The sequence below is a fragment of the Humulus lupulus genome, chromosome 9 (assembly GCF_963169125.1).
Source record: "Humulus lupulus chromosome 9, drHumLupu1.1, whole genome shotgun sequence".
Taxonomy (NCBI): Eukaryota; Viridiplantae; Streptophyta; class Magnoliopsida; order Rosales; family Cannabaceae; genus Humulus; species Humulus lupulus.
In genome coordinates, this window is record NC_084801.1 from 114513671 (window position 1) to 114585759 (window position 72089).

General features: G+C 40.6%; 1 protein-coding gene and 2 non-coding genes across 3 annotated transcripts; 2 read left to right on the forward strand and 1 right to left on the reverse strand.

Moving 5' to 3' along the window:
• Positions 1–13279: 13279 nt before the first annotated feature.
• LOC133801931 (probable hexosyltransferase MUCI70) lies at positions 13280–17866 on the forward strand. Its single transcript, XM_062240157.1, has 10 exons — positions 13280–13411; positions 13613–14028; positions 14204–14482; positions 14590–14803; positions 14882–14991; positions 15072–15271; positions 15567–15670; positions 16391–16578; positions 16663–16862; positions 17203–17866. Exons 2-10 carry the CDS (start codon positions 13776–13778, stop codon positions 17482–17484), a joined length of 1830 nt encoding a protein of 609 aa, XP_062096141.1. The 5' UTR covers positions 13280–13411; positions 13613–13775; the 3' UTR covers positions 17485–17866.
• A 796-nt stretch (positions 17867–18662) lies between these two features.
• Positions 18663–18734, forward strand: TRNAP-UGG (transfer RNA proline (anticodon UGG)). The gene has a single exon. It is a non-coding gene; the product is annotated as a tRNA-Pro (tRNA).
• A 4370-nt stretch (positions 18735–23104) lies between these two features.
• On the reverse strand, positions 23105–23210 carry LOC133802962 (small nucleolar RNA R71). Its single transcript, XR_009877704.1, has one exon. It is a non-coding gene; the product is annotated as a small nucleolar RNA R71 (small nucleolar RNA).
• Between the last annotated feature and the right edge of the window lie 48879 nt (positions 23211–72089).

Consider the following 72089-nt stretch of genomic DNA (forward strand, 5'->3'; position numbering starts at 1 on the left):
GCCCCGAGTGTGGTCTCCACAAAACCTTCTTGGATTTCTTCCAAAATATTTTTTTCCTCGAGAGGAGTCACACACCAAAGTAATGGCATAGAGTACCCCCTTCTGTCCAATTTTCCTTCCAAAATATTATATCTTGAAATTTGGTACATAAGCTTTCTAGCCTCGCTCCGGTCTGCTGGGAGACTTCCGATTTTGAGGTAGCCAACTATTGGGGTCATCCAGGTGGATTGTGAGTCGGCCATATTTCCTTCTTCTTCATCAGGCTCGTTAATACTCGGGGTCGGTAGAAATTCTATCGAAACCACGTTAAGCGCATCAACTTCGTTAGTTGTGGCAAGCCTAGCCAATGCGTATGCATTTGAATTTTGCTCTCGGGGAACTTGTTTTGTAGCGTAGAACTCAAACCCTCCGAGTGTTGCTTTTACCTTTTCCAGGTAAGCAGCCATTTTTATACCACGAGCCTGATAATCCCCCAGGACTTGGTTAACAACTAACTGTGAGTCATTATAGCAATGTATGGCCTTTGCTTTGAGCTTAGTGGCTATTCGAAGTCCTGATAATAATGCCTCATATTCAGCCTCGTTGATTGACACCTCGAAGCCAAACCTTAGTGTTAAGTGGAAGCGATTTCCTGTTGAGGTGATGAGAATGATCCCTGCCCCCGATCCATTTTCATTGGAGGATCCATCAACATAAAGTCTCCACAGCTCGTGGGCTGAGGTTACAACTTCATCATTGGAAATCCCAATACATTCGACAATGAAATCCGCTAAAGCTTGCCCTTTGATTGTCGTTCTTGGGTGATTAGTAATCTCAAACTGTCCGAGTTTGACAACCCATTTCAACAGTCTTCTGGATGCTTCAAGCTTAAATAAAACCTGCCTCAGTGGCTGGTCAGTTAACACATGAATTGGATGTGCTTGGAAATAGGGTCGGAGCTTTCAAGATGTGTGCATCAGGCACAGAGCCAGTTTCTCCATTAATGGGTATCTTGATTCCGCCCCCAGTAATCTTTTGTTGATGTAGTATACATGTTTCTGTATTTTCTTATCCTCCCATACCAGTACTGCACTAATGGCGTGCTCGGCCGTAGCGAGGTATAAGTACAAAATTTCTCCTGTGATAGATTTAGACAAGATCGGTGGTTTGGCGAGGTGTTTCTTAAGATTCTGAAACGCAAGTTCACACTCATCTGACCACTCAAACTTTTTTCCCCTCTTAAAAGATTAAAGAATGGAAGGCACTGGTCTGTAGATTTCGAGATAAATACTTAAGGTCACCATTCCTCCAGTTAAGCTCTAGACATCTTTATGTTTTCGAGGTGAGGGTATGTCTATTAAAGCCTTGATCTTGTCAGGATTAACCTCTATACCCCATGTATTTACTATGAATCCAAGGAACTTACCCAAAGATACTCCGAATGAGCATTTTTGTGGGTTAAGTTTCATATTGTATTTTCGAAGTGCTGAAAAACATTCAGTGAGATCATCTGTATGGTTTTTGTTATGTTTGGATTTGACCAACATATCATCCACATAAAATTCCATGTTATTCCCTATCTGCTCAACAAACATCCTATTTACCAGTCTTTGGTATGTGGCTCCAGCATTTTTGAGCTCGAAAGGCATGACGTTGTAGCAGTACAATCCCTTGTTGGTTACAAATCTCGTATGTTCTTGGTCAGGTGCATGCATGGAAATCTGGTTATATCCAGAATAAGCATCCATGAATGACATGATGTCGTGGCCTGCAGTAGCATCTACGATCTAATCTATTCGAGGCAAGGGAAAATAGTTGTAACGACCCAAAATCACTAATATGGCTTAAGAGCCTTGATTAGTGTGCTGGGAGGGCATAATTGGTTTGTGTGTGAATTTAATAGTTTAATGCATGATTTTATGATAAGCATGCTTATATGATTATATGTTATATTTGTGAGAACCACATTATTATGTGGGTAAACCTGGAACATGCGACTTGAGGCGACCCTAGGGAGCCAGTTAGCAAGAAAGTCACAACGGGGCCTAATATTTGACTTGGGTGAAGTCAAGGGGTATTTCAGGTACTAGATGATTATTTGGGTTATCGGGTCATGGAAATAAATAATTGGAGATATATTTGAGGTTAGGAAGTTCAGGCGGGAATACTAAGGAATTTTACCATTTTGCCCTCGGGGACGTTTCCGATACCCCGAGCCTCGAGATTGGTTTAATTGTTTAAGGATAGATAGATAAAACTTAGAAAACAGTGGAAACATTAGGAACCAACCCTTTCCTTTCTCTCACCTTCTCTCTCCTTCTATCTCAAGGAAATCACTGAAAACTAAGGGGATTTGGCTGGGAATTCAGAGGTTTGAGCTGAGGAATTGGAGGATTAACTCAGTGGAAGCTAGGGAATCAAACTAGAAACTAAGTTAAGCATTGAATTTCATTTTGATCAGTTGATTATGAGGTTTTGGGGCTGAATTCTAAGAGTTCTTAGGTTCTTAATTTCAAGGTTGAATTAAGGCAGAAAGCTTGGGAGTTAGCTCAGAATTTGCTTAGAGAAGTGGTTCTGCAGTAAATGTAAGCTTGAATTTATGATCTAATGTTTGAATTCTGGTGTTTTCATGGCTGGTTTTTATGTTCTTGAGCTTTTGGGTTTTAGAAATTAAAATGGGATTTTGATGAGTTTCTAAGCTAGGTTTTTGTTGGATTATGTTGCTAGAATCATGTTAGAAGTTTTGTGATCGATGGGTTTTGGAATTAGGATGGTTTTGGGTGGTTTTGAGCAAGGTTGGGATGTTAGAAATGGTGGATTTTATGGGCACGAGGGGCTTGGCCACGGCTCTGTTCTAGAGTGTCGCGGCCCTGCGGAGCAAAGAAGAGCCAAGGAGGCTCTGCGGTAGGGAAGCACTGCGGTGCCACAGGCCAGGGCCGCGACACGTGTTTGTGATCAGAGAGGCCTAACCTCTGTTTTAGGGGGGCGGGCCGTAGCGCAGGTTTTTAGGGTCGCGGCCCTTAAGGGCATTTTTGGTTATTTGAAGGTTTTAAGTGCGGGAACCTAACCTAGGGTACTCGAGATCGATTCCACCACCATGCTTGGTGGAATTCGATGTCCCGGAAGCTAGAAATTCACCCAGAAACCTTTATTCGAATATTAATGGAATCCCTTATCTTGGTTATGACTAGGTAAAAGCTAGGGCTCGGGAGACGGATCGTGCTCAAGGGGAATTTCTTGTAATCGGAGCGTTTGGAAATTAAAGGTAAGAAAACTGTACCCGGTTGTGGATTCATAATGGGACTAAGGGTTCCCTGTTTTGTATGCTTTATAGAGGATGGTATTATGCCATGTAAATAGTAGACAAATGACCTAAGAGTGCTGGAGTTTACATTAGCGCACAGGGCGCGGCTCGGCCACTAGTAGCTGAGGATAGCTTATTATGCACTGAGCTCGGTTTAAGCGGGCCGGAGTCAGTGGGGTAAACAGAGGGTGCAACCTAAGGGTGTCGACCTTATTTATTGTGTAATCTAGTTATTGTGGTTGATTGTTGAATATGATATGCTGAATGGCTAAGTGTTAGCTTGTGAATTCATGTTTATGTCTATGAGTTATATGTTTATTAGGGATTGCTAAATGTTTAAACATGCTTAAAGAGTTTATGATTATTAACAGTACTTGTGTTATGATATTGCGCTTTCTTGCTGGGCCTTGGCTCATGGGTGCTTCGTGGTGCAGGTAAAGGCAAGGGCAAGCTTGATCAGCCTTGATTTAGAGAGCTCTGGGAGCAGAATGTACATGAACAGCTGCTCAGCCACCACAGTTAAGGGGAGACAGGAACAGGAGAACCATAAACATATGTTTTGCCTTTAGAATGGCTAGTGGTTGTTTGTGCTCTGGAAATTTTGTAAACTGACTTTTAAACGTTGTTCCTTTTGGGATCCCATGTGTAAAACTGTTTAGTTACATGAAAAGTATCTTTTGAGACCAAAACCTTTTAACCCTAGCGCATTAATGATTTAGCAAACACGTTTTTAACTAAATGACTTGATTAGCAAGTCCTGCACCTTTATAAGTACATAGTGTAGCGGTCTTGGCTATCCAGGGCGTTACAACAGTCCTTGGGGCATGCCCTGTTAAGGTCCGAATAGTCGATGCAGGTTTGTCATTTGCCATTGGGTTTTGGGACAAACACAAGATTGGCTATCCAATCGAGATAAAAAGCATCTCGAATAAACTGATTTGCTTTTAACCTCTCGACCTCCTCTTTTAGGGCTTTCTTTCTGTCGTCATCCAGGAGCCTCCATTTTTGTTGTTTCAGGGGGAAGCTCTTATCAATGTTGAGTGCATGGCTTATGACATTCGGACTAATCCCTACCATATAAGAGTGCGGCCATGCAAATACGTCCTAGTTTTCTTTCAAAAAACAAGTTAATTGATATCTTGCATTTTCAAAAAGGTTTTTTCCTATTTTGACCACCCTCGTGGTATCTTTCTCATCGAGCTCTACTTCTTCAAGCTCCTCCAGTGGTTCGAGATCGGCCATTTCTTTGACTCTAGGGTCGATCTCTTCTTCTATCTCAAAGACAGATCCGTCCATCTCCTGAATGATCACAAGTGTTTGTGCACTTGTTTGGTTTTTCCCTCTCACGGAAATGATATAGCATTCCCTTCCTGTGAGCTGGTCTCCCTTCAGCATCCTAATGCCACTAAATGTTAGAAACTTGATAGCCAAGTGCCTAACAGACGATACTGCCCCCAGCCTAATCAGGGCTTGTCTCCCAAGCAGTACGTTGTAGGCTGACGGTGCATCCACCACCTTGAACTCCATCATCTTGGTTACCGAGACTGGATAGTCTCCCAAGGTTACGAGGAGTTCAATGGATCCCGTACAAGCAATCCCTTCTCCTGAAAATTCATACAACGTGGTTGCACAAGATTTCAAATCTCGAAGCATGAGTCCCATCTTTTCTAGAGTGACCTTGTAAAGAATATTCACAGAGCTCCCATTATCAATCAGGACCTTGGGTACCCTTCTGTTCGTGAGCTGAAGCATGATGACCAGGGGGTCGTTGTGAGGAAACTGGACGTGTGACGCATTTTCTTCTATAAAAGTGATGGGTTGAGTTTCAACCCTCTACTGCTTTAGAGCTCATGGTTTGGGCTCGTAGGGAGAACCGTCCTCAATTTTGAGCTCGTTTACGTATCTTTTTTGGGCATTTCTGCCTGATCCTGCAAGATGTGGTCCCCCAGAGATGGTTACCACATCCTCCCCATCTATAGGGGAGGTCGATCATCTTCCCATGCACAGTAGTTGTTATGTTGGGTAGGTTGCGCAGACGCGGTCCTCTGTCCTGTCGAGGCTTGATTGGGATTCTAGTTTCTCACATACTGTCTGAAATATCCCCTCGAGATCAAGCCTTCGATCTCGTCCTTTAATTGTCGGCACTCATCAGTGGTATGTCTGACGTCCCTGTGGAATCTACAGTATTTATTGGAGTCCCTCTTTGCCTTTTGATTCCGCATTGGGTCAGGTCGTCTAAATGGGACCTAATTCTCATTGGCAAGAAATATATTCTCCCGAGTCTCATTGAGCTCAGTATACACAGTGTAAATTGAGAAATACTTGTCTCCCTTCTTTTTTTTTCCCCGTCAGCCTTGGGGTTATTCCCTTCATTCTTCTTTCTTTTTGAAGGGTTATCCCCAGAGGGTCTTGACGTTGATGGGGCAGCCGAGGTCGAGGTTGAGTTAACATTTTTCGTTGTAGTTACGGGTTGAGAGGTCAGATTTAATGCTGACCTCACCTCTTCTACATTGACAAATCTCTAGGCCTTCCTGTTGAACTCGGTTAATGACCTTATGTGTTTTCTTGCATATCCTCCCAAAGGGGACTCCCTGGTAATATACCAGCTCTTACAACCACCAGGTGGCCACTTTCGTCGACGTGGCGGGCTCGACCCATTTCTACATTAAACCTTGTAAGGTAACGCTTCAGTGACTCTCCCTGTTGTTGTCTAACATTGATCAAAGCCGAGGCTTCAGGCCTGATGCCTACCATGGCTTTGAACTGCTTCTTAAACTCCTTTGCTAGGTGATCCTAAGATGAGATCGAATGTCTTCTAAACTTCTTGAACCAACTTTTTGCAAGTTTTGTTAGAGTAGTTGGGAACAACATACATCAGAGCTCATAACCAACATTGTTGGCTCGCATGATGGTATTGAATGTGCTCAGATGACTGTCTGGGTCTGAGTTCCCATCAAATGGTGCTACATGGGGTATTCTAAACCCCTGTGGAAATGGAGTGTTTGAGATATGCGGGGCAAAAGTCTCGAGCTCCTCATTGAAGTCTTCAGTCTTATCCTTGTTCCCTTCATCCTGTAGGAGCCTGAACGCCCTTTCGAGCTGGTCAATTCTCTCCTGGACCAGGTTTACTGGAGGCCAAGCTTGAACTTGGGGGAGATGATTATTGTTTATAGAAACTCCAACTCCTTGTCCCGGTATAAGGTTATTCTTGTTTCCATATGCCGGCTGTTTTCGATTGTTCAAATGGTCGCGTAAGTCAGGGTTCATGGGATTGGCCTGCCCTCGGTTATGGTTCAGGTGATCCCGAAGGTCAGGATGATTTGCCAGATTTCTAGTATTCCTAGGCTTGGTATTATATATGTTTACAGACCGAGTGTAGTCTAAGCTCCCACTTATGAAGCTAAAATTTCTCTCTAGCTGAGGGGCTCGGTGGTTATGAGGTGGATCATCCACTAGCCTTTGTGCCCCAGCCATTTGTGATCTCGACACATGGCTTCCCGATGGCTGGGGAGCTCTATGTTCTCAAGTAGCCTCTCTTTCGCCCCTATGTCCGGGTCTGGCCTGATGGTTCCTGTAACGTTTCACATCACTATGGCTGCTTTCTGGAATGACGACTGACCCTACAAACCAACACAAGTCTTTCCAGTGTGCTTTGTCCTCACTTGCACGCTTCCTGGGAAAACTTCCTAGGAGGTCACCCATCTTGAGATTACTCCAGGTTAAGCACACTTAACTTTGGAGTTCTCAAGTGATGGGCTACCGAAAATAAGATGCATCTTGTTGATAAAGGTAGTACCCATCAATCCATTTAAGTCATCTTCAACTGTGTAGTCTCATACCTACACAGTCTTAGAATCATCACACTTGACCTTCCCCAGGCGGTGTGGGATTGCACAGCTTTACCCGGCCTTTCCCCTTACGAATCACAGGATTCTGACTGTCACAATCACCCCCCCTACGAGCCCGACGTCCCCGTCGGCCACACTTCCGGCTGGGTCAAGGCTCTGATACCATTTGTAACGCCCCACGTCACTATGGTTATTTTCTGGAATGACGACTGGCCCTACAAACCAACACAAGTCTTTCCAGTGTGCTTTGTCCTCACTCGCACGCTTCCTGGGAAAACTACCCAGGAGGTCACCCGTCTTGAGATTTCTCCAGGTCAAGCACGCTTAACTTTCGAGTTCTCAAGTGATGGGCTACCGAAAATAAGATGCATCTTGTTGATATAGGTAGTACCCATCAATCCATTTAAGCCATATTCAACTGTGTAGTCCCATACCTACACAGTCTTAGAATCATCACACTTAACCTTCCCCAGGCGGTGTGGGATTGCACTGCTTTACCCGGTCTTTCCCCTTATGGATCACGGGATTCTGACAGTCACAATCACCCCCATTTACAGTTGACTAGTATGAAAATCTATATGTGAGAGAGATCGTGCGCCTCCATGGAGCACCGAGTTCGATCGTGTCAGATTGAGAGCCCACTTTTACTTCCAAGTTCTGGGGAAGTTTACAAAAGGCCATGGGAACACAATTGAAGCTCAATACTGCTTATCATCCTCAAACTGATGGGCAATTTGAGAGGATGATTCAGATATTAGAAGACATGCTACGAGCATGTGTGCTGGACTTTGGCGGATCCTGGAGTAAGTATCTACCTTTGATAGAGTTTTCCTACAACAACAGTTATCAGTCTACCATTGGAGTTGCACCTTATGAGATGCTATATGGTAGGAAGTGCATATCTCCCATTCATTGGGATGAGCCGGGTGAAGGGAGATACTTAGGTCTTGAGGCAGTTTAGAGGACCAGTGAGGCCATTAAGAGGATTAGAGCTCGGATGCTTGCTTCTCAAAGCAGACAGAAAAGTTATGCAGATCCCAAGCGCAAGAACGTGGAGTTCCAAGTGGGAGACTATGTCTTCCTTAGATTCTCGCCATGGAAAGAGGTGAGGAGATTTGGGAAAAAGGGCAAGCTAAGCCCTAGATTTGTAGGTCCATTTGAGATCTTGGAGAGGATTGGTTAGGTGGCTTACAGGTTTGCCTTACCTCCGGCATTGTCGGCCGTGCATAACGTGTTTCATGTTTCAGCTCTTCGGAGGTATGTATCTGATGTGACTCATGTTTTGAGCTATGAAGATCTGGAGCTTGAGTCAGATCTCTCCTATGAGGAACAGCCAGTCCAGATACTTGACAGAAAGGACAAGGTCCTCAGGAATAAGACGATACCTTTGGTTAAGGTATTGTGGAGGAATAGCAAGGTCGAGGAAGTGACCTGGGAGCGGGAGTCAGATCTGCAGAATCAGTATCTCAAATTGTTCAGGTAAATTTCGAGGACGAAATTTCTGTAAGGAGGGGATAGTTGTAATGCCCCAAAATCCCTAATGCAGTTTAATGGTTGGATTAGTAGGCGGGGAGGGCCATAATTGTTTTATTATGCCATTAAACTATTATATGCATGTTTATGTGAATTATATTATAATATGATGTTAAATGCATGCATGTGGGTCCACATTTCATCACAGGGGTATTTTGGTAATTTGGCCCATTGAGGGCGTAATCGTATATTTTTATGCATGTCGGTGATCTATTGTCGAGGCCACATTATAATATGGATTTGTTCGAGCTATTCGGCATGAGACGATCTTTGAGTGCAGGTTAGCGGTTTGGTCATAACGGGATTAAGTTCGGGGCTCGGGGTGAGTCTTGGGGTATTTTGGTGATTAGAGCGTTGTCGGGAGTTAAAGGGTAACAGGATATGAATTATTGGTATTTGAGAATATCGAGAATGGCGGGAATTGGAGGGTGTTAATTATGATTAACGAAATAAGCGAGAAATGACGATTTTACCCTTGGGATCCTTTAGAAAACCTTAAATGACCTAGGGGCAAAAAGGTATTTTCACCATATGATATATTTACGCCATTGAAGGCTGTAGAAGGTTGGCAAAAACAGAGCATAACTCATCTCTCCTGTACCTCATTTTCTCTCCTTTTTCTTTTGGATTTTTTGAGCTTTTCTTGAGGATTCAAGCTAGGGAAGTGGATCTTGAGGGCTTAGGATTGTGTTCCACCATTGAAGAGGATCCTAATCTGAGCTTGAGGTAAGGTTCTAGCCATTAAAACTCTAGCTTTGCTCTGTTTTTGGTTTGGTTTTCATCTTGGTTTTCTAGATTAGTTAAAGGGAATTGATGGGAGTTTTTGGCTAGGGTTACTTGGGTTGTGATGCCTAGGACATGTGTAGATGGTTTTTGGGTTCATTTGGGACTTAAAATGAGGTTTGGAAGCTTTTGGTTCAGGTTGGAAATGGTGCAGTTGAAGGGGGAAAGTTTCTGGGCATTTCTGGCTGTGTGTAGCGCTATAGCGCCCACAAGTGGGCACTACAGCGCTACTCAGGGTGGAGTTCGTGCTGATTTGGGCGCTGGGGCGCTAGGAGGGTAGCGCTACAGCGCTACCCTGCTCCTTCAAATTTTGGTTTTGGGCATTTTTAAGGGTTTTTGGCTCGAGGTTTCAATCCTTAAGGCTCGAGATTGAATCTACTCACCGTTTGGGTACAATTCGGGGTCCCGGGAGTGAGGTTTAGGTCAAGACTCTATTACTGTTGATTTTAATTAATGAAGGTTATAATTGGTTATGACTAGGTAACTGCTAAGGAATCAAAATGTTGATCGTTCTCAAGGGTCGTTCTTTTACTATTTCTCGCTCGAACCAGAGGTAAGAAAACTGCACCCCATATGTGACATGCATGGTTATTATTGAGGCATGTTGAGTGTTTAAATGTGGACATTGATTGCATATCAAATGCTTAGCAAATATTGCTTACTTGTGAATGGCACTGACTTACTAGTCAGGATCGGCAATGGTGTCAGAACTAGTTGTGAAGTTGTGACTTACTAGTCAGGTTCGACAGTAGTTTTGAGCACTGGTCGTATGTTACTGACCTATGAGTCAGGAGCGGCATAAGCGTCATGAACGCAGAGCCGATAAAAGATTAGATCTGATCGACATCTGCATTGAATGACTCTTCATGAGCATTAATGCCGGACTGACCCCAAGTTCGATGAAAACTAAAAGCACTTGCCTAGTTCTATGACTAGTTACTCAGAGCCAGGGCCAGAAGGCCCAGGTGACCGTATCGTCACATGGCTAAGGATACGGAACCCACAGTAATGACTCCATGGTGACTCCCTTGGTTTACATTGGTGACTCGCTCATTAGTCACTTATCCTATTTAAGCTAGTGACTTGATCACTTATTTGTAAAGGGTGAGGAATCCCACATTAGTGACTTTTACAATTGTCACTCCTCCGTTAGGGCTATAAGCTCTAGATGATTATCATGATCATCATTTGATACTATATACATGCAGTAATGAGTTTTCTTGTTGGGCTTTGGCTCATGGGTGCTATGTGGTGCAGGTAAAGGGAAAGAAAAGCTCACCTAGCCTTGAGTGGAGAGCTTAGGTGGCGATGTGTACATATGCAGTCACTTGACCACCACAGCCAAGGAGTTTCTCAAAAGAACTAAGGGGTTTACCCTATTTTTGCTGCTTAGGTCGGCGGGTTGTAAATTTTACTCTGTAATGACAATTTTGTATTGTAAATAACTTGTAAACGTTTTTATGGACCCATGAACGGTTTTATGTTTTAAATAAAATATATCATTTCCTTTTTTTTATTGGTTTTACACCTTAACCTATTAATAACACCTAGATGCACGTTTATATCCAAAGAACTCGATTAGCGAGTTAAGCACGGTTCAAAGATCGCAGTAACGGTCTTGGAGTAACCAGGGCGTTACAGTTCCCATCTCGACTGCCATTGCGATAGGGCCTCTATGGTGCAGGTCGTAGTGCCTCTCAGACTGGTGAGGGGTGTCTTATTAGAGAGGGTGGATGTCTTATAGATGATGGCAGTGGCCGCCCATTATTGGGTCTAGAATTGGCCCGGACAAGTTCCAGGTTGTTCCTGAATGCTTCAGGGTTAGGGTTCCGAGCTGCTGGAGGAGCTCGGTTATTCCATGTACCTATAGACACCTCCGCAGTCGGATTGGCAGTAGCCTCAGCTTGAGTATTTCTCCTAGGGCGTTCATCACCAGGATTTGTTCTGGGCCACGGCTGAGCCTGCTGGGCCCCTTTCTCAGCTCTCCTGGCGGCCGTGCTCCCTCGGGGACGTCCTCTTGGCCTCCGGGGTGGTGCCTGGACCTCAGCAACTTGTCTGGCCAACCCTTTGTTGCACCTTGTAGCTTCTGCAAATTGTTGGCGCAGTTGGCAATTCTCCAGTTCAACAATAGGAATGTATCTCTCCGGATTATAGTAGAGATCCTCGTCAGGCCTGGGAGCAGGCGGTCCTTGGGAATCAGAGGATGCACTCCCTTCCTCTGGGCCCTGGTCAGCCATGGGTTGCTTCCCAGGTCGACGCGGGTAATCTACTGTGCGCTGAGTTTGTTCCTTCGGTATTTGGGGCAATGGTCGCCCACCAGTACTGGGGTTGTTCGTATCGACCATTGGTAATTCAGGAGGTTTCTGATTAAACATTCTAACGACTTGCTTAATACTCTCAATGAAAGCACCAAATTGTTGACGCCGTTTTTCGTCAACTTAAATATGAAGAGCACTAAACACAGAATTAAGAAAATAAATCAGAACAATCGGGATTTTACGTGGTTCAACAGTTAAAATATGCCTAGTCCACGAGTCAATATTATTGAGTGGTGGAATTCTCTTAAAGCTTTTGTAAAGCAATTTTGCAAAGTATTCTCGGTATCAAATTGTGTGTCTACAAATGAAAATTTTCAATCTATTTATAGACTAGTTAACAAAATATCTTCCCTTTTATTTCGGTAAGTTACAATTCAAATTTAATATACATATAATTAAATATATTAATAATATAATATCCCATGATAATCGAGATTTATTATCAGATTACAACAAATCCCTAAGGAATAGGGATATTCTAACAGCAACCGCGTTCAAACTAGATTACCGACCTCGAACATACAATTTACACACTTTCGAGATAGACCAACATCACGAGTTCGTCACTCTGGTTAGCCTCATCCTTAGCCAGTGATTTCTTCGAACATAACCATCGGATATCAACCTCTTCGAGCTTGCAATTTAGGTGCGAATTTCACTCAGACTTTAGAGAAGATCCATCCTTTCGAGCTTGATGCCTAAGCTCGAACCTTCTTAACTGGTGTTCGGTTGCCAATTGGAACAAGTCAGGAAACATATTAATTCATACAAGTGCCAAGCCCTTACTTACTATTTTCGAGCTTACACTTTACGAGCCTACATTTCGAAATCAAAATTTCTATTCTCGAAATTTGGTTGTAATAATTATATATAAATTATAAAGAATGACATAAACATATTAAATGAAAAATTAAACTAAAATATTGTTTATGATTTTTTTATATATATAATATGATAACTATTTTAAACATAAATGATAATTTTTTAATAAAAATTAAGATTATATATTATATATTATTATTATAATGATATTTTATAATATTTAAATTTATATTAATATAAGTATTAAATATTATAATAATAATATTTTATAACATCTAAATTTGAATTTTTAATAATATAATTATTATATATATTATTATATTAAATATTAATATAATAATAATATTTTATTATATTTAAATTTATATTAATTTAATTAATAAATATTTTTAAAAAAAATATTAGATTAAATATATAGAATATTCCGTAAAGTTAACAAAACAATCCATCTACAATCTCTTTTTTTATTTTGAGATATTTATTCATTAACTTTATTTGTGAAAATAAATAAATGTTATTAATTACATGGCGATAGAATGGATGTTAAGGCGAGACATCATAATCTCATCTTAACCATCACCACATGGCGCACGTTAAGCTTACCATGCATTTCTTTAGTATTTAACATTAATTATGTAATATCAATGTTTTTATTAATAAATATGATTTTTTTTCTTTTTAAAAAAAATTAAATATTTTTCTTATGATGAACCGAAATAATAATAACTATATTATAAAATAAAATAAAAAATCATTTCTGTGATCTCAGATTTCTATAGTTTTCACACAAAAAAACCTAGATTCGTGCCAAAAACCCTTACATGGTACCAAATCACAAACCCTTAAATTCAGAGTTTGTTTTGTTGGTTCTTTAAATTCGTATATTTTTTTGTTATTATTAATAAAATTTTCTGAAATTCCGTTACCTGAAGTGGGAATTGGGTTAAGATTGTGTCATTATTTTTAGGGAAAAGCTTAATTTTTTTTGTTGGGAGTTGTTGAGTTCAAAGTATTGTTTTTTACAGAAGAGGAAGGCGTGTGTCGATTCAGTGAGAGTTGCAGGGTGTGAATTTTGGGTTTTGGGTAAGTGGGTCTTTGATCTCTTGGGATTTAAGGTAGTGGGTTTGAATCTGATCTGACTGAGTGACTGAATGAAATGAGAGAAGCACTTCCGGGCGTGGCGGAGCAATGACAATGGCGGGAGGAGGAGGGTCATTGGGTTTGGGGATTCGTTCGGGGAGTTATGGCTCTTTGGATAAACAGCTTCAGAACGGAGTAGTAATTCCCATACAAGCTTCACGCAAGCCTTCCAAGATGCTCAAGGAGAGAGAGACTATATTCCATTGGATCTGCAAGTTTGCCGGCCGCAAAAAGGTCGGAATGCTCCTCCTCTGTCTCATCTCCGCGGCCGTTTTCGTCTGGGTTTTGTACGTCGGAAAAGGTTCTCTTCTTCATATTCTTATTGTCAGACTACTTTGATAGTTGAATTTCTTCAAATCATGTTTTGCATTATTCATGATCACACTGATCAAATCTTCTTTTGACTTGATATCATGTTTGGACTTAGAATTACTTGTTTCTGTTGTTGTTTTTAATAATTGTTAAATTTAAATTAGGTGAAGATTCACAAAATGACCATGTTCAGATAATTTCTTTGAACAATTCGATGGCTTTAAGTTTGGCTCAATCTTCACCCCCATATGAAGAACAAACAAACAACACTACTTCTTCTTCTTCTCAATCGAATAACCCAATCCCAGTAGTGAATCCGAGCATGGTTTTTCCACCTCCTCCTCCTGCTGTTTTTCTGGGCTATACTCTTCCTCCAGGACATCCTTGTAATAGTTTCACTTTGCCTCCTCCACCAGCTGATAAGAAAAGAACTGGACCACGGCGTAAGTACTGCCTTTTTTCCATTGGTACATAAGAGATTAGCTTATGTTGTTAATCAAGCTTCCTCGTTGTTTTGTATGCTATTGAATTGTCTTGCTTGTCTTATCAGCTTGTCCGGTATGTTACCTTCCTGTGGAAGAAGCGGTGGCTTTAATGCCAAAGGTACCCTCACCATCTCCGGTTCTTAAGAATTTGACTTACATTTATGAAGAAAACTTATCTAGAGAAACAGAATTTGGGGGCTCAGAGTTTGGTGGCTATCCTACTTTAGCTCAAAGGACTGATTCTTATGATATAAGAGAGTCAATGAGCATGCACTGTGGGTATGTTTTGTTCATCTGTCTTTTTTTAAGAATATGTTTTGCTTTGTGAATCTGATTTATGTGTTGTACATGGATCAGATTTGTCCGTGGAATTAAACCTGGTGGCAATACGGGATTTGATATAGATGACACTGATCTCCTTGCTATGGAACAATGTCAAGGTGTTGTTGTTGCATCCGCTATATTTGGTAATGCTCTGTCTTATTTGATTGAACTTTTCTTAACTAGCTAATACCATATCTAATCATTTATTTTTATTTTTCTTTAGGCAATTTTGATGAAATAAATCAGCCTAAGAACATTAGTGAATATTCCAAGGAGACTGTTTGCTTCTTCATGTTCATAGATGAAGTGACAGAAGCTTATGTGAAGACTGCTGGTACCATGGACAGCAATAGGAAAATTGGGATATGGAGAGTCATCGTCGTACGTAACCTTCCTTATCCGGATGGCAGGCGCACAGGAAAGGTTGTTTTCTTGAAACTTTTTGCCAAGCTTGATTACTCTATTTCTACTGATAGTTCAAGTGAAGAATGCCTTAGTGCCTTCACACGTTAGATCCTAAAGTGACATTTAAACCCTGTTATGTGTGATTTGACTAAAAGTGAGCTTGGAGTTTCAGAGTTTTAGCTTAAACAAGGGGATAAATTTGATTAATATTTCAATTAGGATTTACAGGCACATTGATATGATGTGTAATTGTATTGATATATAATATACTTTGATTTGCATCTTGCTCTCAATTAAATTATTTTGGTTACAGATTCCCAAGCTTTTAATGCATAGGCTGTTTCCCAATGCTCGCTTTTCCTTGTGGGTTGATGGAAAGCTTGAGCTCGTGGTCGATCCATACCAAGTTCTTGAAAGGTAAGTCCGGTTTTGTGTTTTCATTTATTTGCAAAAGACAATAGTCAGTAGGTATATATCTTCTTACAAATGCACTTAGCAAGTTCAACCGGTTGATTCTTATATTAAAGGGTCCCATCACATTTCAAGAGAGCTTGAGTGGATTTTTTCAATGGTAGTCGTTTATGTATCTTCTACTATATACATAAAGTTATCCCTGGCTATCATGTGGTATTACTAGGATTCAATTTAAATTGTTGCAATAGGTGCTATTTGATAGAAATGAAGATAACTAATTAGCATTTTTTGCAATGTTTGCAAGTCATTCTTCAAATGATTACTTCTATTCTCCAGAGCTTTGCATAGGAGGTATGAGCGAATCAACTAATCTCAGCAGCAATAAGTATTATCCTAGTCATATTTAAATTTTAAACTCAAACAGGGTGGCTTATTATATTAATTTATATTGCATGTGGTAAAGACCATAGAATGTTGCTCTTAATATGATACCCATGTGTTTTGGGTTTTAATTAGCCTTCTACTTGGTATGGTGTTCTTTTGATGAACACCAATGAAAATAATGCATTGTTCCAACATACAAATGCTCAGTAGAGTTTACATGTGCACCCTTCAAATGCATGAGGGCTCTAGTTTATGATAGTCTTAATGTTCATTTGTATTATTAACCTCGGTGTTTCTGGTATCTGAATCCTTCGTTTTTCCCTTTGATATTTCATTCAGGTTCTTGTGGAGGAAAAATGTATCATTTGCAATATCTAAACATTATAAACGCTTTGATGTATTTGTCGAAGCTGAGGCAAATAAAGCTGCTGGAAAATATGATAATGCATCCATAGACTTTCAGGTTGATTTCTACAGAAAGGAGGGTTTGACCCCATACACTGAGGAAAAGCTTCCCATTACAAGTGGTTGGTGCTGCTTCCTTGTCTTTCTTTTGTGGTAATTTTATGCATGTTTGTTGGATTAAGCTCTGTTACATTGTGGTTTTGCAGATGTTCCTGAAGGATGTGTTATAATAAGGGAGCATATTCCTATCAGCAATCTGTTTACTTGTCTTTGGTTCAATGAAGTTGATCGATTTACCTCCAGGGATCAAATTAGTTTTTCCACTGTAAGGGACAAGATCAAGGCAAAAACAAATTACAGTATCAACATGTTCCTGGACTGTGAGAGGCGCAACTTTGTTGTACAGGTAATTATTTTGCATAAATGGAGCTATTGTTGAAAATTTATATGTTTATGCAACTAGGTTGATCACTGACATTTATACAAGTACAGCCTGATTTCTTTAAGTTTCTTCACAATATATACTTTAGTATATGTAAGCTCAAATTGTTTTGTAACATTCTGTTTTGTGTGTGTATGGAGTTGTTTTTCTCGTACTTAATGATTTGGTTATTTATGGCACTGACCATTCGTTGCTTTAGTTCCATGCCTTTTCTATTTGCAGTAGGATAATGTTTAAGGATCAAACAGACTTTTAAAGCACATCCTGGAATAGTGGTTTTGACATTTTTATTTTCTGCTTGCAGAAATATCATAGAGAGGTCATGGAGCAGCTCTTGGCTGCTCATGCACCTCCTCCACCAACACCAACACCAACACCACCACCGTCGCCGCCGCCACCTGCTCCAATCAATGAACCACCAATGTCATTACTCGAAACATCCTCAGAAAATGAAAATGTTGTAAATGTCCCAGTTCGAAGGGTCACAACACGGCGTGGGAGAGATCGGAGGTCTGGCTCCAAACGGCACCGGAAAGTTGCTGCCGGTGGTGGTGGTGGTGGTGGTAGAGAGATAATTTCTAGTTAAGAAAATAAAAGAAGTTTTGTTCAAGCAAATTACATTGATTTTTTAATACCACTCCTGGTTGAAATCATTCTCTGTGGAGGGGAGGGGGTGGAGGATTTATGCAAAGGTGAGAGTGATTGAGTGATGCTAATTTTGCTTCCACATGAGAACATGGTTTCTCTCATTCTTTTCTTTTTCTACTCTAGAAAATGGTCATTTTTTCTTGTATATATTAAGTTATAAATCCTAAATAATAATAATAATAATAATTTATAACATGGGTTGCTGCCAAATGTTTGTTTCATGTGGTGGCCCATTTTGTTGATCTTCACACCATGATACCATCTATTGTATTGGACAAGGAACCAAGTTATAAAGCTATATTGATCTATTTTGCTCTGCATTTTTCCCTGTTTCTATCACATTCTCTCATATACTTTACAAATTTTCTGGTGATTTATTTTATTTCTTATAAGAAAATGTATTCCCCAAATTTGGGATATATGTTTCTTTTATTATTATTATTTATGTGGTATTGTATCAAAAAAAATTAATATAGATATTTTTAGTATCCAAAAACATAGGCTGGATTTGGAAGATCTAAAACAGAAGTATATTAAATGAAGTGTTATGTCTTTTTTGGGTATGCTTAATCTTTTGGTCCACCTCTCTCAAAGTAGTTAGCTGTCTGCTTAAACAAGATTGATCATAAAGGTTCCTTTAATGACTTGATGTGTTCAATAACTCCAAACTAATTACATATAATATATCAATACTTTTTTTGTCCCCAATTTTTTTTTTCAGCAAGGAATAATTCATTTTTACACATGTAATTTTAAATATTGAGTCAACACTTTTTTTTATATAAAATAATCCCTAAATCATATCACTTCTTTTAATTTTAAGAAATTAGAAGCTCAATAATTAAATTATTAAAATTAAACAGATAATTAATGCTATTTGTTTTAAATCTTGCTTTTACTGTATATTAAATGTTCAGGTCAAGTTCAACCTCTGAAAAAATGATTTAAATTGATGCTATTTGTTTTAAATCTTGCTTTACTATATATTAAATGTTCAGGCCAAGTTCATCCTCTGAAAAAAAAATTATTTTAAGTTTTAACAGAAATAAATATGAGCAATTGTAATATGATTAATTTTATTTACTATTATTTATATCATAATGTCTAGTAACAAGTGGGCATTTGGTCTAGTGGTATGATTCTCGCTTTGGGTGCGAGAGGTCCCGAGTTCGATTCTCGGAATGCCCCTTTTGTTAAAATGACTTTTTGAATATTGATGTGGTCAATTATATAGTCTCTCACGAACTTTTTGAATATCAATTCGTTGATTTTAGTTGAATACATGGATAGGATACGCCATACGGGTTATATTTTTAGTTTTAAGGTTTTATATTTTTTTTGGACCCTATGTTTTTTCTCATTATCTGTTTGGATTTTGTGTTTTGACAAATTACTTTTTGGACCCTATGTTTTGTAAAATTGTTAAAATAGAACCCTAAACTTAATTTTGATGAAGAAAAAATTGAATATAACAACACAGTTTTTAAGTAGAATAATTTTATTTTTGTTCTGAATTGTTAGTTTGGTAAATTATTTGTGATTTTAGTTGAGAAAACATGGACCAAATTTGAGTTTAAGATTCTATTTTAACAATTTTACAAAATCTGTAATTTTTCAAAACACAGGGTCCAAACATGTAATAGAAAAAAATATAGAGTCTAAAAAAGTATAAACCCTAATTTTAAATATTAGATGATTATAAAGTATACTTTTTGAGGTCAAATATGTAATTGTCTAGCATTGTAATATTTTATTGTATTCAGAGTGTGGAAGTTGGTACTTTTTTTTTTTTGAGATATTTTATAGAAGTTCGTACCTCTAATCAAGTGATTTGTATCAAGCAAAGCAAATGTGTATTCGGGATCCTTAAATTTTACTAAGTTTATTTCTTAGGTCGAATCTTTTTTTTAGTAATTAGATCACAATTATTATTTTTTTGTTTTTCATTCACATAAATGTCATATTCTATAAATAAATCCTAAATATTAAAGGTAAAATGAGATTTTAACAAAATAAAAATAATATAGCACCTATTTTTTTCCTCTTTACACCATTTTAATTAATTAATTATTACTAAATATCATCATCAAATACTAAAAAATAAAGAAAAAAATCTATTATTTCTCTAACATATTTAATATACACTTATATATTAATTAGTTTATTATTATTATTAATTATTAATAAAAATAAATATACACACTTTTAAAAGCATCAAAATTGAATATTTTGATTTTACTAATGATTTTAATTCTAGTGATTTATATATATTTAAATTTAAATTATTTATGTATCTTATTTTTTAAAAGATTATTATTATTTTCTTAATAGCGACAAATTTATTTAAATTTTTAAATAATAAATTTTAAAAGTACAAAAAAAGTAAAATTATTTACTTCGTAATTTTGTACTTAAAATTTTTAGAATGTGTATGAATTTTTTTTAACCAATTATGAGGAGTTTAAATAGAATGATGTGTAGTGATAATCAATCGCGTATAGATAAAAACACCTTTATTAAATTTCTAGCTTCTAAAATTTAAAATATGTATTTTTTTTTATTAAAAATGATAAATTAATTAATAGATAAGTGATATATTAAATATTTTAGAGGTATAATAGAATTATTTTTATTTGTTATTATTTAATGAAAAAATTCATGTCAAATTACCAAAATAATGCATTTGGTAATAAATAATCAATTAAAATTGGTGTAAAAAATGGGTGCTATTTTATTTAGTTATGTTAAATTCTCGATTTGCCCTTAACTTTTAGGATTTATTTAATAATATATGACATTGGGGACTTATGTGAGCCAAAAAGTAATGGTTGGGGATCTAACTATTATAGAAAAAAATATTGGAGACCTAAGTGATACATTTGGTAAAGTTTAGGAACCTCAAATGCTATTGGCAAATTCTTGGGTGCACCCCCCTAAAAGGGGCACATCGATGCACCTGATTAGTGCTAAAAAATGTCATTTTATCAAGCTTAAAGTTCAAATTAAATTAAATTTTGATTAATATTTTCTTGAATCTATTGTGATATATTCTTCAAATTGAAAATATTAGTTTTAATTGAATATTTTATATGAATTATAATGCATTTGAGTCTAATTAAAAAGAAAAAAAGTAAAGAAAAGAATTAAACTTGAAAAGAAAAAAAAGTTGAAAAATGATATGATTGTAAGTTAATTCTTTTTTTCTTTTTTTTTTTCAGTTAGCCTAGGCCCATTTGTGCGGCCTAATTGTGAGCCTAGGAGAAGCCCAACCCGTGCCTCCCCAGCGCGCCACCTGTCCGCGAACCCAGCGCCCCAGCGCGCCACTTGGCGCAACCCGCGCCTGCCACGCGTCCTCCCAGCCCTGCCTGACCAGCACCCCTGCCTGTCCGTGACCCGCGCATGTCCGCCTGGAGCCCCAGCCTCGACCCGCCTACTGCCTTTCCCTTGCCTTCAGCCCAGCCGTCCACATGGCTTGCTTCTATTGGCCAGAAGTTGGTCAATGCCACCAGCTGCCACCAGCCACGTAGCAGCCCATTTTGTGTGCACTTTGAGCCTTGGACCCTCCTATTTTGAGATTTAAAGCTCACATTTTGTGTTGATTTAGAAAAATAGGCATGTTGACCATTCACTAAAATAGCTAGGTTAATATTAATAATAAGATTTGATTTTTCAAAATTATATATTATTATTAATGTTTTAGATTTATTTTGTAAACCTCATGTTTAGTTTAATTTCTTTTTAGTCCTTTTCTTTTTCTATAAATATGGACTCTTCTTTCACATTTGATATGTAATGTGGAGAGTAAAGAAATTATAGTAAAATTTCTACTCGCTTTATTCTCATACTTTCTTCTTAGAATTTTGTGAGAATGATGAGCATAATGGTCTAATCTTCCTAGGAAGGTTAGGGATGATTCCATATGTTAGTGATGTTATTTTGCTACTTTGATTTACTATGTTCTTAATATAATGCATTTAAGTTGTTTATGTTCTTTCAACCTCATCTTTATTTTGTTATCTTTATTTACTTGTGCTAATAATATATAGGATTAGTCATGCTCTTTCTATGCATTTCTAATTAGTAAAAGTAATATTGATACATAATTTTATGTCTAATCTTCTATTGCATTATTGCCCTCAGGTATTTTATCATTTTTAGATTTTTCATAAGATTAACATTGTGCTCCTAAAGGAAAGAACTTTATAACTCAAATGGACTTTTGTTAGAAAATAATATAAACTTTAATGTTAGATTTTTCAAGTAAATGTTGGGATGTGACCTATTTACTTGTGTAGTTTTGTAAATCAAGTAACTAAGTAACCAAACAAACATATGGATGATTCTTGAAACCTTTCTACTTTTCAACTCTTGATTACACCTTATTTTTATTTCACTTGTCTCATTTTATCATTTCATCAAAAATACAACAAGAAAATCTCAAATCTATTTTCATTTCCATTTTTATTTATTTCATGTTACTATTTTTTTTTTGTTATTTTTCCAATCTTTTGGTTTTAGGCTTTTCTTTTTCTTTTCCTTAGTTTTCCTTAGAATTTAGGTTTTCCAAAAAAAAAAAAAAAACATAAAATTGCATAAAATTGTTCATAAAATTCTAATCATAAAACGCTTAGTATTGAGAACAATTATGTAATATTACAAATGGTAAAAACCGATATTGTTTTGTCTAGAAAGATTGGTTATTAAATAAGATTTGTGATAGCGTTACCCCCCACACTTACCTGGGAACATCGGGGAGTTCTGTCTAGGCAAGTGTGGGTCTAAAGTGGTACCTTGGCAACGTTCTCAATCGACCTGGGAACATTTCGAGCATATACCTTTGCACTATTACATTTTTGAACTTATTACTATAAGAAAACCAAGCTTGTTCTGTCAAAATAAGCAAATTGACTATGCTTAAAGGTTGTTTAGTCAAAAAGGTTTAACTTGTGATCTACCATACTTACTTAGTAACATCGGAGAGTTCTAGTAAGGCGTTGGAGTCACCCCAAAAACTCAAAATCTACCTGGGAACAAATTTAACAAAAAAAAATTAAATAAAAAAATAAAATAAATTTAATTATGATTTCCAAGAGTAGATGAATCATCATGAAACTTCTAGTGAGACTTCCAATTCATCCACCACTCCTTCCACCATTCTCACTTCTCCACAAACTTTAGTTGACAATAATCCATTCCTAATGGCTCGCAACAATGAAATCCAACCAAGAACTCTCAATGACTACCTCCATCCTACTCGCACTTCCACGCCTTCATGCATTATATTCCCTCCTAATATGCCTATGTTAGACTTTAAACCTGGCATGATTCAACTCTTGCCCACATTTCGTGAAATGGAAAACGAAAGCCCATACATGCATATTATAGAATTTGAGGAGGTAGTAGTCATGCTCTATAATCAAGCCGAAAATATCGATTCTGTGCGACTAAAGTTCTTCCTTTTTTCCTTAAAGGAAAAATCCAAACCTAGGTCTATTGGAACATGGGAGGAAATGACCAAATATTTCTATCTGAAACACTTCCCTAGCCATAAGACCAACAGTCTAAAATGACAGATTCCACATTTTCCCAAAAAGACAATGAAATGTTCTATCAAGTCTGAGAAAGATTCAAGGATATGTTGAATCAGTGCCCACACCATGGCTATGAGAACTGGCGTTTGGTCAGTTACTTCTATGAAGGTCTCACGAGTCGTGAGCGCCAATTTGTAGAAATGCTATGCCATGGTGAATTCCTCGAAAAAGTGCTAGACGATGCTTTTGAATATCTTGAAGAAACTACAAAAAAATCTCACACCTGGACTGGTTCGAGTGCTACTAATAGCACCAATCGACATAAACCATTTGGGATCTATCAACTTCGAGAAGAGGATAGTGTTAAGGCCCAAATCGAAGCTTTGAAAAAGCATTTTGAGGTCTTAATGACGAAAAATGGCCAAAAACCGCACATGATTGCTCAAGTGGAGCCACAAGAACCTTGTTTTGTTTGTGGAAGGATGGAGCATTTAGCTAAGGACTACTTAGCTTTTAATGAAATGAGGGGGGTTTATGAGGAGCAATGCAATGCCTTAGGGGCGTATAACAAGTCATTCTCCCATACGTACAACCCTGATTGGAGAAACCACCCAAATTTCAGTTGGAGAGATTCTAACCATGCTCAATCGTCTGGAGACCAATGGAGAAATGAGCAACAAGTTCAACCATCAAAGGCGTATTCTGCACCTCAATACAATGCTCTTCCACAAAGAAATTCTCTCGAGAATACCCTTCATGCATTCATAGAGGAACAATCCAAACTAAATCGCCAAATGATGGAAGAAATCAAGGAAATGAAATGTCAATTCTCAAAATTAACTGAATCCTTGGCCATTCTGAAAAAAAGGCAAACTTCCTTCCCAACCAAAATTCAATGTGCAAGGCCAGCACATGGCCCAATCTTCAAATTCTAATGATCAAAATGCTAAGGAAGTAAATGCCATCACAAGTAGAAGTGGTAAAAATTTGCAAGACCCACCCATAAAATCCAACTCTCCTAGTACTCCAAAAGTTATTTTTGAAAATCCACCACTCAATGCCTCTCCAAAAGTACCATTTCCCCGGGCTTTGAAACCTGTTGGGAAACTTCCTGATAATCGAGCTGAAATCCTTAAGCACTTGACACAAGTGAAGATTAATCTTCCTTTTCTTCACATCAAAAATCAAGTGATGGCTTATGCCAAAATCATCAAGGATTTATGCACTGCAAAAAGGAAGCACCATGTCAAGAAAACTGCTTTCTTGACTGAGCAAGTGAGTGCGGTGATTGAACAAAAGACATCGCCGAAATACAAATATCCTGATTGTCCCACCATTTCTTTCCAAATTGGGACTCATGAAGTCATCCTAGCCTTACTTGATCGTGGTGCGAGTGTAAATCTCATGCCTTACTCTGTGTACTCACAACTCGATCTTGGAGAAATGAATCCAACATATATTGTGCTACAACTTGCTGACCGCTCCACCAAAAAGCCTAGGAGGTATTGTTGAGGATGTTTTAGTTCAAATTGAAAAATTCTATTACCCCATGGACTTTTTTATTCTTGATACCCAATAAGTGGTAAACATGGAGTCAAAAATTTATATTATCCTCGGAAGACCGTTTCTCGCTACTGCAAATGCTTTAATAAATTGTTGAAATGACCCAATGAATATATCGTTTGGAAACATGACTCTTGAACTCAATATCTTCCACATCGGGAAACAACCCCGAGAAGATGATGACCCGCAGGGGCAGAAAACCCATCGTTGTCTTGGCTGTGCTACCAAGACATGGGAATAGATCTGATACCAACACGGACTACCCATTTCAATTGTTGTGCTTTCTTAAATTGCATACATATACAAGGGTTCAAGTTTTGATGGATATTTGTGGAGTGGATTATCCCTCTCGAAAACGAAGATTTGAAGTGATCTATAATTTACTAAGTACTTGGTATAACGTGGTGGGACCCACCTCTAGGCTCTGAACCCTAAAACATGTTCGAACAAATCTTTCTTTGTAATAAACTAAGCTAGATAGGAGATATTTAGTGGTTTGGTAATTGCCTAACCTTATGAAGGGGCTTTCTACCAGATGCCATACTACTCAGTTGACTCTTTAACCTTGATAGGAAGATGGCTTATTGAATAATTCGTGCATAAGGGTAAGGAACTTTGGATGAACTAATGTGAATGGGTCCTTCGTTTGCTGCCCCCAACCTCTAATAGGCGGTAGCAAGCCCTTAAAGATAAAGCTTATATATATGGTATATATGAATAATGTGATCAGCCTTGCTACCTGAAAGCTTTACACTCTAATTGCATAAAGGCATATATTAAATTAAGATAAGAATGTTATCAAACATTCATGATTGACACTTTAATTCCCGAGGAGGTTCAATTGTGAAGAAACTTCGATAATCTTGATGAACTCCTCATTTTGTCTGACAATGAAAGTCCCGGTTCTATTGAGTCTACTCTTGCAATATCAGATCACATAGACTCATGCAATAGAAGGACTAAGTTTTGGCAGCCTCACTTTGAAGAGCTACCTCATGAGAGGGCACAACCGCAAACTTCAGCTGAAGAGGTTCCAATTGTTCAATTGATCCAACTACCCGAGGGTCTGAAACATGTCTTCTTGGGAGACGGTGAAACCTTTCCAGTTATCATCTCGTCTGACCTTTAAAATTCTCAAGAATTACAGTTACTCGAGCTACTGCGAATGCATAAATCTGCGATAGGTTGGACGCTTGCTGATATCAAAGGTATTAGCCCTTTAATTTGCTCCCATCAAATCAATCTAGAGGACGAGGCTATCCCTCGAAGATACCCTCAAAGGAGACTGAACCCCACAATGAAAGAAGTTGTAAAAAAGGAAGTTCTGAAATTGCGAGACGCTGGTATTATTTATCCAGTAGTTGATAGCAAATGGGTCAGTCCAACTTAAGTCGTGCCAAAGAAATTTGGTGTCACTGTGGTCCAAAACGAAAAAGGGGTCCTTGTCCCCACAAAACTATGACGAGATGGTGCATGTGCATTAATTATAGAAAATTAAATGTCGCCTCCCGCAAAGATCATTTTTCGCTCCCATTCATTGATCAAATCCTTGAGTGTGTAGCTGGTCATTCTTTCTATTGCTTTCTTGATGGCTATTCAGGCTATTATCAAACCGAGATTGCGTTAGAGAATCAAGATAAGATCATTTTCACTTGTCCCTTTGGCACTTTTGATTTTCGGCGTATGCCATTTGGCTTGTGTAATGCACCAGCTACATTCCAAAGATGCATGATGAACATCTTTAGTGACACATGTAATTCCTTTGACACATGTCTTCTTCATCTTGAAGCTGTTTTAAAACGATGTATTGAGAAAGGACTTGTGCTCAATTGGAAGAAATGTCACTTCATGGTATCTTCTGGCATAGTCTTAGGCCACATTGTTTCTAAAAGAGAAAATTGAGGTTGATCAATCAAAAGTTGACCTTATCTCCAACCTGCCTACTCCTAAGACTGTCAAAGACGTTAGGTCATTCCTTGGTCATGTTGGTTTCTAGAGGAGGTTCATACAAAAAAATTCAATGATTGCTCGTCCGCTAAGCAACCTCCTAGCCAAAGATGTTACCTTTGAGTGGATACCTAAGTGAGGAATCATTCTGAACGCTTGTAAATTCACTCACTTTTGCTCCCATCATTCAGTCACCCGATTGGAGTCTTCCTTTCGAGATCATGTGTGACGCCAAGAACTTTGGTGTGGGAGCTGTGTTAGGACAACGAAGGGAGGGGAAATACCTTTGTTGTCTACTATGCAAGTCGAACTCTCAATAGTGCTCAAATGAACTATTCCACTACTGAAAAAGAGTTGCTTGTCTTCATCTTTCCCCTTGACAAATTTCGATCTTATTTGATTGGATCACCTATTACGATCTTCACGGATCACTTCTCCTTGAAATATCTCCTTTCCAAAAAGGATGCTAAGGCGCGATTAATACGGTGGATCCTTCTTTTGTAAGAATTTGATATCATAATCAAGGATAAGAAAGGTGATGAAAACGTCGTTGATGACCATTTGTCCTGACTTGAATTCATCGATCCCGCTAATGGTCCACCTATTCATGATAATTTCCCTGAAGAATAATTAATTTTGGTTACTAAGTTATCGTGATATGCTCACATTGTGAACTACTTAGTAACAGGTGAACTCCCATCTGAATGGAGTTCACAAGACAAACGCAAATTTCTGGTCGAGGTGCACAATTTCTTTTGGGATGACCAATACTTATTCAAGTATTGCCCCGACCAAATCATGCGAAGATGCATCCACAACGATGAGGTGTCTAGTGTGTTGAATTTTTTCCACAATTATGCTTGTGGTGGTCACCAATGATTTATGCCGTTCTTGTATGAGGTGCCAAAATTTAGGCTCCTTGTCCCGTCGACACACGATGCCCTTGAACCCAATTATTTCTATCAAAATATTTGATTGTTTGGGGATAGACTTTATGGGACCATTTCCACCTTCTTTTGGCTACCTCTACATTCTTCTCGCTGTGGATTATGTTTCAAAATGGGTTAAGGTCATACCCTGTTGAACCAATAATGATGCTACAGTTGTCAAATTCTTGAAAGAAAATGTCTTATCAAAGTTCGGTACTCCTCGCACTATCATCAGTGATAAAGACACTCATTTTTGCAACAGATCTTTTGAGGCTCTTATGTGTAAGTACAATGTACTTCATAAAGTTTCAAATGCCTATCATCCACAGACTAATGGCCAAACTGAGTTAGCAAGTAGGGAGATAAAACACATTCTGGAAAAGACGATAAGTCCTAACTGCAAAGATTGGTCTACACGTCTTCTAGACGCTCTTTGGACTTACCTGACTGCTTTCAAATCCCCTCTTAGGATGTCTCCCTATCGGCTTGTCTTTGGAAAAGCCTGTCATTTACCTGTTGAGCTCGAGCATAAAGCTTATTGGGCTATCAAAACCCTCTAATTTGATTTGAATGTCGCAGGTGTAACGTCTCAAATTCCCTAATGTGGATTAGTGCCTGGATTAGGGGGCCTCGAGGGCAAAAATTGGTTTATTGTGTTATTATGTGATTATATGCATACTTATGTGAGTTATATTATTATATGGTTGTATTTGCATGCATGTGGGCCCGTTTCTTATTAGAAGGGCATTTTTGTAATTTTGACTCGTTGAAGGCATATTTGTATATTTGTGTGTATATATGTGATATAGGTGTGAGACCATATTATTATGTGGATATATTTGAGGTACTTGGCACGAGACGATCCTAGGAACCAAGTTAGCGGTTTAGTCGTAAAGGGTCAAATACCGAGCTCGGGGAGAGCCTGGGGTAGTTTGGTAATTTAGTACATTACCGGGATTGATCGGGTAATGGGAAATTATTTGTTAATTATTTAAAGATATTGTGAGTAACGGGAATTGTGAGACGTTAATTATGATTAACGGTACAATTGGCTAATGACGAGTTTGCCCTTGTGGCACAGGAAAGCAAGTTATTGGACTTAAGGGCATTTAGGTCTTTTAGGGGGTTTGTCTATACTTAGCCAAGTAGAAGACTGTAGAAAACCCCAAAGAAAAAAACAGAACTCTCTCTCTCTCTCTCTCTCTCTCTTGGTTACACTCTCTCTCTCATTTCCTCTTTGATTTTCTTGAGAAAAGCTTGGATTTAAAGAGAATTGGAGCTAGGTTTGGGCTAGGATCTTGTTTGGGTAAAGCTAAGGGACAACCCAATGATTGAGGTAATAATTCTAAGCTTGAATTCTGAAGTTATTTCTCTGTTTTTATGGTGTTCTTGAGTTTGAGATCTTGGTTATGGATTTGAGTTTGTGATAGTGTTTTGAGTGTGTTAAAGCTTGGGTTTTGATGCTGGTAGTGTGTTGATAATGTTTAGGGGACTAAGTTCTGGCTTTGGGAAGGATTTGATATGGTTTTTGGTGAGTTTTTGGCTGAGGAAAAACAGGGAATTCTGGGTTCGTAGGGTCGCGACGCGACCCTGTTCTTGGGCACTGCAACCCGTGTGAACGCAGGGCCAGAATGGGTTTCTGCCTAAGAGGCGATGTGACTCTCAGGAGCAAGTCACGGATCGCATCTCCTTCCAGCCAGGGGGGAGGGTGCCTGTCTGGGAGGCACGCCGCGACCCCCAGGGTCAAGTCGCGACCCGCCTGGTTACATATAGTCACCTTAGGTTTTAATGATGAGATTCTACATTTGGTTATGACTAGGTTATTGCTAAGGGCTCAAGATCAGGATCATGCTCGAGGGTCATTCTTATTTTACATTATATTCGAACTTGAGGTAAGAAAACTGCACCCATTATGTGACATACATGATTAGGGCATGACCCAAATACTAAATATAGTTTTGATTGGGCATTGGCCCCTATAAATGCATATAATTATAATTATGCATGTGAATGGTTGATTAAAGCATGTTGAATGCTTTGTATATGGATATTTGTTATATGATGAATGCATGTTAGCATTATATACTTGAGAAAAGCATTGACTTATCAGTCAAGGACGACAATAGCGTTGAGCGCTGGTCACATTGACTTATGAGTCAAGGGCTGCAATAGCGCGTTGAGCGCTGGTCGATATGATTAGACCTAATCAGGAGCGCATTACTCGCTTGTTCGACCCAATGGTAGTAGAAAACTAAAGCGCCAGGTACGCTGGGCGAGCTCCAAGGCTGGTTATACAGAGGATAGGGCAATGGGCCCCAGGGTGATTTATTAGTCCCATATCCTAGGGTGCTGAGCGCCAATATGATTTATTAGTCATGTACTTGGGCAACGGGCCCCGATAAGATTCTGTTAATCAATTATTAGGGCAATTGATTCCATATGACATTGTAGTCATTTATGTAACGTCCCAAATTACCAAATAAGGCTTAGGGCCTTGATTAGGGGGCCAGTATGGTAAATTATGGAATTACATGTTTATGTGTTTTATATGCGTGTAATTATGTGATTATGTGAGTTATATTATATGACTTGATATGCATGTTTAGGTGTAATAATTAAACATGTGGGCCCGTTTCTTATTATAAGGGCAATTTTCATAATTTGGCCCGTTATGGGTGTATTTGAAGTATATGTGATATATGTGTGGGACCACATTATGTGGATATACTTGGGTTACTCGGCACGAGGCGATCCTAGGGAGCAAGTTAGCGGGAAAGTCACAATGGTATCAATATTTTACTCGGTGTGTGTAATGCCCTGGTTACCCCAGAACCGCTATGGTGAACAGTGAACTGGAAATTTGACCCGCTACCTGAGTCCATTGGTTAAAAACGTGTTCTAAATGATATTAACAGGCTAAGGTGAAAAACCAACAAAAAAGAAAGGATATGTTTTATTTAATACATAAAATTGTTCATGGGCCCACAAGAACATTTACAAGTTATTTACAACTCAAAAAGGTCATTATTGTTTCAAAATTACAAACCCGCCGACCTAAGCGGAAAAAATAGGGTAAACCCCCTAATTCCTCTGAGAACTCCTTGGCCGTGGTGGTCAAGCAGCCTCATATGTACACATCACCACCTAAGCTCTCCACTCAAGGCTGGCTAAGCTTTTCTTTCCCTTTACCTGCACCACATAGCACCCATGAGCCAAAGCCAGTAAGAAAACACAGTATTGCATACAAACATTATCAAATGATTATCATTATAATCACACAGAGCTTATAGCTCTTAAACAGATGAGTGAATATCACTGGAGGTTCTAGTAAACAATTCTGAGTGACTGACAAGCAAGTCACTAATTTAAACAAAAGAGTGGCTGCTAGGTAAGCCACTAGCCTTAAACAGATGAGAGACTGATAGGTGAGTCTCTAACTTAACAGTTGAGTGACTGATGGGTAAGCCACACAAGCGCTTATAGTATTCATCGAACTTGAGGTCGGTCCGGCATTAATGCTCTTTGAGTCATCCAATGAAGATGTCGATTAGATCTAATCTTTATTGGCTTGTTTTGAACACGCTAAGGCCGTCCTGACTTATGAGTCAGCACCGTGTGACCAGTGCTCAACACCACTGCCGAACCTGACTAATGAGTCATAACTTCACAGTTGATACTGACACCTTTGCCAAATCTGACTAATTAGTCAGTACCATGCACAAGTGAGCAAGATTTGCTAAGCATTCAATAATCAATCCACGTCCACATTACACAATCAACATGCCTCAAGAATAACCATGCATGTCACATATGGGGTGCAGTTTTCTTACCTATAGTTCGAGCGAGAAATAATAATAAGAACGACTCCTGAGAACGATTGACCTTTGATTCCTTAGCGGTTACCTAATCACAACCAATTATAACCTCCATTAATGAAATTCAACAATGAGAGGGTCTTAACCTAAGCATCGCTCTCGGGACCTCGAAACATGCCCACACGGTGAGTAGATTCGATCCCGGGCCTTAAGGATTGAAACCCCAAGTCAAAAACCCTTAAAAACACTCAAAATGGGACTTCGAAGGAACAAAGTAGCGCTACAACGCTGATCCCTAGCGCCCCAACGCTAATCTCAGAACCCCCAACACGCCCAAAAGACCCCTGTGTAGCGCCGTAGCGCCCTAGGGTGGGCACTATAGCGCTACCTCCAAACCTCCTTCTTCATCTCCTTCGATTCCAACCTGTTTCCAATGCTTCCAAATCCCATTTTTGGTGCCAAATGAACCCAAAAACCATCCTAACATACACCAAACATCACAACCATAAGAACCCTAGCCAAAACTCCCAACAAAACCAAGTATTCAACCTAGAAATCACAACTATAAAACAGAACTAAAACAGGGCAAACCAGGGATTTCAATGGTTAGAAACTTACCCAAAGGTCAGGTTATGATGCTCTTCAATGGAGGAACACACTCCCAAACTCCCAAGGCTTACTTCCCAAGCTTGAATCCTCAAGAATGGTTCAAAAAACACAAAGAAAACTGAAGGGAAGATAGGTACGGGAGAAGCTTCAAGTATACTCTGTTTTCTTCTTTTCTTTCAGCTAAAAAATGGTTATATCTATCCTAGGGGTGAAATGACCATTTTACCCCTAGGTCAATTAATAGTTTCTAAAGGCTTCCAAAGGAAAAATTGGTATTTTCCACCTACCTCGTTAATCATAATTAACGCTCTCCAATTCCCGCTATTCTCGATAAACTCAAACACCAATAATTTATATCCCGTTACCCTTTAATTCCTGGTAACGCTCTAATCATTAAAATCACCCCGAGACTAATCCCGAGCCCTGAACATAAACCTGTTATGACTAGACTGCTAATCAATAATCCAAGATCGTCTCATGTCGAATAGCTCGAACAATCCCACATTATAATGTGGTCTCAACAACATATCACCAACATGCATACAAATATACAATTATACCTCAACGGGTAAAATTATCACCACACCCCTGTAATTAAAAACGTGGACCCACATGCATGCATTTAACATCATATTATAATATAATTCACATATACATGCATAATATCATTTAATGACATAATTAAGCAAGTATGGCCCTCCCAGCCTACTATTCCTGCCATTAAACCACATCAGAGAATTCGGGGCATTACAACTATCCCCTCCTTACAGAAATTTCGTCCTCGAAATTTACCTGAACAGCTCGAGATACTGACTCTGCATATCTGACTCCAGCTCCCAGGTCGCTTCCTCGACCTTGCTGTTCATCCATAATACCTTAACCAAAGGTATCGTCTTATTCATGAGGACCTTATACTTTCTGTCAAGAATCTGAACTAGATGCTCCTCAAAGGAGAGATCTGGCTCAAGCTCCAGATCCTCATAGCTCAAAATATGATTCACATCAGATACATACCTCCGAAGAGCTAAAACATGAAATACATTATGCACGGCCAACAACGCCAGAGGCAAAGCCAATCTGTAAGCCATCTGACCAATCCTCTCCAGGATCTCAAATGGACCTACAAATCTAGGGCTTAGCTTGCCCTTCTTCCCAAACCTTCTCACCCCTTTCCATGGCGAGACTCTAAGGAAGACATAGTCTCCCACTTGGAACTCCACGTTCCTGCGCTTGGGATCTGCATAGCTTTTCTGTCTACTCTGAGAAGTAAGCATTCTAGGTCTAATCTTCTCAATAGCCTCACTGGTCCTCTGAACCGCCTCAGGACCTAAGTATCTCCTTTCACCTTTCTCATCCCAATTAATGGGAGATCTGCACTTCCTACCATACAGCATCTCATAAGGTGCAACTCCAATGGTAGACTGATAACTGCTGTTGTAGGAGAACTCTATCAAAGGTAGATACTTACTCCAAGATCCACCAAAGTCCAACACACATGCCCACAGCATGTCTTCCAAAATCTGGATCGTCCTCTCAGATTGCCCATCTGTCTGAGGATGATAAGTAGTACTGAACTTCAGTTGTGTCCCCATGGCTTTCTGCAAACTCCCCCAGAACTTGGAAGTAGAAGTACGGTCCCGATCTAACATGATCGACCTAGGCGCTCCATGGAGGCGCACGATCTCTCTCACATAGAGATCTGCATACTGGTCAACTGTGTAAGTAGTCCTCACTGGCAAGAAGTGAGCTGACTTGGTGTAGCGATCTACTATCACCCAAATAAAATCATGTTGACCAACAGTCCTAGGTAAGCCCACCACAAAATCCATTATGATGTCTTCCCACTTCCACTCTGGGATATCCAGAGGCTGCAATAACCCTGCCGGCCTCTGATGCTCAGCCTTGACCTATTGACATGTCAAGCACTTAGCCACATACTCTACTACATCTCTCTTCATCCCTGGCCACCAATACAATGATCTCACATCCTGATACATCTTCGTGGTGCCTGGATGCAAAGAGTAAGGTGTAGTATGAGATTCATCCAAAACACACCTCAAAGCAGTGTCTAGCGGAACACATATCCGCCCTTTGTATCTCAACAAGCCTATCTCAAACACTGTATAATCTCTGGATGCTCCAACCAGAACATCCTCCCTGATCTTGATCAGCTGTGGATCACTCAACTGACCTTCCTTGATTCTCTCCAACCGCGTAGACTGTAGCGTAATATTAGCCAACTGGCCCACCAGCAACTCTATACCAGCTCTGGTCATATCATTTGCTAACTCTCTGGCTATCAGCCTCATACCATGAATCTCTCCCGGACCCTTCCAGCTTAAAGCATCAGCTACCATGTTGGCTTTTCCTGGATGATACAGGATCTCACAATCATAATCTTTTACTAGCTCCAGCCAACGCCTTTGTCTCATATTAAGATCTTTCTGGGTGAAGAAGTACTTCAGGCTCTTGTGGTCAGTATAGATCTCACACTTTTCTCCATAGAGATAATGCCTCCATATCTTTAAAGCAAAAACCACCGCCGCCAACTCTAAATCATGAGTGGGATATCTATTTTCATACTCCTTCAACTGGGGAGAAGCATAAGCTATTACCTTCTCTGATTGCATCAAAACACAGCCCAAACCCTGATGAGAAGCATCGCAATAAATCACAAACTTCTCCTGATCTGTTGGGAGACTCAGAATTGGAGTTGTAATCAACCTCTGCTTCAGTTCCTAGAAGTTGTTCTCACATTTATCTGACTCCACAAATTTCTGACTCTTGCGTGTCAGCTCAGTCAATGCACTAGCAATCTTTGAGAACCCTTCCACGAAACGCCTATAATAACCTGCCAATCCAAGGAAACTTCTAACCTCAGAAGCATTCTTTGGCCTTGGCCAATCTCTGGCCGCTTCAATCTTCGCTGGATCTACCTTAATCCCCTCCTTACTGACAATATGCCCAAGAAAGGATACCTGAGATAACCAGAATTCACATTTCTTGAACTTTGAGAAAAATCTGTGTTCCCTCAGTCTCTGTAGATCTAACCTCAGATGTTGCTCATGCTCTGACTTAGACTGAGAATATACCAGAATAGCATATATGAAGACGATCACAAACTGGTCTAGATAATCCTTGAACACTCTGTTCATCAGATCCATAAACGCAGCAGGGGCATTAGTCAATCCAAATGACATGACTAAAAACTCATAATGCCCATACCTGGTACGAAAAGCAGTCTTCGTATATCTCCCTTCTTGACTCTCAACTGATGATAACCAGAACGAAGGTCGATCTTAGAGAATACCTTCTTACCTTGTAACTGGTCAAACAGATCATCTATCCTTGGAAAAGGATACTTGTTCTTAATTGTCAGCTTATTCAGTTCCCTGTAATCTATACACATTCTCAGAGAACCATCCTTCTTCTTCACAAACAGAACTGGCGCACCCCAAGGTGAGAAACTAGGTCTGATAAAACCCAAATCTAACAGTTCTTGCAACTGCACCTTTAATTCTGTTAACTCAGCTGGGGCCATTCTGTAAGGCGCTCTAGACACTGGCTCCGCCCCTGGTGCCAGTTCTATAAAAAACTCAATTTCCCTGTGTGGTGGCAACCCTGGCAAATATTTTGGAAACACATCCAGGAATTCACATACAAGTCTAGTATCCTCTGGTCTCACTGGCATGACCTGAGTGGTATCAACCACACTGGCTAAGAATCCAATGCAACCTCTTTGCAATAGATCCCTGACCCTCAACACAGAAATCATAGGAATACGAGGTCCATGCACAGCACCAACAAACACAAAAGGATCCTCACCTTCAGGCTCGAAGGTGACCATCTTCCTTCTGCAATCAATGGCTGCCCCATACTTTGCCAACCAATCCATACCCAGTATCATTTCAAAGTCAGTCATAACCAACTCTATCAAGTCCACTGATAACTCTTTGCCCTCTACTGTCACTGGCAAAGATCTGACCCATCTCCTGGATACCACTAACTCTCCAGTGGGTAACAAAGTACCAAACCCCATAGCATAAAAATCACAGGGTCGACACAGTCTATCAATAACACTACTAGCAACAAAAGATTATGTAGCACCAGAATCAATTAATACATTATAAGGGGTTCCAGCACTAAGAAGCTGGCCTGTAACAACTGAGGGGGAAACCTCGGCTTCTGCTTGAGTCAATGCGAACACTCGAGCTGGGGTCGAGCTATCCACCTTCTTGGGTTCTTCTTTTCTTACCTGAGGGCAATCCTTCTTAAAATGACCTACCGCTCCACACAAGTAGCAGGCCTTTGCCCTACACTCTCCCAAATGACGCCTCTTGCAACTAGGGCATTCAGGACGAGTCTTCCAGGCTTCACTACCCCCTGGACGACCCATTGTAATACCACGGGGCTGCCTGTCAGGACTTGGAACTGGGAAGGTGTCAGGAACCTTCCTCTTCTGATCACTGGGGCCTACACCCCTACCAGAACCCACAAATGGAGGAACTATCCTCCTGAAATCCTTTCTGGCTGCACTGTCACACCAGATCTTGTTCTCTGCACTCTCAGCTGTGAGTGCCTTCTCAACCACCTTTGCATAGGTAGTAACCCCTGCCACAGTGGTGATACGTACATCACGGGCTAACCTGGGTTGTAGCCCTTGAAGGAATCTCTCTCTCTTGGTCCCATCAGTGGGCACCAACTCCGTGGAAAACTTTCTCAAACGATCAAACTTCAAGGCATACTCAGTGACTGACAAACTTCCCTGTAGTAGCCTAATGAATTCCTCAGCTTTAGCTGCCTTGATGGCATCATTATAGTACTTCTCATTAAACAAGGTCTGAAACTCCTCCCAACTCAAGGCATTAACATTCTTGGTCTGGGTAATCACCTACCACCAAATCAGGGCATGCTCCCGAAACATATAAGTGGCACATGCCACCCTCTCATTACTAGTTACCCTCATAAAATCAAGGATAGTGGTAATCATACTCATCCACTGCTCTACCTTGGCAGGATCTGCACTGCCCTCAAACACTGGAGGTTGTTGCTTCCTGAACCTTTCATAAAGAGGTTCCCATTTATTTCCTACCTCAGGCAGCTGCTCTGCTACTGGCACCGACCAGGAGGTGCCTCTGATACACTAGCCACTGCAGGCACTTGCTGCTGTCTTAGGAGAGGAAGCTCCTCTCCCTATTTCTACACTGTTGCCTATAGATCATTAAACAACTGCTGCCAATTTGCAGGAGCTGGCTGTGGAATCTGAGACTGGTCATTTTCCTGACCTTGACTATTATTATTATTCTGGACCTGATCACTCTGGCTAGCTGAAGTATCTGTCTGCCCTGGATTCATTCTTATTTCTGATACCTTGCTGAAACATTCATCAATAAGGCCAGTCAGGTAGTAATAACTAAACCTCTTGCCGCCTCACAGTCCAAGAACAAGAAGACAATTATCACATTCCACAGTCATTCAATTATACAAGCAGATACATGTTTATAGCATTCAACACTTAGCATGTATCGCATAATAATTCATAACAACCATACTGATGAGTATGTTCCATCAATTTCAGTACTAATTAGCACACAGTTGCAGAGAATATAATATTTCAAGGCACAGGTTTAACATAGTGTCTCATGCATACAGGTAAAGCATATATATTATATTTAAGCAGTAATACTTATAACTACATAAATAATTACCAAACCATGAGTCAAGCTTGACTTCAGTGATGTGTGTACATGCCTAGCCAGTCTACAGGAACCTTAACCTTGGCACGCTCTGATACCAAGCTGTAATGCCCTGGTTACCCCAGAACCGTTATGGTGAACCAGAAATTTGACCCGCTACCCGAGTCCTTTGGTTAAAAACGTGTTCTAAATGTTATTAACAGGCTAAGGTGAAAAACCAACAAAAAAGAAAGGATATGTTTTATTTAATACATAAAATTGTTCATGGGCCCACAAGAACATTTACAAGTTATTTACAACTCAAAAAGGTCATTACTGTTTCAAAATTACAAACCCGCCGACCTAAGCAGCAAAAATAGGGTAAACCCCCTAGTTCCTCTGAGAACTCCTTGGCCGTGGTGGTTAAGCGGCCGCATATGTACACATCACCACCTAAGCTCTCCACTCAAGGCTGGGTAAGCTTTTCTTTCCCTTTACCTGCACCACATAGCACCCATGAGCCAAAGCCCAGCAAGAAAACACGGTATTGCATACAAACATTATCAAATGATTATCATTATAATAACACAGAGCTTATAGCTCTTAAACAGATGAGTGAATATCACTGGAGGTTCCAGTAAACCATTCTGAGTGACTGACAAGAAAGTCACTAATTTAAACAGAAGAGTGGCTGCTAGGTAAGCCACTAGCCTTAACACAGATGAGAGACTGATAGATGAGTCTCTAACTTAACAGTTGAGTGACCGATGGGTAATCCACACAAGCGCTTATAGTATTCATCAAACTTGAGGTCAGTCCGACATTAATGCTCTTTGAGTCATCCAATGCAGATGTCGATTAGATCTAATCTTTATTGGCTTGCGTTGAACACGTTAAGGCCGTCCTGACTTATGAGTCAGCACCGTGTGACCAGTGCTCAGTACCACTGCCGAACCTGACTAATGAGTCACAGCTTCACAGTTGATACTGACACCTTTGCCAAATCTGATTAATTAGTCAGTACCATGCACAAGTGAGCAAGATTTGCTAAGCATTCAATAATCAATCCACGTTCACATTACACAATCAACATGCCTCAAGAATAACCATGCATGTCACATATGGGGTGCAGTTTTCTTACCTCTGGTTCGAGCGAGAAATAATAATAAGAACGACTCCTGAGAACGATCGACCTTTGATTCCTTAGCGGTTACCTAATCACAACCAATTATAACCTCCATTAATGAAATTTAACAATGAGAGGGTCTTAACCTAAGCACCGCTCTCGGGACCTCGAAACATGCCCACACTGTGAGTAGATTCGATCACGGGCCTTAAGGATTGAAAACCCAAGTCAAAAACCCTTAAAAGCACTCAAAATGGGACTTTGAAGGAACAGAGTAGCGCTACAGCGCTAATCCCTAGCGCCCTAGCGCTAATCTCAGAACCCCCATCATGCCCAAAAGACCTCAATGTAGCGCTGTAGCGCCCTAGGGTGGGCGCTACAGCGCTACCTCCAAACCCGATGCCCCCTGAAACCTCCTTCTTCATCTCCTTCGATTCCAACTTGTTTCCAATGCTTCCAAATCCCATTTTTGGTGCCAAATGAACCCAAAAAACATCCTAACATATACCAAACTTCACAACCATAAGAACCTTAGCCAAAACTCCCAACAAAACCAAGTATTCAACCTAGAAATCACAACTGTAAAACAGAACTAAAACAGGGCAAACCAGGGATTCCAATGGTTAGAAACTTACCCAAAGCTCGGCTTATGATGCTCTTCAATGGAGGAACACACTCCAAAACTCCCAAGGCTTATTTCCCAAGCTTGAATCCTCAAGAATGGTTCAAAAATCACAAAGAAAACTGAAGGGAAGATAGGTACGGGAGAAGCTTCAAGTATACTCTGTTTTCTACTTTTCTTTCAGCTAAGAAATGGTTATATCTATCCTAGGGGTGAAATGACCATTTTACCCCTAGGTCAATTAATAGTTTTTAAAGGCCTCCTAGGGCAAAATTGGTATTTTCCACCTACCTCGTTAATCATAATTAACGCTCTCCAATTCCCGCTATTCTCGATAAACTCAAACACCAATAATTTATATCCCGTTACCCTTTAATTCCCGGTAACGCTCTAATCATTAAAATCACCCCGAGACTAATCCCGAGCCCCGAACATAAACCTGTTATGACTAGACCGATAATCAATAATCCAAGATCGTCTCATGCTGAATAGCTCGAGCAATCCCACACTATAATGTGGTCTCAACAACATATCACCAATATGCATACAAATATACAATTATACCCTCAACGGGTAAAATTATCATCACACCCCTGTAATTAAAAACGTAGACCCACATGCATGCATTTAACATCATATTATAATTTAATTCACATATACATGCATAATATCATTTAATGACATAATTAAGCAAGTATGGCCCTCCCGGCCTACTATTCCAGCCATTAAACCACATCGGAGAATTCGAGGCATTACAGTGTGAGTCAAGGGCTATATATAGTATTTAGTACATTACTGGGTTATCGGGTAATGGGAATGAATATTTGATGATATATGGGGAGTTAGTGAGATTGGAAGGAAATTCTGGGAATTTTGACTATTTTACCCTCGAGGGCGTTTTTGGGACCCTGAGCATTGGGATTTACTTGAGGTTATGTTCAAAATACTTTCTCTCTCTCTCTCTCTCTCTCTCTCTCTCTCTCTCTCTCTCTCTCTCTCTCTCCCCCCCCCCCCCCCTCTTATTCCTTTTTACCGTTTGTCACATTTACAAAGGAAACTCGAGTTTTATGACTCGGATTCAAGCAAGGATTGAGTCATAGCGATTATAGGAAAGATTAGAAGCTTATTAACCGGAGGATTTAGTGAGAAATGGCATAATCAGAGTTAATTTAAGCTTTGAATTTTTGAGTTTCTGTTTCCTAAAGTTTCTTAAGTTTTGAATTTGGATTCTATGTTTTGATGAGTTTTTAAGTTGTCTGAAGCTTGGGTTTTGAAGGTTTTGGGCCATTGAGATGATTGGGAACTTTGTTTTTGGGATTTGGATATGTTTGGATAGGTTTATGGGATGTTTTGAAATGGGAAAATGGAGTTTTATAACTGGGTTTCAGGTCGAGCAGCAGCTCTATTCTTTGGCGTTGCGGCCCAAGTTTAACGAAGAAGAGGATGTGGATGTTGGGCATTAGAGCTGCGGCGCCTGGTAGGCGGGCTACGGCGCAAAGCGCAGGCAGAAAGGGGCATGGGCCTTTGTCTAGAGGTAGCACAGTGCTTAAGGGGAAAGTTGGCCTTTGGGAGGTTTCGGGTGTGGGAGCTCAAACCTAAGGGCTCGAGGTCGATCCTACTACCTGGTTTGGTAGGATTTGACGTCCCGAAGACTAGGACTTGGTCCGGAAGCCTTTATTTACTCGTTACTGATGGGATTCTATACTTGGTTGTGACTAGGTTATTGCTAGGGGCTCAGGATAGGGACCGTGCTCGAGGGTCGTTCTTATTTTTCATTATACTAGGACCTGAGGTATGAAAACTGCACCCATTATGTGACATACATGATTAGGGCTTGGCCCGAATGTTGAATATGGTTTTGATTGAGCATTGGCCCTATAAATACGCATGATTATGATTATGCATGTGATTATTGATGAAACATGTTGAGTGCTCTATATATGGATGTTGGTTATATGATGAGTGCTTGTTAGCATATTATACTTGAGAAAAACATTGACTTATTAGTCAAGGACGGCAATAGCGTGCTGAGCGCTGGTCAATATGATTGGCTCTAATAAGGAGCGCATTACACACTTGTTCGACCCAATGGTCGTAGAAAACTGAAGTGCAAGGTACACTAGGCTAGCTACAAGGCTGGTTATACAAAGGATAGGGCAATGGGGCCCATGGTAACTTATTAGTCCTAGATCCTAGGGCGCTAAGACCCCAGTGTGACTTATTAGTCATGTGCTTGAGAAACAGGTCCCAATATGATTCAGTTAATAATTTATTTAGGGCATTTGGTCCCATATGACACCGTAGTCATTTATATGATTGTTATGCATGCATGAGTAGGGTTGTTACTACTGGGGTGTGCTAGATATACATCTGAATCTGTATACTTTGTCCATGCACTTGCATTAAGTTTTCTTGATGGGTCTTGTCTCACGAGTGCTACGTGGTGCAGGTAAAGGGAAAGGAAAGCTGGACTAGCCATGAGTTGGAGAGCTTAGGTGGTGATGTGTGCATATGCGGCCGCTTGACCACCACGGCCAAGGTTTCTCGGAGGAACTAGGGTTAAACCCTATTTTTGCCACTTAGGTCAGCGGGTTGTAACTTTGGATTGTAACATCCCTTTTAGAACTGTAAACAACTTTGTAAATGTTATTATGGGATCCCATGTACAGTTTAATTTTCTTAATGAAACATCCATTCCTTTTAACCGAAATTTTTAACCCTGGACCAGTAATCACACTTAGATGCACGTTTATGGCCTAATTTCTCGCTTAGAGAGTTAAGCACTATTTAAAATACACAGTGTAACGGTCTTGGCTAATCAGGGCGTTACAATTTATATGAATGGTATACGTGCATGAGTAGGGTTATTACTGTTGGCATGTTTATTATGTTATGGAATTGCGTTATTCACTGCTTATGAGCATGTTTAAGTTTTCTTGCTGGGCCTTGGCTCACGGGTGCTACGTGGTGCAGGTAAAGGGAAAGAAAAGCTGGACCAGCCATGAGTTGGAGAGCTTAGGTGGCGATGTATACATATGCGGCCGCTTGACCACCACGGCCAAGGTTTCTCAGAGGAACTAGGGTTTAACCCTATTTTTGCCGCTTAGGTCGACGAATTGTAACTTTTAAGTTGTAATGACCATTTTGGAACTGTAAAAAACATTTTAAACGTTATTATGGGATCCCATGCACAGTTTAATGTTTTAATGAACTATCCATTCATTTTGATAGAAATTTTAACCCTGGACTGTTAATCACATTTAGATACATGTTTATGGCCTAATGACTTATTTAGCGGATTAAGCATTATTTAAAATACACAGTGTAACGGTCTTGGCTAACCAGGGCATTACAGTAGGTATCAATCGCAAACTCCAATTGTCCGAAATTGAGAAGTTGAGAAACGAAGCATATGACAATTCCAGGATTTATAAAGCAAAGTAAAAATTTACTCACGATTAACAAATCCTGCGAAAACACTTTGAGCCAAATCAGAAAGTGCATCGATTTGATTCTCATCTGCACTTGCACCCCAATAAACTAAGAATGCGGTGGACTGGTCCATTTGTAGTGAAGCAAGTATTTCCCAACGGTTCTGTTGAGGTCGAGGACCCAACTGATGGGAGAATTTTTCGAGTCAATGGCCAAAGACTGAAGCATTACAATGAGAGTGTGAGTCACATTGAGGAGGTCCTTCTTGAGGACCCAATCTATACACTCTGAAATTCTGAATGGTTTGTTTTTTTTTCCTGTCTTTCTTGTATTTTTGTATGTTTTTCATTCTTGTACTTTGTGTGTTTTGGGGTATTGTTATCAGGCTATTTCAGCTCTCGCCTCATGGACATGATCATCATTCAGGTGTTCTCTTTCCCTATCTTTTCATTGAGTATTCATTTTGACATTGAGGACACTGTCTGATTTTTGGTTGGGGGTGGTGAGCATTCATTTGGAAAATCTTATTGTCTTGTTGAATTTTTATGTCAAAATTTTTCAAAATTATCCGAGCATGAGTACAACTTGTTGGTTTGAGTCAGTTTTTACTATGTTTAGTTATTAAGAAGTGATTACCATAGTTTTTTTGTGCACTTCCCAAACATGTGGTAAATTGGTTGTTAACACAAATAGTTGAGTGAAATTTCAAGTTTAAAGTTTTTCATTTCTTGGTGAGTTGTGAGAGTTGAGAAAACAAATTTTTGAACTTTTATTGATCATTTGAGTTGGTAAAGTCGCATCTTTGGAATTTAAAACATGACATTTACTATAGGGATGTTTTTCATATAGGAATGAGTCTTTGTAATAAATTTTAAATTTGTGTTCTATTTATTTTATTTTATTTATAATTTCCTTTTATTTTTGTGATGCCCCTTGTAAAAAAAGAAGAAAAAAAATATAAATAAAAAAAAGAAAAGAAAAACATAGTACAAAACAAAAGATGAAAAAAATGAATGAAAAATGAAAAAATAAAAGAACAAGAGCAACACTTTCCTTCGTTATTTTGTAATTCTGTACTATTATTTTGCTTTGTGTAATTGTATTCATAAAAATAAAAAATAATAATAATAAAGAATTATTATTATTAATAGTTTCATTTTCTTATTCATCATTTCTAGTAGTTGTCATTTTATTCTTTGAGTTTTCTCATGTAAATTCCAAAGGTTGTTTGTCATTTGAATTCCAATAAGTTGATATGCATATCTTATGATTAAAACTTGTTCAAATTTCTTGTCCTAGAAAGTTTATCTTTTCTTATTTGAGCGTAAATTGTTACATTTCCAACTCCAAGAGTGTTATCCTTCCCATAAAAATACTTTCAATGCCCGTGAGGAATTTGGAGTTGAGACCTTTATGCTTTTGAGATTTTTCAATACTATTTGTGTTATGACTTGCGATAAAAAAGAATATGGTTTGTTGCACACACACACAGCTATGGAATTGCAACTAAAGTACCTTAGATAGTAATTTCTCATTTCTTGCTGATATTTTGAAAATGCTTAGATGATTTTGCTTGATTTGACTCGATTATTCAACTTGGTAATTTCATTTTTCCCTTGAATTTCTAGGGACTAGCAATAACCTAGTTGGAGGTAGTAATTAGTGCTCGAAAATGTCATTTTATCAAGCTTAAAGTTCAATTAAATTAAGTTTTGATTAATAATTTCTTTAATTTATTTTGATATTGTAACGTCCTGGATAACCAAGACCGTTACACTGTGTAGTTGAAATAGTGCAAGACTTGCTAATCAAGTCATTTGAATAAAAACGTTATCCTAAGGTCAACCATCAGATTAGGGTTAAAAGATTTTGAACATAAACGGTTAATTTTCATTAAAACAGATGTTTAATACATGGGATCCCAAAAACAGGGTACGAGTGATAGCTACAATTCTCAAAAGTTTTAATACATACAAGTTTTAGGCCTCTGTCCCTATACTTTCCCTCGACTGTGGCAGTCGAGCAGCTGACTGTGTACACTCCGCCCCAAAGCTCTCCAACTCATGGTTGGTCCAGCTTCCCTTAGCCTTTACCTGCACCATGTAGTACCCGTGAGCCAAGGCCCAGCAAGAAAACCAGAAACAATAAACATATGTAGCAATAAGAATACTCAATCAAGCTTATCTCATTCAAACATAAAACAGAATATGAATATTCAACTAATCAATGATAAACACATAATCTCAAGTTCTAAAATAATCAGGGTTGGCACACTTAGGCCGAGCCCCCTGTTGATCTTGCTAGACCATCAATCTTACAAACACACAGTACAAGCAATCAATAATTTGGAATCTCAGTCCCGTTCACAACCACACAGGGGTGTAGTTTTCTTACCTTGAATTCCAAGCGGAGGATACAAAATAGTCCCGAGTATGATTCTCAGTCTTGAGCCTTGGCGATAAACCTAGTCACATTGGCCAATGGGTAATCATCGATTTCTAATCCAAATAAATACTTAGGAGACAAAAAATAGCCTCTAGGACATCGATTTCTACTAAACTGGGTAGTAGAAATTGTCTAGACCACCTAGGTTTGAACCCCCGAGTCTCACCAAACCTAGAAACCATCCTAAAGAAAAATCCCCTAGGCGGGCCGCGACCTGACCCTAAGGGTTGCAGCTTGCCCCCAAGTCATAGGCTAAACCCCCAAGCCTCAAGGGGAGGCGGACCGAGACTTGTCATATAAGCACATATACACATTACCAAACCCTGAATTGAGCTTGTCTCTAGCAGCGAATGTACATGCCCAGCCGATCTTCAGGAACCCTTAAACCTAGGACACTCTGATACCAAGTTGTAACGCCCTGGATAGCCAAGACCGCTACACTGTGTACTTATAAAGGTGCAGGACTTGCTAATCAAGTCATTTAATTAAAAACGTGTCACTAACAATGAATGTGCTAGGGTTAACAAGAGTTTTGGTCTCAAAAGATACACCTTATATAATTAAACAGTTTTACAGATGGGATCCCAAAAAAATAAACAGTGTTTAAAAGTTGGTTTACAGAATCTCCAAAATACAGACAATCATCAGCCATTCTAAGGCAAAACACACATTCTTGGTTCCCCTGTTCCTGCCATCCCCTCAATCGTGGTGGCTGAGTAGCTGGTCATGTACATTAAGCTGATAGAGCTCTCCAAGTCAGGGCTGATCAAGTTTGCCCTTGCCTTTACCTGCACCACATAGCACCCGTGAGCCAAGGCCCAGCAAGAAAACATAATATACATCACAAACAACAATAGCAGATAATTAATCCTTTAAGCATGATCAAACACTTAACACTCATATTAATCATATATCATGTACTCAGAATCAAGGATTCAATTATACGTTAATAACAATCAAGTTTCACGATTATCAGGGCCGACAACTTAAGTCGCACCCTCTATTTACCCCACTAACTATGGCCCGCTTAAACCAAGCTCAATGCATAATAAGCTGTTCTCGTCTAACAGTGGTCGAGCGCGCGCCCTGTGCGCTAGTGTAACATTGGCACTCTTAGGCCGTTGGTTTACTGTTTACATGGCGTAATACCATCCTTTCAAAGCATACATATTAGGGAACCCTTAGTCCCATTACAATTACACAACCGGGTGCAGTTTTCTTACCTTTAATTTCCACGTTCACTGTCTGCAAGCGACGTCTCTCGAGCACGATCCGCTTCCCGTGCCCTAGCTTATCACCTAGTCACAACAAAGATAATGGATTCCATTAATATTCAAATAAAGGTTTCTGGGTACAATGCTAGCTTCCGGGACATCAAATTCCACCAAGCACGGTGGTGAAATCGATCCCGAGCACCCTAGGTTAAGTTCCCGCGCTTAAAACCCCAAAAGATCAAGAATGCACTTAAGGGCTGCGGCCCCTGAAACCCAGTCATGGCCTGCCCCTAAAACAGAACCCAAGCCCCTCAGTTGGGAGACACGCGTCGTGGCCCTGCCCTGTGGCGTCGCGACGCTCTCCTTTGGCCGAGCCTCCCTAGCTCCTTTGCTTCGTAGGGCCGCAGCGCTCTAGAACAGAGCCGCGACCCAACCCTTCGTGCCCAGAAAACCCACCATTTCCAACATCCTAATCTTAATCAAAACCATCCCAAAGCACCCTAATTCCAACACCCATTGAACTCAAGACTTTTAACATGATTCTAGCAACATAATCCAACAGAAAACCTAGCTTAAAACTCATTAAAATCCCATTTTGATTCCTAGAACCCAACAGCTCAAAAACACAAAAACCAGTCATGCAAACTCAGATTTTAACCTCTAAATTACGAATTGAAGCTTACCTTCTTTGTTGAACCACATCCTTAACAGATTCCTGAGCTAAAATCCAAGCTTCTCAGCTTTAATTCAATCCTTAAACATCAAAGCCATAAACACCCTTAATACTCAGCCAAAACTCAAAATTCTAATGCTAAAAAATATGATTCAGCCCTTACCTTAATCTTGGTTGAGTTTCCTTAGCTGAGCACTAGATTAAACCTTCAAGATTCCAGCCCAAGCCACTGAATTCCCAGCTGATTTCCCTTGAATTCTAGTGGTTTTTCTTGAGAGAGAGAAGAGAAGGAAAAGAAGAGCAAAATAGGTCGGTTTGTGTTTTATTCTACCGATTTCTCTTTTGTTTAGTCTAACCCTTGGTTAATTAAGTCAATCCCGAGGCTCGGGGTGCCGGAAACGTCCCCGAGGGAAAAACGGTAAATTTCTTCAATATTCCCGCCTAAGCTTATCTAATAATCATGCATTAAATCAATAAACTCACACATAAACCAATTATGCCCTCCCGACACACTAATCAGGGCCCTTAAGCCATAACAGTAATTTTAGGTCGTTACAACTGTCCCCTCCTACTGAGAATTTCGTCCTCGAAATTTACCTAAATAGCTCGGGATACTGATCCCGCATTGCTGCCTCTAGCTCCTAGGTCGCTTCCTCGACCTTGCTATTTTTCCATAACACTTTATCTAACAGAATCGTCTTATTCCATAGAACTTTGTCCTTTCGATCCAAAATCTGAACTGGTCGCTCTTCATAGGACAAATCTGTCTGTAACTCTAAGTCCTCACACTTCAGCACATGCGTCGTATCTGAAACATACTTCCGCAACATGGAGACATGGAATACATCATGAACTCCTGACAGCGATGGTGGCAAGGCCAACCTATAAGCCACATGTCCAATCCTCTCTAGGATCTCGAAAGGTCCAACAAATCGAGGGCTCAGCTTGCCCTTTATTCCAAATCTCCTTACCCCTCTCAATGGTGAAACTCGCAGAAACATGTGGTCCCCAACCTAGAACTCCACGTCCCTACGCTTAGGATCAGCGTAGCTTTTCTGCCTACTCTGCAAGGCAAGCATTCTGGCTCGAATCTTCTCAATAGCTTCATTAGTCTTCTCAACCATATCTGGCCCTAAATACTTCCTCTCACCCATCTCATCCCAATGAATGGGTGATCTACACTTTCTCCCATATAAAATTTCATAAGGAGCCACTCCAATCGTGGATTGATAACTGTTGTTATATGAGAACTCAATCAGCGGAAGATACTTATTCCAAGATCCCTTGAATTCAATCACACACGCCCTAATCATGTCTTCCAACACCTGAATTGTCCTCTCAGACTGTCCATCAGTCTGAGGATGGAAAGCTGTGCTAAACTTCAGCTGGGTCTCCATATCTTTTTGTAGTGCTCCCCAAAACTTAGAGGTAAAGATAGGGTCTCGATCAGATACAATAGACTTTGGAACCCCATGGAGACTTACTATCTCCCTCACATACAACTCCGCATACTGTTCCATTGAGTACGTCGACATCACTGTTAGAAAATGAGCTGACTTGGTGTATCTGTCTACTATCACCCACACCGAGTCACAAAGTCCCATTATCCTGGGTAGTCCTCCCACAAAATCCATCGTGATGTCCTCCCACTTCCACTCTGGGATACCCAAAGGCTGAAGCAATCCCGCTGGTCGCTGATGCTCAGCCTTTACTTTCTGACATGTCAAACATCTAGACACATACTCTACCACATCCTTCTTCATCCCGGGCCACCAATATAATGTCCGTAGATCCTGATACATCTTCGTGGTACACGGATGAAGCGAGTATGGCGTAGTGTGAGACTCATCCAGTATCTCTCGTCTGATCCCCTCATCTGCCGGAACACAAATCCGTCCCTGATATCAAAGTATACCAGTCTCAGAAACAAAAGAATCCTTAGCTGTCCCAGCTAGGACATGTTGCCTAACATCTTGCAATTGCGCATCCATCAATTGTCCCTCCTTAATCCTCTCTAGCAGGGTCGACTGCAAGGTAATATTAGCTAACTGGCCCACCACCAATTCTATCTTTGCCCTGGTCATCTCATCAGCTAACTCTCTCGAGATCTGGGTGGAACTGTACAATTGTCCTGGGCCCCTCCGGCTCAATGCATCTGCTACAACATTGGCTTTCCCTGGGTGATATAGAATATCGCAATCATAGTCCTTAACTAACTCTAGCCAACACCTTTGCCTCATATTCATATCCTTCTGGGTGAAGAAGAACTTCAAGCTCTTATGGTCAGTGTATATCTTGCACTTCTCCCCATACAAGTAATGCCGCCAAACCTTCAATGCGAATACCACTGCCGCCAGCTCCAAATCATGGGTATGATACCGCTGTTCATACTCCTTCAGCTGTCGCGATGCATAATCTGCATCAGCACACAGCCCAAGCCCATCCTTGATGCATCACAATATACTACAAATTTCCCTTCATCTGAAGGAAGACTCAATACAAGTGCAGAAATAAGTCATTGCTTCAACTCTTGGAAACTGTTACTTCTCTGACCAAACGAACTTCTGATTCTTTCTTGTCAATTCTGTCATCAGTGAAGCAATCTTTGAAAATCCCTCCACAAATCGCCTGTAATAACCTGCCAACCCAAGGAAACTCCGCACCTCCGAGGCATTCCTTGGCCTCGGCCAATCTCTCACCGCTTCCACCTTGGATGGATCCACCTTAATCCCTTCTGCGCCAACTATATGTCCAAGAAAAGTCACCTCTGGTAACCAAAACTCACACTTCTTAAACTTAGCGTATAACTAATGCTCCCTTAACCTTTGTAAAACCTGTCGAAGATGCTGCTCATGTTCTGCTTCTGAACTAGGGTATACTAGAATGTCGTTGATGAAGACAATGACGAACTGATCTAAGAAGTCCTTGAACACTCTGTTCATCTAATCCATAAAAGCTGCCGGGGCATTGGTCAAACCAAAAGACATGACCAAAAACTCATAGTGCCCATATCGCGTCTGGAAGGCCATCTTTGGTATATCCTCATCTTTGATCCTCAGCTGGTCATATCCAGATCGTAGATCAATCTTTGAGAACACCGTCTTTCCCTGCAGCTGATCGAACAAGTCATCAATCCTTGGTAGAGGGTATTTATTCTTAATAGTCAACTTGTTCAATTCCCTGTAGTCTATACACATCCTCAATGTCCTGTCCTTCTTCTTAACAAATAACACTGGAGCGCCCCATGGTGAGTAACTAGGTCTGATGAACCCCAAATCCAGAAGTTCCTGCAACTGTATCTTTAGTTCCTTCAACTCTGATGGTGCCATTCTATATGGTGTCCTTGATACTGGCTATGTCCCCGGTGCTAACTCAATCTCAAACTGAATCTCCCTGCGCGGATGCAACCCTGGTAGATCCTCAGGAAATACGTCCAAAATCTCACACACCAATCTGGTCTCTCCCGGCCCTGCTGGCATAACCCTAGTGGTATCCACTACACTGGCCAGAAAACCTATGCATCCCCCCTGCAACAAGTCTCTGGCTCTCAATGCTGAAATCATGGGTACGCGGGGTCCACATACCGCACCCACAAAGACGAAAGGATCCTCGCCCTCAAGCTCAAAAGTCACAATCTTCTTCCTGCAGTCAATAGTGGCCCCATATCTGACCAACCAGTCCATCCCTAAGATCATATCAAAATCCTCCATGTCTAACTCAATCAAATCCACCGAAAGTTCCCTACTATCAACCATCACTGGCAGTGCCCTAATCCATCTCCTAGAAATTACCAGTTCCCCTGTAGGCAATAAAGTCCCAAACCCCGCAGTCCGATATTCACTAGGTCTACACAATCTATCAATCACTTTACTAGAAACAAAGGAATGTGTAGCACCAGAATCAATCAATATAGTAAAAGGAGAGCCAGCGCTAGAAAGCTGAACTGTCACTACCGAGGGACTAGCCTCGGCCTCTGCCTGTGTCAAAGTGAATACTCGAGCTGGAGTCAAGCTATCCACCTTTCCTGCTTCACCTTTCTTCACTGTTGGGCAGTCTTTCCTGAGATGCCCCACTGTTCCGCACACAAAACAAGATTTGGCCAGACATTCGCTCAGGTGGCGTCTTCTACACCTCGGGCACTCTGGATAGGTTCTGTCATGCCTCACCACCACCCTGACGGCCACCCTGACCACCCCGACCCCTTCTGTCAGGACCAGCAGCAGTCAAAGTGTAAGGAGTCTTTCTCTTGAAGTCACTGGGGCCTCCGCCCCTACCTGTCCCTGAATAAGGAGGCACCACTCTGCGGCCCTCGCGCCTCACCGCACTTTCCCTCCAAATCTTGTTCTCCGCTTCCTCAGCGGTAAGAGCCTTCTCAACGGCCTGGGCATAAGTTGTTCCTCCAGGTACCATTGTAATCCTAACATCCCGGGCTATCATAGCATTAAGCCCCCTGATAAATCTATCCTGCCTAGCAGCATCAGTAGGCACAAAATCTGGTGCAAACTTTGCAAGCCTATCAAATTTTAGGGCATACTCAGTAACAGTCATATTGCCCTGCACCAAACCCACAAACTCATTAACTTTTGCTGCCCTGGCGGCAACATTGTAGTTTTTCTGGCTAAACAAGTCTCTGAAGCCTTCCCAACTCAAAGCGGTCACATCCCTGGTCTGTGATGCCACTTCCCACCAGATGCGAGCATCCTCCCTCAACATATAGGTGGCACAGGCCACTCTGTAATGCCCCTCTACTCTCATGAAATCCAGAATAATTGTGATCATAGTGAGCCATTGCTCAGCCTTCAATGGATCAGGTCCCCCCTCAAAGATTGGAGGTTGCTACTTCCTGAACCGCTCATATAACGGCTCCCACCTGTTCCCAACCTCCCTAGACTATACGACTGGTACCACTACAAAGGTTACAATAGGGACAGCACTCCCTGATGGAGCCTGCTGTAGCAATAAGCAGATCTTTTCATCCTGGCTCTGCAACCGAGCCTGCATATCTGCCATGAGTTGTTGCCAGTTCTAAGGGACTGGCGGAGGAATTGAGCCCTGGTCATCACCCCTGGTCCCGGACCTAGTGCGACTAGTCACGTAGATTTTCTTGGACGCATAGCTATCTAAGTCAATCTGCAATCAACGACTCGGCAGTCAGACCATGATGACAGGGTAAAAGCTTCTCCAAAATCCATCAAAGGAACATAACCAACCACAAACATTCAGAATATAGGCATTCATTCGCATGCACCAGCTGCTGATAAGCATGCCCCAACATTACCACACCACAGTTAAGATAAAAGCATTCACCAATACACAATATACGGTTAATCGTTCAAATATTCATTTACATGCACTGCGATGCTCATAAGCATGCCTTAATATTTTCATACAGCATTCAAGGGCCAGGCCCTATTAGTATCTCATGCTTCCTATTAATCCAATAAATAACAACATTCATAACTCATTTCAGGCATATAGGCATATAAGCACATATACAATTACCAAACCCTGAATCGAGCTTGTCTCTAGCAGCGAATGTACATGCCCAGTCGGTTTTTAGGAACTCTTAAACCTAGGACGCTCTGATACCAAGTTGTAACGCCCTGGATAGCCAAGACCGCTACACTGTGTACTTATAAAGGTGCAGGACTTGCTAATCAAGTCATTTAATTAAAAACGTGTCACTAACCATGAATGTGCTAGGGTTAACAAGGGTTTTGGTCTCAAAAGATACACTTTATATAATTAAACAGTTTTACACATGGGATCCCAAAAAAAAAAGAAATAGTGTTTAAAAGTTGGTTTACAGAATCTCCAAAATACAGACAATCATCAACCATTCAAAGGCAAAACATACATTTTTGGTTCCCCTGTTCCTGCCTTCCCCTCAACCGTGGCGGCTGAGCAGCTGGTCATGTACATTAAGCTCATAGAGCTCTCCAAGTCAGGGCTGATCAAGTTTGCCCTTGCCTTTACTGCACCACGTAGCACCCGTGAGCCAAGGCCCAGCAAGAAAACATAATATACATCACAAACAACAATAGAAGATAATTAATCCTTTAAGCATGATCAAACACTTAACACTCATATTAATCATATATCATGTACTCAGAATCAAGGATGCAATTATACGTTAATAACAATCAAGTTTTACGATTATCAGGGCCGACAACTTAGGCCGCACCCTCTATTTACCCCACTGACTCTGGCCCGCTTAAACCAAGCTCAGTGCATATTAAGCTGTCCTCGACTACCAGTGGCCGAGCTGCGCCTTGTGCGCTAGTGTAACCTTGGCACTCTTAGGCCGTTGGTTTACTGTTTACATGGCGTAATTGTAGGAAAAAACTTATACAGGATCTTTATTTATTTTCATGTATATCTAATATTAAACAAATTAATACGAGATAGCCTAAAACATGTTTCTAAAATTGAATTCAAAGATAAACAAAAATAGAATACTTACAGTATACGCAGCGGAATTAAGAGTCCTTCCTTCAGTTTCTCTAACTCTTGTATCCTCTCTGTCGCAGAGTATTATCAAGAAACTGAACCGATCTTCTATTTTCTTCACGATCTTCCAATGTATCCTTAGAACCACCTAGACTAGTGTGGGAAATTCTCAACACATGAGATAGATATAGAGAGAAGAAGAGAAAATACAAAGAGGCTTAGAAAAGGACTTGTGTTTAGAGAGAATATAAAACTATCAGAAAATCTGACTTATCAAAATCCCTTGTTTTGACTTCTCTATAAGCACTCCTTTTATAGACTCAATTAGGCCATTTAATTTAATTAAAAAATCAATAAAATAACAGCCATTTTGAAGCCCTAGGTCAAAATTATCATGGGCTATAGGCTCGTGAAATTTCCCATTTGATTATAAGCCCATTGGACTTAAAATCAAGGCCTGTATTATTTTCTATTGATTTAATTAATTAAATAATTATTTAAATCCTTTATCAAATTAATTATTTATAATTTGAACCTTGATTTAAATTTATTTATTAATTTAGATACCAATTTATCTTAATTAATAAATATGCCATAATTTCTCTTTTCTTCTCAAAATTACACAACTCTGTGAAACTATCCAAAATTGACCTGGTCAACTTTGATAATTCTAATTGATGATTAAATCAATTAATTGAGACTATCTAGATGATTTTATCCAAGGTACAATGGGGACCATGGGCCTATGAAATCAAGCTCCAATAAGTTATCATAAATCTAACAAATAAATTTACTAACTTATTAATTCCTCGTGACTCCACTATAGACTTGGAATTGCACTCTTGAATTCATAGAACGCTCTATAACAAATATAGATATGCTATTAATTATCCATTGTTACAACCATAATTGTCACTCAATCCTCTATAGACGGTCTACAATGAGATAGGACTAAAATACTGTTTTACCCCTCATTGTATTTTATCCTTAAAACACTTAGTTCCTTGTAAATGATATTTCAGTAAACTAATTTAATTACTGAAATGAGATCTCTATCATTTAACACCTTGAACCAAACTAAAAGGAAACCATCGTTTCACTTCTTCATCAGAAGCTATAGATGTTCATATCTATGATTAACACTCCCACTCAATTATACTACCGAGTTCCCAAGATGTAAGTATGGGCTAGTCCGTAGGGTAAGCTGGTAACGAACAAGTCAAAGAACTCAAATAATACAATCAGTTAGAATACTAACCACTCAGAATTGAGATTGAATTGACCTATGGTCAACTATATGATATGACTAGAATAGATAATAACGGTATGTTTACTTATCTTATCAACTGTCAATATCGGTCCTGTCCGATGTAACAAATACATCCGATCTTATCTACTTTGCTAATGTTCTGGAAAGAACATAACACTGTAATGTGTAAGTAGATCATATCGTAGATTGGCAAGTCAGTGTAAATCCGGTGCACTGACTAATCTTAGGACTAACTTATTTTTGAACATATAATCATATTTATATTCCACCGTGATTACGTCACTATAAATAAGATTAGCTATATGCTCGGGATTTAATAGAAGTTTATATTAAACAAATAATCATGAAAATAAAACATGTGAGCAAAGTGATTGACCAAGTCAAAAAATGATTTCTATTCTTTTATTGATAATAAAAATGAGATTACAAAGAATTTGGGTTTTAATTAGGGCATAAAACCCCAACAGTAATACCATCCTTTCAAAGCATACATATTAGGGAACCCTTAGTCCCATTACAATTACACAACTGGGTTTAGTTTTCTTACCTTTAATTTCCACGTTCACTGTCCACAAGCAATGTCTCTCGAGCACGATCCGCTTCCCGTGCCCTAGCTTATCACCTAGTCACAACCAAGGTAATGGATTCCATTAATATTCAAATAAAGGTTTCCGGGTACAATGCTAGCTTCGGGGACATCAAATTCCACCAAGCATGGTGGTGAAATCGATCCCGAGCACCCTAGGTTAAGTTCCCACGCTTAAAACCCCCAAAAGATCAAGAATGCACTTAAGGGTTGCGGCCACTGAAACCCAGCCGCAACCCGCCCCTAAAACAGAACTCAAGCCCCTCAATAGGCAGACACGCGCCGCGGCCCTGCCCTGTGGCACTCCCCTTTGACCGAGCCTCCCTGGCTCCTTTGCTTCGTAGGGCCGCAGCGCTCTAGAACAGAGCCGCGGCCCAACCATTCATGCCCAGAAAACCCACCATTTCCAACATCCTAATCTTAATCAAAACCATCCCAAAGCACCCTAATTCCAACACCCATTGATCTCAAGACTTTTAACACGATTCTAGCAACATAATCCAATAGAAAACCTAGCTTAAAACTCATTAAAATCCCATTTTGATTCCTAGAACCCAGCAGCTCAAAAACACAAAAACCATTCATGCAAACTCAGATTTTAACCTCTAAATTACAAATTAAAAGCTTACCTTCTTTGTTGAACCACCTCCTTAACAGATTCCTGAGCTAAAATCCAAGCTTCTCAGCTTTAATTCAATCCTTAAACATCAAAACCATAAACACCCTTAATACTCAGCCAAAACTCAAAATTCTAATGCTCAAGAATATGATTCAGCCCTTACCTTAATCTTGGTTGAGTTTCCTTAGCTGAGCACTAGATTAAACCTTCAAGATTCCAACCCAAGCCACTGAGTTCCCAGCTGATTTCCCTTTAATTCCAGTGGTTTTTCTTGAGAGAGAGAAGAGAAGGAAAAGAATAGAAAAATAGGTTGGTTTGTGTTTTATTCTACTAGTTTCTCTTTTGTTTAGTCTAACCCTTGGTTAATTAAGTCAATCTTGAGGCTCGGGGTGCCGGAAATGTCCCCGAGGGCAAAACGGTAAATTTCCCCAATATTCCCGCCTAAGCTTCCTAACCTCAAATATATCTCCATATATTTATTTCCATAACCCGATAACCCAAATAATCATCTAATACCCAAATTACTCCTTGACTTGCCCCAAGTCAAGTATTAAGCCCCGTTGTGACTTCCCGCTAACTGGCTCCCTAGGATCGCCTCAATTCGCACGCTGCACATCTACCCACATAATAATGTGGTTCTCACAGATATAACATTTAACCACATTTACATTCTTATAATCATGCAAGCATGCTTATCATATAATCATGCATTAAATCAATAAACTCACACATAAACCAATTATGCCCTCCCGGCACACTAATCAGGGCCCTTAAGCCATAACAATAATTTTTTATCGTTACAAACCCAGTCTAATTCCACCCAAATAATCAGAATTTCATAACACAACTAGGGACAAGAACTTACCTTGATTGCTTGTAGAATCCCCACAAGCTTTCTACATCCTACTCTTGAGCTTAAACCCCCAAGTTCCCCAGCTTCAGCTCAGCCTTTCCCCTTCAATTCCCATCCAAAAACTCCAGCCTCAAGCTTAAGTTCTTCTATCCTTTATCCTTAGCTTCAAAGTGTAAAGAGAGGGAGAGTTTTGTGAGGGAGAGCTAAAAGTTTCTACCATTTTCTAGCTAATCATAAGTGTTTTTCTGAGTATATTTTTTACTTAACAAAAGACTATTTTGCCCCTTAAGCCTATTAATCTTCTAAGGGTACTAAAGGGTAAAATGGTCATTCCGCTCTCAGTTCCACCTAACTCCTCAAGTGTTCCTACTATTAACCAATTAACCCCGTCATATCCAATCACCAAATACTTATTCCATATCTAATATATCCCAAAATATCATCTAAATTCCCAAAAATACCCATAGGCTCTCCCCGAGCCAGGTATTAAAAGTCCTGCTGTGACTATTTTGCTAATCCGCTCAGTAGGACCATCTCGAGCCATATGTTGCAAATATATCCACATAATAATATGGTCTCAACAATTTCTCACATATAATCACATTTATGCCCTCAATAGGCCAAAATTACAAATATGCACTTATAAGGTTATAAAGGGCCCACATGCATATCTAATACCCGTAAACATGCATAACACATATTCGTATAATCATATTAATCATGCATGCCACATAATCATGCATTTAACCATTTAATCACACACATATATCAATTATGCCCTCCCGGCACACTAATCAAGGCCCTAAGCCTTATTGGCAATTTTGGGTAGCTACAACTATCCCGTCCTGCTGAGAATTTCATCCACAAAATTTACCTGAATAACTCGGGATATTGATCCCACATCGCTGATTCAAGCTCCCACGTCACTTCCTCGACCTTGTTGTTCCTCCACAACACTTTGACTAGAGGAATCATCTTGTTCTATAGAACCTTGTCTTTCTTGTCTAGGATCTGAACCGGTCGTTCCTCATATGAAAAATCTGTCTGTAACTCCAGATCCTCATACTTCAACACGTGAGATGTACTTCCGAAGCATAGAAATGTGGAATACGTCATGAACTCCTGACAACAACGGTGGCAGAGCCAATTTGTAGGCCACTTGCCCAATCCTCTCCAGGATCTCAAATGGTCCTATGAATCTAGGGCTCAGATTGCCCTTTTTCCCAAACCTCTCACCCCTTGCAATGGTGAGACTCGCAGAAGCACGTGGTCCCCTACCTAGAACTCCACATCCCTACGCTTAGGATCAGCGTAGCTCTTCCGTCTGCTCTGTGAAGCGAGCATTCGAGCTCGGATCTTCTTGATAGCTTCATTAGTCTTTTGAACCATCTCCGGCCCCAAATACTTCCTCTCACCCATCTCAATCCAATGAGTGGGTGATCTACACCTCCTTCCATATAACATCTCCTATGAAGCTACTCCAATCGTTGATTGATAACTGTTGTTGTATGCTCCAAGACCCCTCAAAATCTATTACACACGCCCTGAGCATGTCCTCCAAGACCTGAATTGTCCTCTCAGACTGTCCATCAGTCTGAGGATGAAAGGTCGTACTGAACTTTAGCTAAGTCCCCATAGCCTTCTACAAACTACCCCAAAGCTTGGAGGTAAATATAGGATCCCGATCTGATACTATAGACTTGGGAACCCCATGGAGACGGACAATCTCTCTCACATACAGCTCTGCATACTGATCCACAGTATAGGTCGTCTTCACTGGTAGAAAGTGAGCTGACTTGGTGTATCTGTCTACTATCACCCACACCGAGTCATGCAACCCCACTGTCCTGGGTAAACCTCCCACAAAATCCATGGTAATATCCTCCCATTTCCACTCAGGAATACCCAAAGGATGTAGCAACCCCGCTGGTCGCTGATGCTCAGCATTCATCTGCTGACAGGTTAAACACTTGGCTATGTACTCCAATATATCCTTCTTCATCCCAGGCCACCAATATAGCGTCTGTAGATCTTGATACATATTTGTGTTTCCTGGATGGAGTGAGTATGGTGTAGTATGGGACTCATCTAATATCTCTCTTCTAATACCCATATCGGTCGGGACACAAATCCGGCCCTTATACCGTAGCAAACCAGTCTCTGAAATGGAATAATCCTTAGCCACTCCAGCTAAGACATTCCCTCTAGCCTCCTGCAACAATGAATCAACCATATGACCCTCTCTTATCCTCTCTAGGAGGGTAGACTACAGGGTAAAATTGGCCAACCGGCCCACAACTAACTCTATCCTTGCTCTAGTCATCTCCTCTGCCAACTCTCTCGATATCTGTGCTGAGCTAAACAACTGTCCTGGGCCCCTCCAGCTCAATGCGTCTGTCACTACATTGACTTTCCCTAGGTGGTAAGGGATATCACAATCATAGTCCTTTACCAACTCTAGCCAACGCCTCAATCTCATATTCAGGTCCTTCTGGGTGAAGAAGTACTTCAAACTTTTATGATCGGTGTATATCTCACACTTTTCCCATACAAGTAGTGTCGCCAAACTTTCAGTGCGAATACCATTGCTGCCAACTCTAGGTCATGGGTAGGGTACCGTTGCTCATACTCCTTTAGCTTCCGTGACGCATAAGCAATAACCTTCTCATTCTGCATCAATACACATCCCAATCCTAACCTCGATGCATCACAGTATACCACAAACCTCCCTCCCTCCGAAGGAAGACTCAACACTAGAGCAGTAATCAGTCGTCACTTCAATTCTTGGAAGCTTTTCTCACACTTATCTGACCAAGTGAACTTCAACTTCTTCCGTGTCAATTCTGTCATTGGTGCATAAATATTCGAGAATCCTTCCACAAACCGTCTGTAATAACCTACTAATCCAAGGAAGCTCCTAAACTCTGAGGCGTTCCTTGGCCTCGGTCACTCTCTCACTGCCTCTATCTTAGCTGGATCCACCTTAATCCCATCTTCACCAACAATATGTCCAAGGAATGTCACTTCTGGTAGCCAAAACTCATACTTCTTAAACTTGGCATACAACCAATGCTTTCTCAATCTCTGCAAGACCTGTCGGAGATGCTTTTCATGCTCCGCCTCTAAACTGGAGTAAACCAAAATGTCGTCAATGAAGACAATCACAAACTGGTCTAAGAAGTCCTTGAACACCCTATTCATCAAGTCCATGAATGCTGTTGGGGAATTGGTCAAACCAAACGATGTGACCAGGAACTCATAATGCCCATACCTCCTTCGGAAGGTCGTCTTTGGTATATCCTCATCCTTGATCCTCAGCTGGTGATAACCAATCAAAGATCAATCTTCGAGAATACCGTATTTCCTTACAACTGATCGAACAGGTCATCAATGCTTGGTAAGGGGTATTTGTTCTTAATGGTCAACTTGTTCAACTCTCTATAGTCTATAAACATCCTCAGAGTCCCGTCCTTCTTCTTCACAAAAAAAACTGGAGCACCCCATGGCGAGAAACTAGGCTGGATAAATCCCAAATCAAGAAGCTCTTGTAACTGTATCTTCAATTCTTTCAGTCCCGCCAAAGCCATCCTATATGGTGCCCTCAACACTGGCCCTGCACCTGGCGCTGACTCAATAATGAATTGAATCTCCTAATGCAGTGGATGTAACGCCCTACTTCCTTAGAGCCATTACTAAGTGAGTTTAAAACGTGCAGTTAACTCACTAATCGAGGTTTTAAGACAAAAGTGTAGCCTGAGGAGGGGCCTGCTGCCTCAACTGTCGAAGTTCTTCCTCTGTTCTTCCTCTGTTCATTGCAGTCTCGCTTCCATTTCGGCAAACATCTTTTGCCAATTCTGTGGGGCAGGTGGAGGGTCCTGACCCTGGTTGTCATCCTCAGCCCTACTGTCGCGGAGTCTCAATGATTGTCAAGGCATCTCAACAATATGCCTGCAATCAACGACGTCACTTATCAGGCATGATAACAACATCCAAAACCACCTCCCAATTCACATCAGCCAACCATAATGGCAATCCACATAACATACAAATAACATATAACACTCAACGGGCCATGCCCTGACATCATGCATATGTTAACTCATTCATCATGCTCTATATAAAATAAGCAGGAAAACAGGGCAACTAAGCACATATTCAAGCATATAAGTCAATCATTACCAACCAATCCTGAGTCGAGCTTGTCACTAACAGTGAGCAAACATATTTGGTCAATCTCTAGGAACCATAAACCTTGGCTCGCTCTGATACCAAGCTGTAACGCCCTACTCCCTTAGAGTCATTACTAAGTGAGTTTAAAACGTGTAGTTAACTCGCTAATCGAGGTTTTAAGACAAAAGTGTAGCTAAACCATAAACAAAGTCACATAATTTGAAAATATATCCATTCATTGAAACTTATAAAGCGTTTAACATTTGGGATCCCAAAATATTGTTTAGAAATGTTTACAACTCAAAAATATAATTAAAGTTGACTAAACAAAAAAATTAGGTTTAATACAAGCGTCTCCCAAAAATAGCCCTGGCTGTGGCAGCCAGGCAGGCCAAACATGTACACATCACCTCACGCTCTCCATACTCATGGTTGGTCGACTTTCCCCTTGCCCTTACCTGCACCATAGAGCACCCGTGAGACGAAGCCTAGCAAGAAAACTCACACAAACAAATAACATATGCATATCTTTCATTCAACATATAATCAAACCACCAACAAGCTAAACACATACGGCCATGTCGTCCCAGGTGTTTTACCAGGCCCTGGGTTCAAGGTCTACACCGTGAGGATATCCCAGGTATACTATAAGGTCTCGCCCTGGCAACTCGCACTCCGCGTGCTAAATGAATAAAAGAATAGCATGAGATTCGTCCAGATCTCCCAACTAATCTCAATGTCTATCGGATTTCAAATCCGATCTCTATACCATAATAAATTCACATTTGTCACAGCACAACCCTTAGCTAATCCAGCTAAGGCTTCCCATTCAATCTTTTTCATCTGTGGTTCAATTAGTCATCTTTTCTCTTTATCCTTTCCGAAATGTTAATCTCAACATAAAACTGGCCACCTGGCCCACCAGAAACTCTACTCTCGTTCTGATCAGATCCTTTAATCAACATATTGCATAGGCAATTACTTTTCTTTATCACTAGGATGTCACAACAACCCACAAACTGATCTTGGTCTATAAAAGACTCAGAACACTTCCCAAGGCACCCGAAATATCTTTATCACCCAAGGACACTTCTGCCTCTAAGGCATTCTTCAGCCTTGCAAATCTCCGCAGAGAAAATACCACAATACCATCGTCCAAGACGACCATGAATCCCATTCAAATAAACCTTTGAATGCTCTATTCATCTGATTCACAAACACTTGGCACTAAACCAATTCTCAAGACATATTCAGCACTCGCAATGCTCTTATCTGATACAAACACAATTTTTTATATAACTTTCTCTCTCTGATCTCTAACTGGTCCTAACCAAATCCAAGATCCACCTTAAAGAATCCCATCTTACTCCGTAACTAAACCTTTAGTTCTTACAATGCTGCTGAGCCATTCAAAATAGTGCCTTAAACCTGAATCTATTCCTGGCACTAATCCAATCACTATTCTAATCTCCTTTCATATAAAATAAATCCTGACAAATCCTCTGGACACATCCAGAAACTCACAGACTAGTCCAGTCTGTCCTGATCTCACTGGCATGATCTAAGTGGTATCCACCACACTAGCTAAGAGTTCTATGCATTTCCCTGCAACAAAACTTTAGCTCTCACTACAGATGTCATAAGCATACAGAACCATGCACCATGCCAACTACCACCAGGCTTCCCATTCTCAAGCCCAAGAGTTACTATCCCTTCCTTGCCATTAACATTGCCCCATAATTACTTAACCAATCCATATCCTGGATTAAACCAAAGCCAGTCATAACCAGCTTTACCAAAATTACCAATACAATATTGCCTCCCCATCACCACATAACTAGGTGATCTATATATATCATCTTTATGCCCTTCTTTATATGCACTAACAAACGAATAGCATGGCACCAAAGCCAAACAGCATAACTCAGAACTCAGAACTAGAAAACTGACCTGCCACCCCTGAGGAACTAGTCTCAGTCTCTGATTCCGACTACATCGGAATGAACACTCGAGCTGGGGTCGAGCTGCTCATCTCTTTTGCTCATCCTTCCTTCGCATTGGGCAATTCTTCTTACGATGTCCAAACATATTACATGAGTAACATGCCCTTGCTCGACATTCTCCCAAATGACGCCTCTTCCACCGCGTGCATACTGGATGATTCTTCCAGCTTTTCTTCTTACTTGTTCCAATAAGTGGAGGTACCACTATTTGAGCTTCGTGCACCCTGGCACTCTTCTACCCAATCTGATATCCTGCGCTCTCAACAGCAAGAGCCTTCCCTACCACCTAAGCATAGGTAGAGACCTCATGCACTGGGGCAACTCTAATGCCCTGCATTGTTCAGGGATTCAATCCCTGAATAAACCTTTCCTTCCGAGCTACATTTGTGGGTACCATGTCAAAAACAAACTTGGCCAACCCATCAAATTTAGTAACATACTCGGTCACAGATGCGTTACCCTGAACAAGATTCAGAAACTCATTCATCTTAACGGTCTTGGCTACATCACAATAATACTTCTCATTAAACAGTTGCCTGAATTCTTTCCAATCCATCACAGCTGTGTCTCGTGTCTGGGATACTACCTCCCACCACGTCCGAGCATCATCCTGCAGTACACATGTAGCGCAGATCACCCTATCGTGACCCACCAGTCCAATACTATCAAGAATGGAACTGATCATGCCCATCCATTGCTCAGCTCTAAATGGATCTAGGCCTCCCTCGAAGACTGGAGGGTAATACTTCTGGAATCTTCCACAGAGGAATTCCCATCTGTTCTCAACCCTAGGCTGAGTCAAAACTGGTGCCACTCCTGGCACAACAAAGGAAGAAGTGCTCCCCAACAGATTCCGATGTTGCTTCAGACACCTAATCTCTTCCTCATGCCTTTGCAATCTTGATTGCAAATCTGTAACCATCTGCTGAAAACTCATAGAAGTAGATGAAGAACTGATACCCTGGCTGTAACCCCCAGCCTCATTATCTGCCTTGAATATAAACCTGCTGATTGAATCTGCAGTCAATAACTTGACCCATTAATCATGATGAACATATCAAGAGCTTTTCCCCACGGGATAAATCTTACCACACCACAATCACAAACTACTTGTAGTGCTAAAAACATGCCCATGGCATTCACATATCAATCATAATCCCTGCTCTTCCAACATTCATACCATGCCTCCAACTCCAGCATGAAAATATCACAATTTATATTCACAGAGCATGTAATCATATGATCACAGTCATATATATATATATATTCACGGAGCATATAATCATATAATCAAGAGCCAAGCTCTATCAGAATCTCATGCTCCCTAATACAATGTGCAGGTAAAGCATTTACATTCTATTTAAGCAGTTAAGCACATAACTACAAAATAGTTACCATTCCCTGAGTGAAGCTATCTTCAGTGACGAGTGTACATGCCCAGCTTGTCTTTAGGAACCATAAACCTTGGCTCGCTCCGATACCAAGTTGTAACGTCCTAAACTCCAGGGACCGTTACGATGTGCCTTCTAAATAGTGCTAAACTCGCTAATCGAGTCATTTGGCCAAAATCGTGTAACTAAGTATGACTAGCGGTTTAGGGATTGAAAATTTTGGATAAGAAATAACATTTCATTAGAACATTTAATATATATATTGGGATCCCAAAATTATAATTTCAGAGTCTACTACAAGAAAATATTTACAACAGGCCGATCTAAGCGACAAAACAGGGTTCAACCCTAGTTCCTCTTCAAACCTCGGCCGTGGTGGACGAGCAGCTGCATATGTACACATCATCACCTAAGCTCTCCGTCTCAAGGATGGTCCAGCTTTCCTTTGCCTTTACCTGCACCACATAGCACCTGTGAGCCGAAGCCCAGCAAGAAAACTTAATATGCTCATGAACAGTTATAACATGTCATCAGATCATAAGGCACACGCCTAGCAGATATAGCCCTACTCAGCAGGCAAATCAGTTCACGTAACGTTGAGTATAACACATCAACCAATGATCATAATAATCATCCAGGACTCTCGGTCCAAATATAGAAGAGTGACAATGGTACAGTCACTATGATGGGGACAGTTCCCTTTAGCCATGTGACGATAGGGTCACCAGGGCTTACAGATAAGTGATCATTTCACTAGCTTAGGCAGGATAGGTATCTGGTGAAATAGTCACCAGCACAAACCAATCAAGCAGACAAGTGATCCTTTCACTAGCTTAGATAGGATAGGTGCATGATGATTAGTCACCAACATAACCTTCCTCATGACCATAGAGTCATAACCCTGGAACATCGTTCCCTATCCATGTGACAAGCAGTCACCTAGGCCCTAGGCCCTGGCTCTTAGTAACTAGTCTTAGACTAGGCAAGCACTTATAAGTTCATCGACCTTAGGGTCGGTCCAGCGTTAATGCTTTAGAGTCATTCAACGCTGATATCGATTAGATCTAATCTTCATTCGGCCCTGCGTTCAGGATGCTTATGCCGTTTTTGACTCTTAGGTCAGTATCCCTGACTAGTCAGTGCCATATACAAGTAAGAAATGCCACCAAACATATATCACATATCCAATATCTGAATACAAGGCATTCAGCATGCTTACTTAACAAATACCAGTACAATTAGGACCATGCATAAACACAGAGGCTCAAGCTCTGAACATTCTCATATTTAATAACCATAGCATGCCCTAATCACATGTTTCTCGTGCATCTCATGCATCATATTCAACCACTTGACATGCCTCAACAATAGTCATGCATGCCACATTTAATAATCCAACATGCATAAAAAATAATCATGCATGTCCCATATACACAGGGTGCAGTTTTCTTACCTCTGGTTCGAGTGAGAATTAGAACAAGTACGACCCTTGAGAAAGATCGATCCTTAATCCTTTAGCAATCACCTAGTCATAACCAAATACAATCTCCAATTAATGAAAATCATCAAAGATAGGGTCTCAACCTAAACCCCACTCTCGGGACCTCGAAACATGCCCACACAGTGAGTAGATTCGATCCCGAGCCTTAAGGATTGAAAGCCCGAGCCAAAAACCCTTAAAAAACACCCAAAGCAGGGTTCTGAAGAAACAGGGTAGTGCTACAGCGCCACCCTCCTAGCACCCCAGTGCTATACTCAGAACCAAACTACCCTAGCCTCCTCTACTGGTAGCGCTGTAGCGCCCTACACTGGGCGCTGTAGCGCTATCTTCAGCCAGGAAATTCCCAGAATTCTCTTCCTTCGATTCCACCATTTCTAACCCAATCCAAAAGCTTCCAAACATCAAATTAAGTCCCAAATGAACCCAAATACCACCTCCACATGTCCTAGGGACCACAAACCCAAGAACCCTAGCCAAAACTCCAACCAATTCCCAACTCTCCAACCCAAAAACCAGCTGGAGTTTAACTTAGAAAACAGAGCAAAAGCAAGAGTTCTAATGGCTAAAAACTCACCTCAATCTCAGCAACACACCCTCTTCAATGGTGGAGCATAACCCTAGCTTATCCCAGCTTGGTTCTTTGGCTTGATTCCTCAAAAATAGCTTGAAAATCCAAAGAGAAAATGGAGGGAAAAGACCATCGGGAGAGAAGGAAGGCAACACTCTGTTTTCCTCTTCTTTCTACAACCTTAATGGCTTATATCAATCTCTAAGGGTGAAAATACCTAATTGCCCTTAGGTCTAAAATAAAACCTTAATAGCCACCAAGGGCAAAACTGTCTTTTCACACCTATTTCGTTAATCATAATTAACACTCTCCAATTCCCGCTATTCTCAATATTCTCACATACCAATAATCCATATCCCATTTGTAACGACCCGAATTTGCTAATCGGGCTTAGGGCCTTGATTAGTGTGCCTGGGGGGCAATAAGTGATTTAATATGCTTATATGTGGATTTATGTGTATTTATGATAATGATGCATGTTTAGTTGAGTTAAATGTGCATGTGGGCCCCGTCTGGGTATTAGGGGCATAAATTGATAAATGTTATATATGTGATATGTCTGTGCAGCACGATCCGAGACAGTCCTGGGGAGCGATTAGCCAGAGAGTCACAACGGGGTTGAGATTCCGACTTGGGGCGAGTCAAGGGGTAATTTGGGTACTAGGTGTGTTATGGGATTATCGGGACATGAAAATAAATATTTGGAGATATATTTGAGGATAGAATGTCTAGGAGGGAATATTGGGGAAATTTACCATTTTGCCCTCGGGGACGTTTTGGTACCCCGAGCCTTGAGGTAACCCTTTAGACTTAAGTCAAGTAAAACAAAAAGGAGGAATTACTTAGAAACTTTTGGGGAACCGACTTACACCTGTTTTCAGCTAAGGATAGCTTCTCACCATTCCTATCTCTCTCTCCTTCATTCTCTAAGAAATAACTCAAGGAAATTTTGGTGTAAGCTAGCTTAAGCAGGGATTTGGGCTGAGGAAACCTAGGAGCTTGAAGCTTGGGGATTGAGGATCAACTTCAGAGATAGAATTCAGCAAAGGTAAGCTTTAATTGTAGAGATTATGATTAGAATTGCTACTAGTTTGTTGGGATTTGCATGCTAGTTAAGTTTGACATATTCTTGAGTGTTTTGGTTGAGTTTTGAAGCAGGTTTTGATGTTGGAACTGGGCTAGAATATTGGGGTTAATTTTCTGGAACTGTTAGCTTGATTATAGGATGAATTGGTTTGAAGGAAATTCAGGAGAAAGGTGAAGAATTCTGGGTTTGGAGGTGAGGGTCGCGGCCCTAGGATGGGCACGCCGCGACCCGTGTGCGCGCGCGGCCGAGGTGTTCATGCGCGCCGCGGCCCGTGTGTGTTGCAGGGGTGTGCTAGCCCCTGTTTTGAGGCTAGCCGCGACTCTTGTGGGTGGGGCCGCGACTCTTAGTGCTAGTCTGCATTTTTAAGGGTGTTTAGGCTTGGGAATTCAATGGTTAAGGCTCGGAATGGATTTTATCACCCGGATTGATAGAATTCAAGGTCCCGGAGGTTAGGGTTATGGTTCAAAGTTATTTATTGGATTAGAACTTGATGGATGGATGTTATTATGTGTTGTGACTAGAGTTTCGGCGAGGCTCAAGTTAGAGGACTATGCTCGGGACATCGGTGCTCAGAGAGCTCGGGACTCAGGTAAGAAAACCCTTGTTCCCATAGAGCTTGTATGCAGGGCTGAGCCCAATGTGTTTAAATAGAATTGGTATGCATGGCTGAGCCCATTGTGTCTGAACTGTGGGGCGTAGCCCTTTAACTTATTATGTTAGAATTCTGTACTTGCTTGTTATGCTATGTATGCTATTATGTGAATGATCGGCAAGAGCCGAGCACTGTGTAGGCCAAGAACGGCTGGGGCTGGGAACGGCGTTGGGCACGTTGAGTGCAAGGCCGAGTACGGCAAGGGGCCAGGAGCAGCGTTGAGCACGTGGAGTGCGAGTTGCCAGGGCGAGTCCCTAAAAGGATACCTGGGATATCCTCACAGCGTGGTCCGCGAACCCAGGGCTTGGTAAACGCTTGGGACGGCTAGGCCGTCTGTGTTTAGCCCATTGGTGGCCTGTTTATATGCTTGATATATGTGTTGCATATGTTATCTGTTTGTGGGTTTTCTTGCTGGGCTTCGGCTCACAGATGCTCTGTGGTGCAGGTAAGGGTAAAGAGAAGATCAACCAACCATGAGTACAGCAGGCGTGAGGCAGCGTGTACATGTTTGGCCAGCCTGGCTACCACAGCCAGAGGATTTTGGGAGATGCTTGTAAATAAACCTAGATTTTGTCGTTTAGTCGACTTGGTCCAGTTTATATGTTATAAATATTTCTAAGCTGTATTTTGGGATCCCAAGTGTAAAACTTTTATGATTTTCTATGGAAATTATTATTTCTAAAGTTTTTCCTCTATTTATAGCTTAATTACACTGTTTGATCTAAAACCTCAATTAGCGAGTTGAAAGCACGTTTTTAAACTCACTTAGTAACGACTCTAAGGAAGTAGGGCGTTACACTATTACCCTTTAATTCCCGGTAATGTTCTAATCATTAAACTCACCCCGAGACTCATCCCGAGCCTCGAACTTAAACATGTTATGACTAGACCGAACACTTGCATTTCATGATCGTCTCATGCCGAAAGGCTCGAACAAATCCACATATAATGTGGTACCAATCATAACTCACTGACATGCACGAAAATACACAATTATGCCCTCAATGGACCAAATTACCAAAATGCCCTTATAATTATAAATACACCCATATACAGCATTTATCATCATATTATAATATAATTCACATAAACATGCATATGATCATTAAATAGCATCTTAATTCAATTATGGCCCTCCCGGCCTCCTAATCAAGGTCTTAACCCTTATTAGGAAATTCGAGGCATTACAATAACTCAGATAATTAAGTGCTAGAATCCTTACCTCAATTTGATAACTTGGCCCTGAGCTAATCCTCAATCACAGCCAACTTCAATTCCAAGCTTCATCTTCAAAGTTCCCCCTTGGTATGGTTTAGAGAAAGAGAGAGAAAATAGGATGCTTAGGTCGGTTTCCCTTAGTTTCTGAACACTTCTTTTGTTTGTTTTATATAACTTAAGTCTCTAAGGTTATCTCAAAGGCTCGGGGAACCAAAAACTTCCCCGATGGAAAAATGGTAAATTTCCCCAATATTCCCTCCTAAACATTCTAACTTCAAATATATCTCCAAACATTTATTTTCATAACCCGATAACCCCATAAAACGTCTAACACCCGAAATACCACTCGACTCGCCCCGAGTCGAGTATTCGACCCCGTTGTGACTTTCTAGCTAACCTCTCCCTAGGACTGTCTAAGATCGTGCAACACAGATATATCACAAATATATCACAATAATTACAATTTTTACATTTATGCCCTCAACGGGCTAAAATTACAAACATGCCCTTAATAACCAAACGGGGCCCACATGCATATTTAATTCACCTAAACATGCATCTCTAATCACATTCTCATCAAAATTAACATATTATAACAATAAATCACTTATTTCCCTCTAGGCACGCTAATCAAGGCCCTAAGCCTTATTAGCAAATTTGGGACGCTACATCGGCAGTCCTGGTAAATCCTCAAGAAACACATCCAAGAACTCGCGTATCAATCTGGTCTCTCTCGGCCCTGCTGGCATAACTCTAGTGGTATCCACCACACTAGCTAGAAAACCTATATAACCTCCCTGCAATAGGTCCCTAGCCCTCAATCTTGATATCATGGGTATGCGAGGTCCATGCACAGCACCCATGAAAACAAAGGGATCTTCTCCCTCAGGCTCGAAAGTCACCATCTTCTTCCTGTAGTCTATAGTAGCCCCATATCTGACCAGCCAATCCATCAACAATATCATATCAAAATCATCCATACCTAACTTGATCAAATCTATTGATAGTTCCCTACTATCTACCATCACTGGCAATGCTCTAATCCACCTCCTAGAAACTACCAGTTCCCCTGTAGGCAGTATAGTCCCCAACCCCGCAGTATAATACTCACTAGGTCTACACAATCTATCAATCACTTTACTATAAACAAACGAATGTGTAGCACCAGAGTCAATCAATATAGTATAAGAGGAGCCAGCACTAGAAAGTTGACATGTCACTACAGAAGGACTAGCCTCGGCCTCCGCCTGCATCAAGGTGAACACTCGAGCTGGAGTCAAGCTGTCCACCTTCCCTGGTTCCTCCTTCTTCGTTGTTGGGCAGTCTTTCTTGAGGTGTCCCACCACCCTGCACAGATAACAAGTCTTTGCCTAACATTCGCCCAGATGGCGCTTCATGCACCTCGTGCATTCATGGTAACTCCTCCAAGTCTCCGCCTCCCTGGCGGCTACCCTGAGCACCCCGACCCCTCCTATCAGGACCACCAGTTGTCGAAGTGTCAGGGGTCTTTCTCTTCAGATCACTGGGGCCTCCACCCCTACCAAAACCTGTGGATGGAGGCACTGCCCTGCGAACATCCCGTCTCACAGCATTCTCCCTCCAGATCTTTTTTTCTGCCTCCTCAGCAGTAAGAGCCTTCTCAATTGCATGGGCATAAGTCATCTTCCCAGGTACCGAGGTAATCCTCACATCCCAGGCTATCATAGCATTGAGCCCTCGAATAAACCAGTCATGTCTGGCCGCATCTGTAGGCACCAAGTCTGATGCAAACTTTGCCAACCTATCAAACTTTAGGGCATATTTTATAACTGTCATGCTGTCCTGAACCTGCCCTGTAGGCATCTGTAGGCACCAAGTCTGATGCAAACTTTGCCAACCTATCAAACTTTAGGGCATATTTTATAACTGTCATGCTGTCCTGAACCATCCCTGTGAATTCATTTACCTTTGGGGCCCTGATGGCAACATTGTAATACTTCTGGTTAAACAGATCTCCGAACCCATCCCAACTCAACGTAGAAATATCCCTGGTCTGTGATGCCACCTCCCACCAAATACGGGCATCCTCTCTAAGCATATAGGTGGAACAGGCCACCCTGTCATTACCTTCCACCCTCATGAAATCCAGGATAGAAGTGATCATACTCATCCACTGTTCAGCCTTCAGTGGATCTAGCCCCCCCTCAAAGGTTGGAGGATGTTGTCTCCTGAACCGCTCATATAGTGGCTCCCACCTACTCCCAACCTCAGGTGTTTGTACTACTGGTGCCACAATAGGTGGCATAATAGGTGCAGCACTCCTTGAAGGATCCTGCTGTCTCAAGAGGTGAATCTACTCTTCTTGATTCTGTAACTGAGCTTGCATATCTGCAAGTATCTGCTGCCAGTTCTCAGGGACTGGTGGAGGGTTCTGGCCCTGATCATCATCTCTAGCGTTAGACCCTGTGTCAGCTAGTCGTATAGATCGCCTTGGATGCATAGCTATCCAAGTTTATCTGCAATCAACGACTCGGTGGTCAGGCAATGATGACAGGTTAACAATCTTTTCATAGTCCATTGTAACGCACTGGATAGCCAAGACTGCTACACTGTGT

Coding starts and splice junctions, on each gene's coding strand:
- LOC133801931 (XM_062240157.1), top strand. CDS start 13,776: ATGACAATGGCGGGAGGAGGAGGGTCATTGGGTTTGGGGATTCGTTCG. Junction 14,804..14,881: donor TCAATGAGCATGCACTGTGG/GTATGTTTTGTT, acceptor TACATGGATCAG/ATTTGTCCGTGGAATTAAAC. Junction 14,992..15,071: donor TGTTGCATCCGCTATATTTG/GTAATGCTCTGT, acceptor ATTTTTCTTTAG/GCAATTTTGATGAAATAAAT.